The 64,379-nt window shown below is 42.0% G+C and overlaps 1 long non-coding RNA gene across 1 annotated transcript; it reads right to left on the minus strand.

Moving 5' to 3' along the window:
- Positions 1 to 20,908: 20,908 nt before the first annotated feature.
- LOC146594431 (uncharacterized) lies at positions 20,909 to 53,271 on the minus strand. The gene is made up of 4 exons (XR_014896199.1): positions 53,116 to 53,271; positions 26,774 to 26,840; positions 24,532 to 24,647; positions 20,909 to 22,722 (listed from the first exon to the last, which is right to left on the minus strand). It is a non-coding gene; the product is annotated as an uncharacterized LOC146594431 (long non-coding RNA).
- Between the last annotated feature and the right edge of the window lie 11,108 nt (positions 53,272 to 64,379).

Here is a 64,379-nt window from a genome sequence, read left to right on the forward strand (position 1 = left end):
TAAAACAACGCAGCCAAACGAGCTCCATCTGACTCCTTGAGTAGCCACAGAAGAGAAGTGTGTAGCTACAAATTCTCACCTCTGGTAAAGCAGATGGAAAATACAATTTTTACAGTTCTTCATTAAGAAAAAATCTAAACAATAATTTCAACTTTTCTCTTTAAAATAATTGTAGCAAATGAAAGAGATTTTTTAGAGCAGGAAAACTGCCATTTCATTCTAGAAAGCTGCTTTTGCTAGGAAGTTGGCAAAATTTCTTTGAAAAAATACAGATTTTTTCCCCCACCTTGAACAGATGCATGGAAATTAATGATTTTCCTTGAAAGATAGAACTATTATTTTTTTTCCTTATGGACTTGACAATTGCTGTAGACCTGACTGCAGCTCTGTATTATGTTTTCACATGAGTTTTCTGGATACTTCTTCAAATGTGTTGACAGTTAAATAGATGGGTTTATTTGGGAAAGGACTTCCCTGGAAATCCTTTGGACTCTGTGAGGCCCAAAGCTTTCCTCAAAAGCTTCTCTTCTTCACAGCAGTATCTAAGGCTAATAACTCCTTATAGTTGTCTTGCAGCTTCTCAGGACTTCACTGGGGTCTAGGTATATAGGTATGTAGGTCTAGGTACCTGAAACCCGCCCTGGAACTTGATCCAGGCCAGCACTATGCAGCACATATTCCCTTCAGTACTCTTCTTCCTGCACTTTTGACGATATGGCTGTGGTTAATCTGTCTCATTCACTACGTTTTCAAGGTCCATTGACACAGTATGAGAAGTACTCAAGGGTACAYCATTTTTAAGATCAACACCTTGATGCATAAGAGTTAGGGAGTAGCTTTACACAGAGGAATCAGCACAGCCCTGGATATTCTTGTACCCACCTGGGCAAGGGAAAGGGGATTGCTGGAACATCAACGGTGCTAGGTAAGTCCTTCATGGACTACCCATTCACACATCCAAACTCAAAAATGTCTCATTTCCTTTGTGGATTTCACTAGGAAACTAAGAATTATGCACCTCAGCAAAGTTTGCAGGACTGGCTTGTAATGAAGTGTAAATCAAATCCATGTCACCCTCTGTGCTATAAAGCTGTAGCCTGATATTGTTTGTTTCCATAAAACCATACAAGATAAGATTACTCTAGAAATAGTGTCTATAAACAAAAGCAATGTTAGGGTTAACCATAAACATCAAATCACTCCTGAGACATCAGTGACTGTAATCTTTGGTGGTTTCATAYATCATATTGAGCCATGCAGGAATAAAATGTTCTCCCTGAGAGCCAGATAGTTTATTATCTGCTCCAGGTGTTGGTTGCACAGGGTCTGCCCTTCATATACGTGCTTCTTTCACCAAGTCTACATCTTGTAATCAYGATGCTACTGGGAATAAATGAGGTATTGTCAATCACCACCACCCGCTCTACGAGAAAAGTCAGAGTTTCTGGACAGCACTACAGTATTTCCCAGGTAAAAATCCTTGCTGCAAGCCATCGCTGCAGCGATGTCCTTCTGACTCCTCACTGKTGATATCTGTGATCGTGTAATGCCACATCCTCTTCTAGCTCCTCACTTATTTCAAGCCATGCAAATACTGCACTTGCAGCTTTTCCATACTACCAATTGGCTTGAGCAGAAGGCTTGGCTGCATGGTCTTAGCTTTAATTTTCGTTGTCTTTCTCAACATTGCGCTTATCATAGCTATTTATTTTAGCTGTCACTGCTGTAGGAGGATTGAAAAAAAAGAAAYGAAAACATAACAAGGCCTAAAATATATGCAGCTGGAGGCAAGTCTGAAGTTACATTCTTAAATATCATAATCCATGATAAAAGAAAAGCTTTGAGGCTTTCCTGTTATTTTTATCACCACTTTATTCACGCTGTTTTCTCATTRCCTCCTAGGTTTTCACTTTTTGTGACTCAGCATAGGTCTACCACGGGGAAACTGAAGCTGCATTGAATCACATTAGCTGAACCTTGGCCCTATCTAAAGCTTACAGATTTCAAATGGGTCTTTTGTGAGGGTGGTAGAACTACCATAATGACATAACTTCTCTGTAATGGAGGGGAGACATTCTGTTTACGGAGACCTTTGGAGGACGGCAGTTCTGCTGGGGRCTATAAGCACTGTTATTCTTCAATTATATTCCTTAGCACTTTACAGTCTGGAAATCTGTGACAGAAAATTCCCCAAACGTTCCAAATAGTATAGTTAAACTTTGGGAAAGCATAAAAAGTTTTATTTGAAAATGTTCATTATTTTTTAAAGATGAACAGCTCCTTTCCAATGAGATTGAAAAAAAATCTATTTCTTTTTAGATTCCTCTATCATTTTTTGTTTTTAACAAATATTGAATACAAAATATTCTTAAAATTCCCATTCAACCATCCATTTGACAAACTATCCAAAAGTTCAGATTTGTGTTTAATCTGAAGTGACACAACTCAAATCTCTTGAGATTTGAAAACTGAACCAGAAGCCTCAGAAAGATCAGAACCCCCTTCATGCATGTAAATGCATGTCCACGTGACTACTTGTTAGGCCAGAAACAATAAAAATATGTTTTGTCTTATTTTTGTGCAGCGCTATTGCTCTTGATCAGAAGTAGATGGCACAGAAATGCCACTTTATTAGATTGGCCCRTTGTTTTTGGTCATGTCTACACCTAGTGACAAGTCCCAAGCAGAGTAACAGTGCCTTGGAAGAGTTCCATTAACTCAGGTCATCGAGCCTTGAACTTTCTGACGGCAACTTGCCCCATTCCTCTCTTGCTGTAGTATCTGTGAGAGTTTGGACACTGCTAGTTTGTTACACAAGAATGATAAATGGTTTGTTTTAAAGTTCRCTTGGAAAGTTTCAGTACAGACTTTGAGCAGAAGTTCAGATGTATCTTGTCTTTCCACTCCCTCCATCTGTCCCCARTAGTAAGGACTTAAGATATGAGAGACTATGGCTCAAAACCTTCCTCTGCTTGATTCGTATAAATTATCTCTGAAAGGCAGGACAGCTTTTATGGATATGATTAAGAGAGACCATGTATCCCAGTGTTTACCACTCTTTTCTAGGCCCCAAACAAGCAGACATGGGCCTGAACAGCATATTACAGCACATATAATAGTATTCATACAAGAGTTATGTAAAGTGACTGTCTTGTGTTTTCTGCCCAGATTGGCAAATGCCACTGAAATCCTTTTGTGAAGCTAGCTCCTCCTTTCCAAATTCCCTTTGTTTTTACTAAAATGGCCTGAAACAAAATATTTTCTTGAATGTAAAACATTTATGATTAGTTGAAAAGCACATATTTTCCATTCTAGATGTAAAAGAAACAAATTTTCCAATTCAGTCACCAAATTAAAAAAAATCAACAATTTGCACAGCTCTTGTGAAAACCGTGCTCTCTGCAGCAGCTCGTGACAATTTCCATGACAATACTGTACATTAATATGCTTTATGGGTACAGCCTCACACTGCAATGTAGGACACTTTTACAATGATCCCTGACTACATCACATGCGTCTGTAGCAAACAATGAATCTAATGCCGCACTTGTAAAAGATTTATGATTCAGAGAGCAGAAGATAAATGATTCCAGTCCCTGCATGCTTTAAGACTAAGTTCCTTTAGCTCATATGGTTAAAATTGATCTTTCCATTGTCTCTTGTATGGAATGACCAAAACTAATGATGCTAGGTAATCAATATGAAAAGCTGTGCATAAAGAATTAAACCAAGAAATAATGGATTGCTGTGTCAAAGGCCTCCAGACAGTAAGAAATTGGTGCTGACTGGACAAGTCAAAGAGAGATCCAGACCTCTGGGTATTTCACCGCAGCCTGTAACCCCACCTAGACAAAGGAGATCCTTTTTTATTCAGAACCAAAAATACAAAAAACCCACAGCAAGCCAAAAATAAATACCTTATTACCAGACATATGGCCTATACGTTCCGTAACCTGCAACCTTTGAGAATTATCAATATTCACAAAACCTGCAACAGTGGGAGGACTTGAAGGCTAAGGAAAGGAAAGGGATCTGGAATAAAATTTCTCTGTATATTGCCTATAGTCCTACATAGTTTGCTCAGTGCCACAGTCTCTCCAGGATTTATTCAATTGCTTTTTAGAGTCCTTTTGGACTATACATGTGAAAATAAAGTGCTAATATCAAATAACTCTAAATAGTAAAATCTACRAAATCTTGTTTTCAGTGGCTCAGTAGTCTGTGTTTGGAGGCTTTGCTGTCTAATATGCCTTGAGTCATTTCTTAAGTTTGGGGAATTCATAATAGCTCTCTCATTGTGGATTCTGTGATGTCTAGTAACTGCGTGTGAGTTTGAGTAGGCAAGATCACTCTGCAGCCTTTCTTTCAGCTTGGGCAGCACTGGGCACCACTGTCTCTACTGACTGTTTAATGAAATCTGTAGAATTTCAAATCTTTGAGACTCCTATTGCTCATCAAGTTTGTTTAAAATCAGTTGCTAAGTTCACGGAGGGAGGAGGGAGAGGAGGCACAGACACACACTCCGGTATTGTGCATTATTTCACAGATCTCATTTTCTTAGGAAATCACAGTACAGTTGCTAAGTAGCAAGCCCTTCTTCAGGGATTTAAAAATAGCTATAGTGACGTTCCTTGGACAGGACTCGAAAAGCTCATTGGATGGAGCCCCTTCGTAGGGGGATCTGTGCAGCATGGTGCTGCTAACCTGTGCAGTATCCCCTGCCGGCAGCAGGAGAGCACACAGACACATTGCCTGTTTTATGTCTGCTCTCCTTCCCATCTAAAATGAAGCCTGCCATGCCGGCACAGACAAATGGCTCAGTTCTGCTTTGAAATCTGCAGAAATGCTACACCGTGCTGTGCATGCTAGCTGCTGCTACATGGTAGTTGCTACTACATAGTAGTTGCTGTTTACTTTCCCTGTCTGATTTTTCCCCACATCACATACTTTCTGGACATTCATTTTTCTCTTTTTTATTTTTCAGAGCCCTTGGCACATCTTTGAAACAGATAGGGATCTGCCGTTGCTTTTGTTTAAAACCATTGAATGAGGGTCAGTCTTGAAGTACTGCAGGAGTGAAATCACTGAGTGATTCTCCACTTCTCACACTGTCTGGCTAGAGAAAGAAAAGTGGGGGGAAAGGAGGGAGAGCTAGGATGTAGAATCATTTTTGAGAGTTTTTCTCTGCTCATTTGGGCAGTATTARGGTGTAGAAAAATTTTGTTTTCCATTCGATTCATCCAGGCACTTTGTACTGACTTCTCCCTTGAGTCTCATCAGTTCCTGATATCCAGACATAACAGGTATATAGTTTGTAAGTAGAGRCTTGGAGATGAGCAGGCACAGTTTTTTTTCCACCAGGAGTGTGTATTTTTGTGCATGACAATTTGGCTCCATTCATGCTAAGGAATACACCATTCTTTTATTAATAGTTATTTCAAGGAGATAGGCTTGAGTCCGATATCYGGCTCCAGAGGTCTGGATCCTCATTTGTAGTTGGAAGTTCTATTTATGGGTGAAATTCAAAGACTTACAGCTTGGGAAAGTTGAGTTTTACTTCCAAACTGTGAATTCCCAGATCAGGAATCACTCAGRGCATTCTGGAAGTTGGAGTAACTAACTTTTAAGGGACTTCAGCTCTCAGTAACTTCACCTAGTCACCCTAATGATGGTAAGCTCACCACCTCATGCCCACTGTTAATTTTTTAACAGTTGACATACAGTTAATGTCCAGGCATTGCTTTAAAGCTCCAAGGCAGGGAGTAAGCATGTTAGAGAGGATGTAAGTACATGAGGTTTAGCTTGCTCCTCAGATGTGAATGTGTATTATAAAGGAGGCTACTGCAGGGCTGGACACCTAAGGTGTCCTTGCTTCTCCATTGACTACTGAGGGACACCTGCCTGCCTTGCTAGGATTTGTCCCATCCTAGAGAGGACATAGAGAAGCCAAGCAGTAACATCTCCCAGCACAAAGTAAGGATGAAAACTAACATATTGTGGCCTTTCAGCCTGGACTCTATGGGCCTTGCTGCTCCCTCACGGAGGTCCTGGAGCTGGTGCCCTACAAGCTGCAACACTGCCCCCTCAAGTCCCCATCTCCCCTCACCCTGTCTCGAGAAAGAATTTCAACTCTTTATCTTCTGCCTCAATGCTCCCTGTTTCCTATATCCCATTATCCTGATTTTAGACCCTGTCTTGCTCCATTTAATCCAATGTTAGAGGTCCAGACCTTAAATATATATTCACTTAGTGTAGCCCAATGCAGCCAATAACAATTAAAGGCCTGACCTCCAACACCCTGCTGAAGCAACTGGGCAAAGTTAGCGACTCATCATCCTATGAGAAACCTGGGGTAATTAGACCTCCTTCAGCCTTTGCTTCCCTTCCTCCCAGCCCCATATACTGTGTAAAATAATACCATGGCACTAAATTAGACCTCATTACCTATTGAGTCACTCGATCCAGACCTCCCTTACATAGTAATGAGCACTGATTTATTGTGATCATTATTTGGGCATTACAGGTCACTAAATAACATGCTCTGCCCACACATGTCTTCTGAGCTAATAAATATCCTTATAGGAAATATTTTTGAGTGAACTAGCCTTCAGGTTGGTTCAGTAACTTAAGTCACATTAATTTTGTTAATGCATGTAGTGCTTTGATAGGAAAGCCGCAGGGATGAAGGAAGAAAAGGAGGAACAGAAAAATCCCCAAACACAGCTTTTCTCAGCCTGGGGCTTCTGGATGGAAAATGGGGAAGTGGTGCACAGTGGGGTCAGGGGAGAAGATCAGAAACAACCTTAGAAAATGTATATTTAAAATCAGCCAGCCCCCTAGGGCTAGATCCAAAGCTCAATGAAGTAATGGAAAAATTCCCATTGAGCTTAATAGGCCTTGGATCACATCCCGTTGTGCTTGCAAGGATAAGTGTATGTACACCTCTCGTGCACACACATACACCACTGTATACTTTTTTAAAACTTCAGAGTGAATTAAAAGAAGTCAAAAATTTGCAGGAAGCTCTGGAAACCAAGTTATGTCAAATCATTATGACAGAATTTCTGGAATGTTACATTGTCTCCCATCCTAGTAGCTATAGTGCGATACTGTGAAAAACTTAAATTTGGTGGAGCTGAAATCATATTGTTTGTTTTATTTATCTAGGCAAAATCTTCACAAGACTGATCACCAGCTAAAGGATGAACAAAGCAAGTCCATGGATATTTCTGAAAAATGTGGGTATATATTTCCAAAAGAGAGAATGGAAGATTAAAAAGGAGAAAAAAGAAGATTTGTCATTCAAGAAAGATAAAGAAGAAAGGGATTAAAACTCCACTCTACTAGCCATCAAACAAAATGTTTTATTGGCTTGCTCATAGCAAATCCTATAAAACATTTTCATTATTTATAGAAATGATTCTGGATTCATTTGCCATAAAGAAATTGGGCTGGACTGTTTTAAAAATTACAGAAATTAGATGAAATCAGGCTCTTTGAATTATCCATGAGCATTGGGTTAATATAATCAATACTTCAGCCATTACAGGTTGACGTTACATCTCGAGACAATTTTCTAACTTAATAAGATTAGAAATAATAAACTGGTATTATTTCTTTGTGAATTGGGGCCTCTGACCTAGTAATTTAATGGCTTCATTATTACAGCCAGGAATGTAGAAAAACCCAGCAAGCACCCTATTATCACAACTGTGCTTTGTCCAAATTATGTGACTTCTTATAAAAAAGCAAAGTAAAAACTCACCAAGATTTCAAAGGGCTATGATGGACATTTTTCACGAGACACGGTATGATATGCCGGATTATSCTTGTGATTTTATTTTTGGTCCATTACACTGTAGTAGTGTAGTGCATGCTTTCACWTTTAAAAAACAATGGAAAAAAAGCTTACTTTATAGGTATTTTTGGAAAAGCAATGGCAGGCAAAGTTTTTAGTGCTTTGTGCTCCTGCTGCTCTTTGGTAGCTGCTACTGAGCATGTTTGCTTTGCAGTCGGGGAGGAAAAGCAGTGTTTTGGTCAGTGAAACGTGGGTTCGATCCTGGCTTCTCCGCAGTCCTGCTGTCAGCCGTTGTGAGCGCCTTCCCCCCCACGGCTGGGTGTCAGCCCTGGGGAAGCTGGCACAGACAGTTCCTCCGGTGCCAGCAGATCCCAGATTTCACTCCTCCACTAATTTCTGCTCTGTAGCGTGGGAACTTTACGGAGAATTTCCCTTTTCCTGCTTAGCGATTGTTTTGCCCGTGCACACACCAGGTCCGGGGGGGGGGGGAGATTTCTTTCGCTCTGCTCCGAGCACCAGAGGTTCCCGGTTCAGCCCATGTGCTGCCAGGATGCACAGAGCAGCGACAACGTTTTGYGTCCCTTTGGGGAGCTCCCCATTTGCCTCACAGCTTTGGGGGAGAGCAGTCCTAGGTGCCCTGAAGAAACCTCTGCCCTTGCCGCAGCCGTGTGCCCCCCCCACGAGTGGGGTGCACGGGAAGACAGCAGGCGCAGCCCTGCCTCCGCGGCAGCATGGCCGAGAGGGATTTCTTATCTCTCCTTCCGCTTTCTCCTCGCCGGCTGGACACACTTCAAACTTACCTGTTAGGAAATACTGCTGCTCTACTGCACATCTGCAGTGCAGAGATGTAGAGACACAGTATTTATTTTGCTCCTTATCTGCACTCCACACCATTTCTAACTCCTGGCATTTTAGGAAAAAAAGAAAGGCTTATTCAGAAGGATGCTAATTCAGTTATCTCTACCTGTAGAGACCCCCATGTGGTCATTTCCAAATCTCTGGGCTAAGCTCATTCATATACAGACATCTGTTATGGCAAATGTTTTCTGTAAGCTTTAAAGGAAGCCTAACCCAAGATGATAAAACATCAAGGAAAATAGTAGACTCAGCCAAACAATCGCCCTTGAGATCCTTGAGATGTGTCTGCTGTTGGATGYGCTTGCGTTTTTGTGCCTCTGCGTTCCTCCTGGACCAGAGGCCTGCAAGAGCAAGGGGGTGAGAACGAGGATACATTGAGTGTTACGTTTTCATCGCTGTCCAAAAACGARGGAAACATCTCTAAATTCCTCTCTGGAAGCAAACGGAGAGTTATGACAATGTTAGATGTCTCTCAGAATTAAGGCTACAGCTCTTTAATATTTCATGCTGCAGTCATTTAATTTGGGCTTAATTTTCAGCCTAGCAACACTAGTCGCAGCCTGCCGTGTGCATGCCGACGGATCCACTGTGCTCCCAGACTGATGCATGATCCTAATTCTACAAATGGGAAACGTGAGACCCTGTGGGGTTTGCTCGGGAGCACGCAGGACCTCAGCAGTCAAGGGAGACTAGAAATGCAGAATTCCTGTGCCTCCGCTCCATATTCAGACCCCTAGCCTGCCCTTCCCTCCTGAATTATCTTGGCATGGAGAGAGCTGATGCACATGCTTCCTATTTTATCTGCTCGGCTCTTTCTGTCTGGTTGCAGCCCAGCTGTTCTTTGATGTCCTTCACTAAGGGAATGTAGCATGGGTCAGGAGGAGGCAGCAATTTCAGAAACGTAATGAGAAGCTCTTGACTGACAGCACTTTCACCCAACAGCATAATTGCTTGATTAGTTTTTCGGGGTTTTTTAACAGAATAAAAAGTATTTCACTCTTGCCAAAAAAGCACGCTTTGGTCGTGGAAACACTTTTTTTAGTAGCCAGAAAATAATGCTATATCTGTGTATATAAATAAATTTATATATCTATAAAAAAATTAGCTTCCAGCATGGAATTAACCCTAAAATAAGAGACATTTATATGACCTGTGGTACCACTGTTAGTTTGGTGGAAATACCATTTTCTCTCTCCCGCAGAAGTGTTGGCATTTTTTATGACACTGTATATTTCCAGTCACCCTGGATGCATAACCTGTGCCCACTTAGAAACACGGCACTTGAATAAAAAGCYACAGACGTGGCAATTTTAAAGCAATGATGGGGTATTTTGCCTGCAACGCATACTTTAGGCGGCATGTACAACGCACCCTCCTCGAGTAACTGCGTCTAGTCTCTGGTTAATGTCTCCGAAACAGCCTGTTAAGACTGTTACTACAAATTAGAGTCTGGATCATTCTAAAACGAAAATAGACTTCTTTCATCTTCCAGATGGCTGTCTGATTGGGAACTGGGCAGGATCACATTTCAGGTTGTGACTTAATGATTCAGGACAATATTTATGGTTATTACCTGACAGAGGGCAGTGAGGAAAATTAAAGCACAGACCCATGCTTCATTTATGACAAAAAACAAATTCATGACAGTTCTGTATATTAGAGGTGGCATCTTTAGCTCAGGGCAAAGTCCAAGCATAGCTGCACATCCAAGCCAGACCCGCCACGGGCTGCTTTTAGCGCCCAGGCAGGCCACGCTAGCAGGCCGCTCTCTGATATATGTGTTATCGTCGGAAACAATCTGGTGCTTCCCTTGGAGGAGGTTTTACGCAGGCAAATGTGAGTGAGGGCTTTTGGAGGAGAAAAATAACATAATTATACAGTGTGTTTGTTTGATGGCTGCACTTGTCTGAAATATTATTCTTTGGGGCGTATTTTTGACATAATTATTGCYACCAGATAATCCCTCCTGGAGAAAACATGGAGTAATTATGCTTGCCTGTTGTAGATATGATTCTGCATGTGATTTTGCCTGCAAATGATGCTTCTTGTGATACCAGTCAGTGGGGATGCAGGGTATCTTGAAGTAATGGACAAGGATATTGCATTAAATCAAATTGAAACCGCAGCCCCTATGACTCTCTCCTGAAGGAAGAGATTTGTAAATGTACCTTGCCTGATTAATCCTTTACTTTGCATTTGAAATAGACTGGCACTTTCTTTTATTTTTAGCCGCTAAAAAAAAMCAAATAGCGCTTAGGAAAGTGACTGCAACATGCAGTTTTCTGGCTTCCTTTAAATCAGCTTTAGACTGCATGATTTCTTAATAAAACAAACAATTTGGGGAGATGAGAGCTAACTGCTGAAAAAAAAGGGGAGAATAGCAATGCTTCCCATTGCTTACGCTTATTTTATCCCTAAGCTAAAATAAGCTCTTTGAGTTTGTAGATAGTGATACAAGGAATATTTTTTCAATTAGGAGTGGCTTATTTTAGGGGAAAATGTTCTGTCCACATCTGTTAAATATTATGCCAAATCAATCAAAATGTTTATTATTTAAGAAACACTTTTCCCAGAGGAGAGATGCTTCTGAGTTCTTCTTTGGGCTGGACCTGCCTTCTYTTCCTTTCCCCTAGTTTTGCTCTGCCCCCCATAACGTTGTGTCCAGCAGTTGATGGCTGCACAGGTACACCCAAAAGGGTCCCTGGATACCCCCTTTCCCAATTTAATTTGATCCTTCMTGTGGCAGCATATCAATAGACAACCAGGCAAATCTGCGCATTGATGTTTGCTGCCAGCTATTTTGATTTATACTGGGATTTACAGAGCTACCCCAGGGGAAGGGGAGGCCGTGGGGTGTGAGGTATTCAAATCTCTTTGTGCAGCCCAGGAATATTTGTCATAATCCCGTACAGAAAAGGCCAAATTATGAGTGTGCARTGAGGCTGGGTGCTTTCTTTCTTGTTGGGTTTTGGGGGGAGAGAATTACATAGTGAAGTTTTTTTGTTCAGTAGAAAGATGCAGTCATCCTTTTAAAAAAGCAAAATAGTTTGAGCACTGAAACAACAGGGTTATTTTYTAGATGTTTCCTTCTGAATCTTCAGCTATACCTGTGGGGTCTATCGTGAGATAGACATGCCCAACACATTTAACTCGCGATTTTTATCACCATTTCCACTAGATCAGGTTCACGGCACCAGAACCACTGCAAGCTCCTTGCYAAAATCCACAGCCGCAGCCCAGACCTGCAAGACCCTCGTACAAACGCTTTGCTCGGGCTCTCCATGRTGTGGCCATCCCATGGCGACATGCTGCCTGGTAGTTTTTTGATTCAAACTGGATTCCTGGGTCTCTGCTGGTGCCAGGCAAATCCCAGCCCATTAACTCCTGCAGCARCTGGCTCAGATTTGCAATTCTTTCTGAATCCAGCATCTAACAATACGCAGATGCTTTAAACACTCTTTTAATTATAGAGTGGTGAGCACCTTACTAAAATGGGGCTACAGCATATAATTAAAGAAATAATGTATAAACTTCCTGATATTGTCAGTATCTGTAGCTCAACATGAAATTACACAAGGAACAGGCGACTGTTGTCTGAAAAAATCCATTTTCTTGTCATTTTTATGTCCCTGTTAGATAATAAAATCAAGAGAAGGATGACTGGAATAACAATAGTATCTCTTCCTGGGTGAAAAGAGAGGGGGAGGAGGAGGAATGCAGAGATGGATGTATCAAACCTCTTGTCTAAGTAAACAATCTACATACATTTGCATTTGCATGGAAGCGTTGATATAAAATGTTGTCTTCATTAACATTAGGAGCTAAAGATATATGTTACTCCCCCACTTCTTGCTTAGCTGCCTCTTTTAAAATAAGAATTGGTAGCTCTTAAGCCTACCTAAGTGATCTTAATTCTGCTCTTTCGACTGTATTATTTCAGGTGCCTGAAGATTTACCAACGAGTGGTTGACATTAATGAGAGCTGAACATACAGATCCAGGGGAGAACAAGCCCAGATTAAATTTCATTGGAATAAATAAGGGATGGGTCACCATATGCTAAGACAGAAAACAGGATAATATTAAGAATAAGTTTATGAAACACCTAGGGGCCATATTCTGCCTGGTCCTGCTACATCACGGAGTATGAGTTTACCTAGTCGACTCTTAAGCTGTAACCTGCACTGTGCTAGCAATTTGAGTTTTGCATTGATTTGCTGTTGGAGAGGAGCCCAAAGACACCTCCAAGATCACGATTTCTTTTGGGAGTGGTTAAATTGTCAGATCTATGCCCTGCTTCTGCTTCTGCTTCTGCCCCAACTGTTCTTCAAGATGTTGGTGTGATACCTCTACCATTCATATGCAACATATTAGCATAGCTGCTAAGAAGTTACAAAGCTACCAATAAATAAAAGATAAATACATTTTTTTAATGTTGAGGTTTCATCAGATTTCACTCAGTAGAATTCCCTATTAAAATACACTATGAAATACACCTCTCATTTATTTTTATGAAAAGAACAAGCATCCCATCATCATCTAGTGCTTTCTTTCAAAACATGTAGCTTTTACAAATGGTGCAGCCAATACAGTGAATTCTGCTGTTCATTCCACAAGGTGTTCTTGTATTGCAAAACTGACTGGTGTGATCACATACTGTTCCAGAACATCATTTTTTTTTCTTAATCCAAAAAATAAATTATTTGAATGCAAAGTTCTAAACAGCTACACAACTTTGCAAAATGAGTGAGGTAATGAGGTGTCTGTGGGAGCCAAATGGGGCAGATGACTTGCAGAGAAAACCTTGGTGCCTCTCAGAGTTTCAAAGAAAAATAAGCCAGTGACAAAAGAATAGCAGCTGTGAGCACACGAAGGAAATTAGTTATAGCAGAATTGTAATTAAGCACTGGAAACTGATCAAAAACATTATCCTGTTCGTTTATACCACGGCTTCTATCTACTGCAAAATCAATTACACAGAAAATAAACTGTACATGCTCTGAAGTTTTCACATATGAATGTGTCCTTTCCAGTCTTTGGAAAATGCAAAGACTATGCAAGTATATTTGTTTTCACAATAAAATATGCAAAGCATAGAGCAGGGAAAACCTGAGATGAAAAGGGAAACAAAAATTTGGAGAGAAGTTTGGCAGAGTAACTGACTCTATCAAAACCACACTTTTCTTAAAAAATATTGTGCAAAGAAATAAGCAACTTTTTTTTTTTTTTTTTTTTTTTTTTTTTCCACAGAGCTATTTGAGTAAACAGGACAAATTGCCATTAAATGTTAGAAATCATCTAACAATAATAAAGCAAAAGAATAATAAAAAAAATCTAGAAATTTGAAGGGAATGTATACACAGGAAAATTTGGGCAAAAGTTTGTCTCTTGAAAATCACATGTTATTCCCATTAACTGTAACGTGAGATGGATGGCTGAATAAAACAGAGGTTACGTGAGCAGAGATTTTCACAGAAGATTTGGGCCTGGTTTAGCACATGTTTTATGCTAAGAGAACTGTTTCAGTTAAAAAAACAAAAATAAACCGCAGCAGGTTGCAGGCACCCATCATTTTCTGGCTTAGGCGGTGTGCCCCCATCCTTGGTGGAGCTACTCCTGCCTCCCCATCTGCTGGGCACTTGCTGCTCGGGCTGAGGACACACTCTTTGCTCACCCTGATTATACAGATGGGAAGTTAAGATGAGCTGTAAGGTTTATGTGATCAAAACCAGCCTTATTTAATAGAGGAGTGAGGGCAGCTCATTTCAAGTAGGTCAGTGAAAGAACTGCTTTGTTGTACGCTGGAGCAGCATTAAAGGTTGTGCTGGTAAAACAGTGCCAGAACAGGAGACAAATATTGGGAAGCCCTTGAAAATCYGAGCTCTGCCATAGGATGTTTCCAAAGTGCTCCTTCCAAAGGCCGTGCTGTCTGAGCCCTAGTTTAAAACCAACCATCTAAATGTATTCTGTTCTGATTTGTGCATCTTTCTGATTTTTTTCCAGTGGAGGTGTGGACATCTTCTGAAACGTCCGAACTGCACAGCATAATTATAGGAACTCACTTCCGCAAGCCACATTTTCTAGGCTTGCAGAAGTAGCCTACAGCTACATGGCCTTCATGGATCACTCTTAGAAACAAGTGTATTAAACTATTTCTTTGGTCTGAAGTGACCTGAGCGGTGATATTGCAAACMACCAATTCTGTTTGAAGTCAGCACCTCTGAAATTCAGGCCGTTATTTAAGGGCCTCAGTGTGAATATAAAAATCTAACTTTAGGCTCTTAGCTTTATAATTCTTGGCATGAGATCCTTAGACAAAAAGCAGAACAGAAGCAAAAAGTATTATTGCTATGACTGTGCCATGTGCACCAGTAAAATATATCAATATGTGAATACAGAAACGAAAGGAGAGAGACAGAGATGATGTGCTTTTAATATCTTCGAAGTACCAGAAAATCTTTCATGAGCAGGAACAAGACAGAGTTCATGAAAAGGTAAACCCCAGAATAAATTATGAAGCTCATTCCATTAGAAGTATGTATTAAATGCCATATGTAGGTATAGGGTTGTTTTTCTTCTATTTTGCTTTTTTTTTTTTCAGAAGTCATTTGGATAGTGGCAGATATCTTTTCCTCCTAGGTTATACTTTCTCATGTCATATTTGTTAAGGTGAAAGGCATCTACTTGAAAACCATAAAATGTTTCTTAAAAATGTATATGAAACACAGATACAGGGCTAGATTCAGTGCTGGGGGAACTTCAGTGAAGCCAATGCGGTTACACCACAGACTTACTCATCTCGCTATTTTTATGAACACATATGCCTTAGCCGTTATTCCACCATGAAGGCAAACCTACGCACATTCATTGCGTGTACACAATGGAACCACACTAACTCAAAAAATTGGAGATTTTGCCTTTTGGGGAAGCAAAAGTGGTATTACTGCAATGTGGCAGTTTTTAGTGTAAGTACATATTCTTCAGCTTTTTTCTGTGCAAATGATTGTTTGAGGCAGAAGACAACAAAAATTACAGTTTTAAAGTTATGCATACTAAATGGAAAAAATCTTGTGCTGGAAATGATGGGAGCAAAAAGCAGGAGTACGATAGCATTTAGTTAACCACTGTTGGAAAAACCCATACCCTAGAATTGGTTTTCACTGTGGGGTACCACAGACCCACTTCTGCTGCCAAAACATGTATTTTGCACTGTAAAACTCTCCAGGTCTCTCTCAGTCTCAAACTTGCCAGTTTCAGCAAATATTGGGACAAAATGAAGTGATCCAACACAGTGTTTCCTTGGAGGAGACTCTGTTGGTCCTGTGGAGGATGCCTTTTGAGCAATAGCCTGTACATGGTATATTGGTAGGTACCGAGAAAAGGTACAGGACAGATTGTTGGCCAGAGATGGGACCTGGGAGCCTTTTGTAGGTGTGTGGAGGAGAAACTGAATATTTTATTCATATTTTATACGAATAAAGGATCTGAAGGGACTTCTTGATTAAGCGTTTCTAATACCCTGCTACTGCAGGTAGACACATCATATAGACCTATTATAAACTTCATAGGAATGGAGGGGTTCAGGATGAAGGTGTTGAGTGGTGGCCTAACTGGGGTGATGGATGGTTCAGCCTCAGATGATGGACTCGGTGAGGAGAATGGGAGAAAAAGATGGAGCAGAAAGATGTAAGGTGCTTAAATAGAATAGAAACACTTGGAAGTGAGAGCAGCAATTTTGCCTTTTCTCATAAAGGACCTTACTTCTCAACATCAAGAATTATTGTAGCGTATAGGACAAATATCAGGGACATTTGCTACTGCATGGCTGAAGCTGACAGATGTCTTTCCCATAGCTCTGCTGCACTGTTTTCTTGATAATCATATATTAATGCCAAAAGGGCCTTGGGATTGCATGCAGCAATGACTAGCCCCCATGGTGTTTAGTCTTCCATCATCCCCTACTATCCCTTCTGCAGTGGATCCATGCTGGGCCTTCCTCATTGATTGCTGCCTTGGGCCAAGCTCTTCCAGAGGCAGAAAGAGCAGCAGATAGTGAAGCCCAGAAAAGTTCCAAGAAGTGATGCATCACCAAAGACTTCATTCAGTTGCAGGCATATTTTATACCTGCCAAATTTCCCTAGTGCACTTCTTCCAACCCCATGCTCTGTGCAATATCACAGAAGTCACGAAAGGTCAGGAAAACTTTCTCAAATCATGTGGAAGTGAGGAATTTAGAGCCAGWCAGATGGGAGAAGAGTTCCTCTGATTTATTACAGAACGTTGGCCAGATAAGAGTGTGCGAGAGATAAGGCGGAGGAGATCTCTTAACCCCTTATCTGCCTTTGGCATTGAACATATTTCAAGGTAGATAGGTGGCCTTTAAAAAGTAATCGTTTTGTCAACAGCTGCAACATCCTACACAATCTTCCCACATGCCTCAGTGCTCTCCTTGTCTTAGAATAGGAAACAACTGCTGCTGTGGGAAGGTAGATGGTAGCGTTAATCACTCAGAGACCATTCCATAGAGCAAAGGCATATTATGATTTATTTAYACCAGACAGGAATTTGCCCCTTGACAATAACAATTGCAATTCAAATTCCCAGGTAAGCATAAAAGTTCTCGTGGTGTGGGCAAGTGTGAATATGGGCTTTTGCGTGTGAGAAAACCTTGCAGCTCTAAACATTTGGAAAGTGTATCTAGTCATTTACTCTAWTTTTTTGTGTTTATAAACACACATCTGTTGTTTGAGTTTCCATTTTTTGGGTGAATTTATGATGATAGCCCATCTGCAGGAGCTCTGGGTTTTTTTGTGTATGTGTATGTGGAGATATTGACTTTAAGGTTTCAAGAAGTCACGAGTGATCGCAACATAAATATTAACTGGGTTAGATCTGCCAGAGGCATCACACAGCATGCAATGATGTGATTTGCAGAATTTTGCTATCTGATAAAGCTCATGGAAAATTTGCTCAGCAGATTTATTTATGGCACCAGATTAAACCAGACTCCAAGCAGACTGCACTCCATAGGCTCTAGAAAGAATTTCTAATTTATTAGAGATTTCTTTGTTTTTCGCTATCATATTTCCGTCACATTTTCACTCTTGGTAAGCAATTGGCTACTTCCTCAGACAGCGTGTGGAGCTAGTTCCTGGTCTGAGACTCTTGAAAGAACAGATAGATCCCTAGACTTTAAACTTTTTAAAGGAGCCTTCCTTTAAAAGCTTCAGGCACAATGTATGCATGTTTTATAGTTTTGCTCACTCTCTTCCTTGCTGTTGGAAATAGGGAACTCATTTGCTGTTTTACTCTGTCTCATGTTTGTGATCAGTGTAGGAGCTCTCCTGTTTCTGACTCAACATCCCATCACTCTGCAGTCACCTTGAGCACGTGGCGGGCAAGGGCTCCTGGAGGCGTGATGGGGGAGGACAGTGGCAGACCTCCTTTCAGCAGTCCCTGCTTGCATTCCTGCTGCTAGCCAGAGTAAAGCCAGTGCAGTGTTTCACTGAGAGCCRGGTTTGGAGAAAGCCAGCAGCAAAGTATGAAAGTATGAAAGATTCACTGTCAGCTAGCAAGAAGGTCAACATCTTTTTTCGTTTTTTTTCCCCTAATCCATCTTTGAGGGAGGAAAATACGATTGTTTTAAGAGTTACTTTGCAAAGGCAGAATGTGCTGAAATGCAACTGCAAGGAACCCCTCTGAGAAGAGATATCGGTCTTACATCCAGTTGCCAGTTGAGATTATCTGAAGTGGATGTCCTGAGAGACCGACAGGAATTCTTTTCCACCAAAGACTGATGGAACCTTCCCATTCAAATGTTTTAAAAGCTGTAGAGAATTAAAAATAGAAGCCTTGCTTAAGGGGGAGAGAATCCTTTGGGGGGTACTTTGTTTGCTTTGGTTTACATCTCTCTRGGTTGGAATGCAGTAAAAACTGAAGAAATTAGAGTCTTGCAAAGAAATGTAACCCCATACAAAACTGAAGGGCAAGGAGCTCAGTTTGTGTTCTGGTTTTATAATCAGTTCTGTTTATAGTAGGAAAGAAATATCCCCTTCTTGAATTCAGTGTATGCAGCTTTTCTTAGCTGTTCCCTCTTTAAGTAAATATTAGAGGAAATATGTCTTTAATAAGTTATTTTGAAGAGACCTACTAATGTTAAATGCAGGTGCATACCCCAGGCATGGTGTTATTATATATACCAGTGTACATAAGAGAATGGAAGTTTTCTCATGGAGTATTTTCCTTAAAATATGCATTCATGAAAACAAAGCTCCACAAAAACAGAAGAAAATCAAGGTGAGAGGCATGGGGGATAGTTCACAGCTCTGAGCTGCCTTGTTGCATTAGACTGCTTTGACACTCTTATGTGGCCTCCAGAGATACTGTAAATTTCCTTGGAAGTGCGATTAYATGGTTGTAGGGCTCTTAATTACATTGGACTGAATTATCTTCCATATTTATTTTCTGCTTATGTTGTCCATTACTCTTCAAAGCCACAGTCTGCAGCTTAATGGACAGTAAGTTAGAGACATGTAAAACACCTGCCCTTAGCTCTGGCATTTAATACCCCATGTCTAAAGACACTATTTTTTGTATTTTTAATCCAGAAGGAAAAGGGACCAGCTTTTTCCATATTTTTCCCTCTAGATTTAATCCTCTTGTGCCATGAGAGATTTTAGAGGCAGAATGGGCTAATTCTCCAATTTTTGGGGAAAAAGTTTGCCACCAAATTTGCACCCTAAAAACAACACTTCTAGCTGTACCTCAGGAAGCATCTGTTCTGCATTGCGACTCCATGAGCAGAGGTGCAGGCAGGCAGAGGTGCGGCAAAAATTATATCTGCATTTGGAAGACTCTTTTTCTGAACATCAGCTTCTACATGAATGTATTGTTTTTCCATATGCTATATAAAATACAAGTAGTCTAATACTATCTTCCCCTTGAGAGGCTCTTTTCAGCACCTCCCAGAAGAGGTGCTCTCCTCTGGCAAGGCAGTGGCACAAGGCTGTTGGTGGGCTCCTTCTCTAATGCCTTTTGCGGGTGGCTCTTCTGGAAGGCCCCAGCAGGGACCCATCACAGAAGGGTTGAGGTTGGAAGCGACCTCTGGAGATCGTCCAGTCCAACTCCCCTGCTCAAGCAGGGTCACCTAAATCACATTGCACAGGATCGTGTCCAGGCAAGTTCTGAATATCTTCAGAGAAAGAGACTCCACAGCCTCCCTGGGCAACCTGCTCCAGTGCTGTGTCACCCTCACAGTAAAGAAGTTTTTCCTCATATTCAGGCGGAACTTCTTGTGCTTCAGTTTGTGCCCCATTGCCTCTTGTCCTGTCCTGGGCACCAGTGAAGAGAGTCTGGCCCCATCTTCTTGACACTCTCCCTTTAGATATTTGTACACATTGATAAGATCCCCTCTCAGTCTTCTCTTCTCCAGACTGAACAGTCCCAGCTCTCTCTCATTGTGGTCCATCACTGCAATGCTGCAGGAACAAGGTCCCATGGCAGAGGGAGAGCTGTTCGCTCTGGGACATCATAGGGGCACAGCTGTCCAGGGGAAGGGAGAGCGCAGGAGGGGGAAGAGAAAGAGCAGACTGTAATGCCCAGTGGGGCTCCCCCTGGCTTCTGCAAACAAGAGGTACAAGCAGGCTGACACGTGTGTGCTGTGGGGGTTTCCAGGGATGCTTTGGGTACAGTGAGGCAGAGCCCAAGAGTACAAGATCCAGAGCAGCACTACTGGCAGGAATGGAGCCACCATGGGGACCCCCATGGCTACACAAAAAAGGAAGATGACATCTGAGACCACTAACCCAGGATCCATGATCCTTGACTTTCACACTCTGGATCTTAAATGTACAGGTGGTTCTTATGGATCACCGTTCTTATAGGTCAGTCAAAAAAATTTTGCCCCTAAACTGGCAACATTTGCAGTGCTTTCCTGTGGAAGTAACCGTATCACCCACGGAACTATATTACTTTAGGTACACTGATATCATTAAAGTAGCAATATTTTTATTAATGGAAAGGCTCTTGTGGCTTTATTAGACAAATATTGATAACAACACATGGTTGACTAATTAGGATTATTAGAAACAATTATTAATTTACCATTTTATGCTTGGTTTGGGAGTTTCTTGCTCTTTGACTCTGCCCTCCTCCCTGCCTCCCATACCCCCATTCTGCTCTAAATCCTCACTCATGTATGTGTCTCAAAAGCATCTAGCTGAGGAGTAGAAATGACCAGGGCAGACAAGCAAAAGGAATGATAATTATACTTTATTTTTTACCAGTTGTGCTTACAAGGCAGTATCAAGCCACCCTGGTTTACTCTGTAAAAGCTCTGCCAGCAAAAGCAGCAAAATCCCCTGTGGAGATACAGCTTATACTGGCAAAAGGATTTTTTTTTTTGCTAGCATATTTAGGCCACCTCCTGGGATGACTTAATTTACACTGGCAAAGGGTAGGCTTCTTCTGGTTTCGTTCCTTACCACATGTTTGTTTGTTTGGGGTTATGGGTTTCTTGTTTGTTTGTTTCGCCAGCATAGCTAAGTCAGCTAGGATAGTGAGTTTTCCTGTTGTATCTGCATGGTGAAAATGTTTCATTGTAGACCTTAGTAATTAGGACTTGTGTTTCTGGGATGTGAAGAAGGATGGAGAATGTAATCCCAGATTTTCTATAGACTTTAAAGGGGATTCGACACTTCACAGAGCCAAATCCTACTTGACTACTGCAGGATTCCCCAAAGCTAATTAAATGATTTTAGCCTTCAGACAAAACACAGATATTCATACTCTAGAGCTAGCTTCTTTTACTGTTAGCAGCATATGGAGTTCCAAAACTGTAGAACAAGAAATATCTCCTCAACTTAAGGCAGAAAGCCTACAGGCAGATGTGTTAATTGAAGGCATCTATTAGAGGCACAAGAGAGAGAGTGCCACTGGATTCAAAACCCACAGAAAGAGATTTGATTTCATTTCAAGTCCATTCGATTTTGATAGCCTCTAGCTAAGGTCTTTGGTCCGTGAAGGAGGAAAGCTGCACACCACCTCTCTGCTGCGATGCTGAATGGGCTCAACCAATTCTGGAGGAGATTCACAGTGCAAAAGTAGCTCTGTGGCTCTCCTGGTTATGCTTTATTCTTGCTGTCCATATTTTGTAGAGCTCAATGAAACACAGAAAGCCAGATGATGAGAAGGATTTGTGCTGAACAAAACACTCTTGGGAGGTGACTTTTCACACAGCTCTACCGGCAGAAAGTAGAGCTGGTCTCTTGAAKAGATACAATGAAATGCTGGTAGACATAAACCTTTTTAACATGGAAAACCTGTGCCAGAGCCAATAGATAAAAAGGAAAAGGTGCAGACATTTTGAAAACTTTCTGCAGTGCCACATGTCCTGTTTTGCTTACTGTATTCCTCTCTACAATCCATTCCYATTTTACCTGTCCTCCTCTCATGCTACCCTGCCTGCAAGGCCATAACAGTTGCCCTTACTTCCTGTTGAAGGAACAGTCCGTGCTAGTTACTGAACTACACTCAGGTGKTGTTTGCAAAAGTGATTTGGTCAGGGATTGCTCTAATGACCGGTAGTATAGACAGTGGAGTTCCAGCATGACTACTGTCTGCTCAGCATGGCCTGCCAGTCCTCAGTGGACTTGGGTGTCCTGAGGGACTGAACCAGCCCTGTCTCTCCAGAGGTTGTGTTATAATGGTAACAACAGAGTATCTGTCCTGGAAGGTCTTCTTCTGTCTGCCATCTGCTGAGCAAGATCAAGGATAGACTGGTTCACTAAAGAACAACAAACATCACGATCAAATGGAAGAAGTGAGTGTGTCTGAATGAAGAAGGACTGAGTAAAAACAAGTTTTCTGAATCCTGTGTTTTCTGATGTTCTTCATGTCCAGGGGATGGTTGAGAATCCAGGAGAAGTGGGTCTGGACAACCTTGGCTAAACATTTTTCAAAGGAAGTGAAGTGTCTTAGAGCTGTACTGAAATTGCCAGCTCTAGTTCCTTGGCTCCATTTGCTTGCTATGACTTCTAGATTTGTGCTTCCTTTCCAGAGCTGCCAGACCTGTAAAATCAATGGAGAGAAAGAGCGACATCTTGGGCAGTGATTGCAGACAGCTTGAATGTGGGCAGCACCATCCACCTCTTGCTCATTTTTATGAGATTCAGACCTTACTTGCAAATGGAGAGATGTGTGTGTTTATGGTAGAATGAAATTATGTCACTTGGTAGCAAGGCAGACATGAGCTGAGATTACAACTGTTAAAAGCGAAAAAGAAAATATCCACAGAAAATGTGTAGGAAATACATACACGAAATATTAAACATTAAGATRGCAGAGAGATGTGCTTGGTGTTCAGTGGATTTTCTACATCCTTTGCTGATATATATGGATGCAAGAGTGGTGCTAAAAATCAGACACCATTCCATTACTAGGGTTTAAGGGTTTTGAGTCTCTTTTTTTTTACTGAAGAGGCATAGTTCCATTCTACAATGTTGCACACAACATAAAAAAGGGTAGATTCATTTCAAGGGAAAAAAACCTCAAGGTTTTCACTGAGCAGATAATATTTTACTGCAAGCATTTCTGTGGAGATGCATCTGTGAGGACAGTTTTCCAAACAAAGCAGCTGCAGAATCTAACTCTGTGAGACTATTCTCACTGTATAGTCGTACTGATATAATGTGTGTGTATATATAAATATATATATGTATATACACACCTTCTCTTCTCTTTTCCCCTCTACACAGGAAGCATGGGGTCTGAAATCAGTTTGAGCAGGAGGGGTTACACTTTGGCTGGACGAGGGCAGGGCCACCACTTGTCTTTCCTATAGCTTTCRTCCCATTGAGGGATCCCTTTGTTCCAAGCCTGCATGAAGAGACTCTCTGTATGGTCCTGCTGAYGAAATTTTGTTATATGCCCTGCTTATTTATGTTCTTCTTCACTTGTTTGTTTCCCATTTAAATTCTAAACAGTGAACTTCTCAAACTATTTGGTTTTGAGGGAATCAGTACATTTAACCCCCTGTGTAAATATCGGTTTATAACAACACATACGAAACACTATCAGTATGGGAGCATAATGTAATAAACTTCAATTTGTTCCCTTCCTGTTTACCTATTGGAATAAGCTGTTTCTTGTTTAAGCAATATTTTGTATTGTTTTGAGGCTTTGGCTCTTGTTTTGTTTGGGGTTTTTAGGATAACACAGCTCTGTGACTCCAAGGATTAAATGGAGATTTGTTGACTATTTCCTGCAGCARCCCCACTATATTTTGTTCCCATTGGTCTAGACTGTGCCCTTACTGGCTGAAAGGAGGAATTAAAAAGCAGAGTAGTGTCCCTTCATTTTTCAGTCCTATCAAGGGAGACAAATGTGGGCCTTAGGCTGGTGCAGTATGCAACGTTGGTCTTTCAGGAGGTCTTCTGGCAAGGCAGCAACAGGTAATGAGGAGCTTGGGCTCCACTCAGCTTTTTTCTGATCAGGAATGTGGCTACAACTGAATGGGCAAAGTGAGCCTTTGGAGAGCCACAGTAAAATGGGGATTCACTAGGGAGGGCATGAGGAAGGGAATTTAYGTATCAAGGTCCTAAGCTACCCCGAGCTGAGGAAAGCTACATGGTGCTTCTTCCCCAGTTCTTGCCTAAAAGCACAACTAATATGGCTGAAGAGGTGCTCAGCAGTATGAAAAAGTAATATGGCAGGAGGAAGATAAGGACCAATAAGACAGCTGAGTCAGATAGGCTGTGTCAAGGCCTGGGACTCTATTTTTACTCTAATTCTATCGGTATTACACTGCTAGTGATATTCAAGACATGTGACACCTCTGGGCCTCATTTTCCCAACTTGTAGAGGTAAGACAATACTTACCTGCTTTTATATCCACACCAAGAAAAAAACAGTYTGCTCCTGGATCCTTGTCCTAAGGAGTACGCAGCTGAGTGCCCTGCTCTTTCCAGTACAAGGTTAGCTGCCAGAATGAGCTCCTAGAAAGGAATTTAATTAAAACTGTCATCTCCAACCATATTGTAAATTACCCAGTTATATGTGTCGGGGGAAGTGCTTTCACAAGTGTCTGCTGTGTGTTTCTTAGTAAGGCATCAGCAAAGTCTGGCAACTATCTACTTTAATGTAATATTAATATAACTATCTACTGTAATGAAAATCCCTAAAATAATATCATGGTAATAGCTCAAAACAGTTAAACACTATTGTAAGCTGTAGGATTTAGACTCATTATTGTATTATCATTTTTTACAGATATTATGTCTTCTCTGTGGGATTTTCAGGTTTTTATTAAGCTTATAACACATATTAGCCATGACTACTTCATTACACCCATTTATCGAATGACCTCAGAYATGTCAGCTACCAGCTCCACCTTTGCTCCTCTCAGAACAATAGGTTGGGTGTTATTTAAGAGTGAGAGATTTTTGGAAAACGTTGTTGTGCTTTGCAAAAATATTTAAGGCACATACCTTTGCAGGAGACATGGATGTGTTTCCCAGCTGTTTTCCTCCTTTAAGAAAGATTTAAAACACAGGAGAATCAGCATGACTAAGGAGGGAAKGAGGAAGGAAGGGAGGTGGCATGTTGAGATACCATCACGATGGAATCAGAAAAACTCATCTGCACAACAAACTGTCATTTCGCTCGCTGAAAACTGAGGAATCCATTTCACATCRTATAGACACTCAGTTTTGTTGCCACTTCATTTTTGTAGGTTTCTGGGATGACTTTCAATTTTCATGAAATGTTATATTAGAATCACTATTGACTCTGTCATCAGGTCTTCCATATACTCACAAAAGTGTTTTCCCTTGTGAAGAAGTTGGGTGGCATGACTTAACAAATAGTTTTGATTAACGGATGGAAAAGATTCCCAATACAGTTGTTACAAATACGTTGTGAAAGCTGAAATATGTCAATGACAGGGAGAGTTTTATTTTTGGCAATTTTGTTTTGATTTGAAAAAAAAGAGAGCTCTTTTAATGAAGAGTGAATGAAGCTGGTTGACAGAAGACTTTGAGAGATCTTCCCTGCAGGAGCCCTGTGTAGGGAAGCGTAGTAGGAAAAAGACGTTGGCAGAGCATCCTGTGATGATTGATCTGTGGTATATGGCCGAAAGGGACCTAAAGAGCATCCACTTCAGTCCTTCAGAAGTTGAAAGGTAGCCACAGGAACATTYGGACTGCCCAGGCAGAAAAAATAGTCTCCTTGTCATACCTCACAACTTTGATTTTCTGGTAATCCAGGGGGCATCATTGCCTACAGCATATGCTATCAGGATGCCTGTTTTCATCCACCATATGGGTAGGTGAGCTACTCAACTTTGGTTTTATGTTGTTTTCCCCATGGAGCTGATGAGACAATATTCTCTTACCACAGGGAGTATCCATGAAAATATGTTTCAATTTATATAATGGTCCATCTGCCAGTAAAAGAAGCAGTATAAAAAGCACAGAGGTCAGGGGCAGATCTATTATAAAAGGACAGCATATGGCAACRCAGCCATTAGATGAGCAACTCATACTCTTGAGAATGCTTTAGGACTGACAAGGGGTTAAGGCAAATGTTGGTTCAATGCTAAATTCAAGACTCAAAATGAAAGAATGTAAATGCCTTGTATGAGCGTGTTTTAAAATAACACTTTTAAACAGCCGTAGGGACTCTATGCAGGAGAGACTGAAAAGTTTTGAATAATGCATGCAAGATAATTTCCAAAATCACCCTTTAACTAGTAACACATTCTTTTCACTGTCTCAATATTCATGATTCACCATTTGCTAATCCTGATGCATAAGGAATGAAGATAGCCCCTGTGGATAAGACCTAATGGACACCATCCTGGAATAATATACAGAACTCAACATCCAGACATGTGTCTTCAATTTAAAATAATTCAGCAATCATGTTCAACCAGAACCTGATTACACAAAATGGGACTTTTTAACTCCCAGACTTGGATCAAATTTTAAGGCCAGAAGAAAAAAAAAAGTGCTATATTTATACATTCCAGATACTGTGGTTGAGTTATCTGCACACAAATTTAACTGTTTCTTTGAACCTCTTATCAGCTCATCTGCAACTATTTTAAATGCTTTTGCTTTACCTGCCCTTTGTAGTTCCTCAGTGAGTTTTCCAGCATTCCAGGATTGTGATGAATGGACTTCCTGGATCTGGAAATTAATTAAAAATGAAACTGAGAGGCCATGGTCCATTACAGTAAATTGTAGCTTTTTTTCAAACAGTAACTGCTACATTTTTTTGTTCTTTTCGTTTTCTTTGCATAAAGGCTGAAGAGGCAAAGGACCCTCAATCAAAAACAATAAAATAACAGGCCTGAGTAAATTACCCGACAATCTCCCTTTGCAAAAACTGTGGCATCACTTTTTCCTRTGGTTCCACTCTTCCTCCGTCAACTGTCTTTTATTCTAGTATGTAAGTGGCTATTAGCATCTTTTTTTCTGCTCTATAACAGAAACTAAAGGAAGATCTGATCCTTTAGGCTACTTGGCCCTGAGATGGTCACAGGCTAGTAGCATATTTTATGAACAAAAATAAAATTTGAGTGCTGGCTAAATACCTGTGAGATTTATTTGTTACTGCTATAAGCTAGCTTCATTGTCAGAACGAATTACACTCTGGTCCAGTATTTAGATAGGAAACTGCACCGAAATCACTGATGATCCCACTGGGGTCCCTGCGACTCTGGTTTCTGACTAAAGATGAAAAAATTGAGACAAGACAGAGGTGCAGAGGTCCCAGGCTCACCTCTTTCTCCTTTTCTYTCATAGTGGGACTAGAGCTGAACGAATCTAATCTTCTTTCTGCTCTGTCATGCTAAAAGCCAGCACTGCCAGCTGTCTTGAGATTCATGATGGTGACCCATTTTTTCACTAACATTGGACCTATTGGACTCAAAGACAGTCTTGTCATACCTTTCAAAACAAGCGAGATTGGGCTTAGGAAAGAGCTGGAAACACTGACTCACAAGTGACACCTTCTCTTGCAGGTTTCATCCTTCTTTTGTCTTTAGGTGAAGGTATTTCTAGGAGATACCCTAAGGTACCATCTCCAAGGAGGCTGCCTGCTTGTGGGGGCTGCTGCTTCACAGAGAGCTGTTCAATGCCAAAACCAGGGCTATTGCTAGAGCAAATCATACAGAGGGCCATTCTCCCCCACTTTCAGCTGTGTGCCTGCCTCTGTGGTGCTATCAGCTCTGAATATTTGAATTTGTATTATTATGCTGGTTCCAGAAGACACTCAGCTTTCTTGTGCAAGGAGCTAAGTTTCTGGTGCTTGTAGTCAACTGAGAAGCTTGAAAACAGCATCACCATGTAGTTTATAAAATAAATAAAAAGATAAATTCAAGATAGCATTTTTAATCACTCAAATTTAAAGCCAGTTTCATGATATCTGAGGACATAAGCCACAGGAGTTGAAAACTGAGGTCCCTAATGTAACTTTCTCTCATTTTGGAGTCTTTTACTTGAGACATTTTCTTGGGAACATATTTGCTTTCTGTGTGTGTGGAAAAACATCATTCACAGCATGAGAGGTGCCTTTGTCCTCAAGTGATCTGTAAGATGATAATCTGAAGCCAGGAGCACAAAGACCTAATCAGTAATATGCTGGCATTGGAAGAATTTTATCATAGACTGGTGTGGGAAAATGTCTTCCTGGTACCTGTGAAAATATTCATGGGATTTTTGACTTTTTTCCCTGCCCTTCCTAAATCAGGAATAAAAATCAAAGCTGGAAAAAACTCTGCAATCTGATTATAGATATTTCAGATGGGTTAAAAAAATCCAAGTTTTGATTAATTCCAAACCCTTCATTTTAATGTCATTATTTTAATATTTTTATARAAATACTTCTTTTTCAATAGCATACATTTTCAAAACAAGAAATATTATTTTGAACCAGAAAATGGATTTATTGTTCAGAAATCACAGGCGTGGGATATTTTGACCATTTCAAAACATTTTCTTTTCCTTACCCCTTCCCAAAAAACCCTTTTCYATTAGGAGACCAATCCAAGTGGAACCTCCCCTCCCAAATTGTTCCAGGTTTGACAGAGATGTAATTTTTTCCAAATCAACTCTTTTATCAGAAAATCGCAACTGGGACGCAGCTGATAGTGGGAATGGAAGGGCATGGTTTGTTTTGGTAGGGTTTGTATGAAACCCTTCTAGGAAAGAGGGTCACGTCCAGCCCCCTCTGCTCCCGCAGGCACACACAGCCCTGAGGATGAGACTGGCTCTCTGAGTGCCAGGCCTGACGATGGTGCTCTCCCAGATCTTCTTGGTATATTGTAACGTTCCTCCGAGAGTCTTTGTTCCCTGCTCGGAAGCTGAAGCCAGAGTATATATTTTAACACAATGTAAGAGATTAAGAATATGCAGCTCTTTTACTTTTTTTGTCATATTGCTCTCCCAAGAGGATGATCCCAGCCAGAATAACTATCTGACTTACTTTATAGACATATATAAAAGGATAGAAAAAGCCCCATATTCTTTACCCTCCTCTTCCTCCCAGCTGCTGAATCCTGACCCCGTGAACCCCATTTTTGCATGYCAGACAAATAGCTGATATAAACATATCTGAAGCTAACCTCTCCCAGGTCTTCTTCCAAGCTGACTGCTTTTCTCTCAAGCCAACTTCAACTTAGCTCTTCATCATGAGAGCACAGGCCAGTGCTCAGAAATGAATGTCACCATGGTCTTTCTGGACTGGACAGGAGCCTAATGGGTACATAGCAGTGAGGTCATGAGCTAGGAAGGGGGTTGTTTTGACAGTTGAAAATTTCTGGCAAATAAATCCCAGCAAGAAAACAAATTACTTGCTTTGAGAAAGATATATACAACACCAAACCATCTGCAAAGATACAGGTAGTGTTACTAGTTATTGCCAGGGAACAGGAATTGTGTGTGGTGAGTGTTGCCAGGAAATTAGTACCAGAACAAACTGTCACAGATGTAATATGTTACTTGGGCAGGAACTATTTCTAATTCTGACCTTTTCTTTTTTCTTTTTCTTTCTTTCTTTTTTTTTGACAAATAGCTTCCTTAGTTCCCTAGGTACTGCTTGCTGCTATGTTCCCTAGTGGATACATGGATACCATGGTTTCCTTGGGCTAGAGGAAAAGTTCACTGAATTCCCTTGTCTCATTTTATCCCAGCTAAAAAGTGGTGATGATGATATTTACCCCTCCTAAAGGGCACATTGTCATTGTCTCAGGAAGAACTTGTCATCAACCCTTGAACCAACCTCCAACCTTTGCACATCTTCTTTTAAAGGCCTTGTATGTAGCTAATGGTGACATAAATTGCTTTGAGATTTGGGACTAGAAGTTCTTGTTGCTCTTTGACTGTTATGCTTTGGAGCAAAAACTTTTGCCTGAGATGTCCTCAAAATGACCCTTTCTAGGTTGGGCCTGAGGGGTACATGTCCTCAAAGTCTGTCTGAGCAGTGAGTGGCCATCACTACGAAGAAGAGGGGAAGAGGCTAATTTCCCATTGTGTTGGCTGCATTTGCTGTGCATGGTTGTGGCTCTCCCTCTCTGCCCAGCTCCCTATCGGGACAGAGCACTTTGCAAGTGAGTCGGGGCTGGTGCTACAGTCCGAAGTAGCACAAATTATTTGGATATAACATCWCCATAGCAGTACTGAAGGCTTATAAAAGGGTCAGGCGCAGGCAGGATAGAGATCCTTAAGGAATAATCAAAGATATCCTATTTTAAATGAAGTTGCATTCAAGAAGAGAACAGGGAATAGAAATGAGTATTATGCTGTAGCAGCAAGTAAGAACAACCTATCCCACTGTTTTATTCCATCATGAGTGGGATCAAAGTTATTGCTATTACTGGTTATTAATTGTTACTAATTTGTTACTAATCACCAGTTACCTAGAAGAGACCTAGTTATTGGTCAGGTCTTTGCAGTGATAGGGGCTGTATAAACACCAGACAAAAATATGGTGCCTACCTCAAAGAGCTTACAGTGTTGGCACCAGCATCTTCACTTATGCTGGACACCTTTATAGCATCAGAAAGTCAGTAGACATGGACTCAATGGGTGAGCAAGAAAACTTCCACACTCCCTTTACCCTCTGTCTCCCTCTCTCAGTTTGTGCTGCTGTGATCGCACGTCATGCTTTCTCAGGATAGGGCCCCATGAGGGTCAGCTCCTGCCTCGCTTCCTGTGGCAGGGCTGAGGAGCCCTTCACAGTGTTGCGCTCACTCCTGTCCTCCAAAACACTGTTACAAAACTTTGCTTTCCCTAACCTATCCCTGCTTCTCCTTTGCTGGCCTGACCAAAACCACTACTCTGCTTTGAAGACTTGTGTTTCACTGACCTCTCAGGCACCTGTACTGGTTTTCCAGGAGATACTGAAGACTGTTTGCCAGATTACACCTAGGCACGTCTGTATTTATATTGCTAAAAGGACATACCTCTCCAAACCCATTTTTCATACAAGCACTGTGATGGTTCATGCATGCAGGTGAGCTGAGCCAGTGGCTGGACAGCACCAGAAAGAAAGGTCTTCCTTAGCTCCATGTTTCTCAGGAAAATTTAATTAGATTTTTTCCCCCTCTGTGATGCTTATTGGCTTTATCTGATTGTTCCCATCTGCTGGCCATTCCTCAAAATTCAACAGAGTGATCTCATTCCACTGCAGTCTGCACAATCAGAGTAACTGTGGGGGTCCTGGCACAAGCTCTGTGCCAGAGGAGATGGAGTCAATGAGCTTTGTGTACTTGCTGATGTAGTATGGCAGTCATGAGAGCTTGTCTGGGAGGGATGGTGTGTTCCACAGGCAAAGAACCCAGTTCCCTCAGGGGAATGTTATTTTATCTTTCTGTTATTGCATTGAACACCACTTGATCTTRGTGGTGGTGGCCCTCTTGACTCTTTTTTGACTTAGGGCTTGACACAAATCAAATCTCTTTTCTACTCCTCTCCTCCCGCAGGAGTTAAAATGTCCCARTAGAAAGTAAAAAGTCACATAATCTGAAAAGGTCATGCTAGTACCAGATTTTGGCCCCAAARGAGCCAGTATGTTGTAAACTTTGACCTTTTTGTTTGGAACCCACCCTGTCTCTTCACCTAGAACAAGCTTTCCCCCCCCCCTTGTAAGTTCTCTTTCCAGACTTAACATTTCCTCTCCATTGCTAGTTGATTAGTCTCAAAGTAGCTGAACCTACACGCTCATCTAAACTGAAAGACCAAGTCACCCCAGTTCTCTTTTCATGCAGTCTACATTGCATCCATACTCTTTTTAACATATCCTAAGCAAGCTTAAGAAAGGTCACCRAGGACTAACAACTCTTGAGGAAAACCCTGCTTGTATATGTAGTGCTTAATCAGAAAGCTCATTTGTTTGATGGAGTTATTAAAGTCCTCTAACCACCATGAAACAGTGATTTCAGGACATTTTGAATGGATTAATTAAAAGAATAACATGCTTTCAGTTATTCTGAGAAGCAAGGCTTATAGGAAAAGGCAGTGCCTTTTATTAGAGCATGGAAAAAATGGACAAACTTTCAGGCATCTGATGTCTCTCCATCATTCGCAACAAAGAAGGAGTAAACAGGGAAAGAAAGGTTTTAAAGGTAGAKAAGCCTGGCAAATAACCATCCAGGTTTGAACCAGTCTGTTAAGTAGGATAGTGAAAACAGTCTTTTACCCCCTCAGATTTTCTGCTAATATTCTTTGTCCTCCTTAGCTGTGTTTCAAGCCAGAGTCYGATGCTATAGCAGCATGTGTTGTTTCTTTGTCCCACACAAGTGGAACACAACTGTACTTAAGCTTCTGGTTATCTCTAATTTTCCTGATTCTTAGGCACTGTCCTTCTTCCAAAATAATATGAACATTAAAGTATTTCACATCTTTCCTTTCTGAGARGAGGTCAGAGGTCTGTAAAATGTTCCTTCAAAGCCCTCAGTAGGCTGTTGTCTTCTTCTGTCCCAGCATCGCAGTGAAAGTCCTGGCTGGCTGAATCCCACTCTTCATGTRCTGCACAGCACATGTTCCTGTTTCCCAGCTCCCTCAGAACTTGGGGGAAATCCACATCTAGAAGCAGCCAAGGCTGWAAAACAGGAACCAGGTGATGATGCTGGAGAGAAAAATGTTTCTAGCAACATATTCTGTTCTCAAAGGTTGCTGTCCTCTAGCTCTGAATGACTCTGTGCTTTCCTCTCCTGACTGGACAGAAGAAAGAGAAAAGTACTCCTAAGTGCTTTGGATTTTCGTTTGTAGTGCATGACAAATCTTATGAACTCTGGGGATATGTTAAAGTCAAAGATTTCCTTAGTGTATTGTAYGTAGAAATGCAAATTTTCCATACTAGTAAATTATAGAGTAATCTGTTGTAAGAGTGCACATCTGAAACACTGAAGAGGAGAGGCCCAGTCTTACTTTGTGCYAGGCAGTGTTTGGAGGCCACAATTAATGGCACTTGGAATATAGGTCTTGAGAAGGCCTGAACAAGGAAGGATTCATTGAAAGATGGCTTTGGTGGGTCCCAAATAGATGCTACCCCAGATGGATCAAGGTGGGATGGCAAAAAGGTGTCCCAGCTGCTTGTAGGATGTATGGCACCTTGAAGATGCACAGAGATGTCACCTGGGGACTCCTGAGATGAGATATGGAGGAGGAGATGTGTATACTACCTACTGGTATGGAGTTCTATGGAAGCTGCAGCAGTGAGAAAGCCAAGGGAGGCTGCAAGGGGTCGGCTGTTACTTCTGACAGGGACAGAGGAGTGATGAGCTTTCTGGTATTTGCGGAGGGAGAAGGAAGTGCATTTCAGTGTCAGGAAGAATCCTGGCAAGTCATCCCTGCTCCTCTGAAACAACCTTTTCTTCATAACATCTGAGACAGCAAATATTTTATGAAGAGTTAAGGTCACCTCTGAAGTTTTGACCTCATTCTCTTTGAAATTGGTTAAGATTAAGCGATTTGGCTGAACCTAACAGATGGTGCAGTAAACTGGACAGGCCTCTCCACCCCCTCAGCCTCGCAGACAGGGAACACACTGTACTGGAAGCAGGGTAGGAGCCACAGCCATTCGCTGCTTGTGGCTCTCGGTAGGGAGACAAACCCAAAGGCCCCAAGATCCTTCAGCTAGATTTAGAAATGAACACCCTTGGACTCCCGCTGCACTGGAATGAACCCTGATCAAAAAATCTAATGCAGTCAGAGCATGCTTGCTACGTTATCTAGTGATTTTGGGGTTTAAGTGTAATTTGGAGGGGCTTAAGATTGTGAACTGCTACTGAACTGGGAAATGTATTTTTTGACTTTCCTATTTAAAAGTGATCTTAGCAAATAGCAACCTTACACATGCTTTAAGAGGTGACAAGAGAGAATAGGAAGAAAAAACTACAAGAAAAATTACTGTGAAACAGCACAGAGATGCATTAAAAMAATGGCCTTGCCAGGCAAGTGCTCCTGCTTGGTTGTCAGAGTGCAGACCCAAGATGATTGCAGAGCTTGGGCAGCAGGAACAGTAGGAACTTGTTTTTCTGAATGACTGTTACTAGTGGGACAGGTAATGATACTAATCCTTGAAGCTATTCAATGGCTAATGTATAGCACTTAAACATGCATACCTGGGGGATTATTAGGACCAGGTAAAGAGATGGCAGCTTCCCCAAAGACATTAACGATGACAACAACAACATCAAAAAGGCAAAATGCAGAAGGGTAGGGTCTAGCAAAGAACTATGCGCAAAACTCGTGCAGGACTAATAAATCTCATACAGCTTTGGGGCAGACTACAGATGTCTCCCTCAGAATTGCATCATGAGGATGGGGAGGAATAGTTTGGGAGAGCTACTCATATTTTTCCTTCACATAAGGAAAACTTTAATATATTAACTGATTAATATTAACAAAAGGGAGCATCTTCAGTGGGCTCATGTGACAGAGTTACCTGCYGTCAGACTCATTGACCATGGATTCCTCAGAGCCTGCAAAGTAAAGCATTCAAAATACATGGAAGTGGTCTCTTAYACAGGAATGGCCCCTATAATGCTGCAACATTAGAATTTTCCAGATGTCATATTATGGGTTCTATTCATTAACTTCCTTTTTGTTGTCTCACAATGTGCACAGTGGCATTGAACTTTCTCAGTGCACAAGAACTTTTCAGGRAAATTCTCATAAAAAAGAGACAGAAAAGAAAAAACGATGAGAGTGACTTAGATACTCAAATCTGGCAAAAGTTTCACATCATGGAAGTGATATTGATCTAAAAAAMCGTTATGCTATTATCTAAATAGTTTCCAATTGTTCCTGGAACTATTATAGCATGAAGATCACTGCCTGTTCCTTAGAGAAAGAAACTAACTCATTAGAGTTGCAAATATTATCTGAAATTGAAATTCTCTGACATCTTCATGAAGAAAAAAAGTCTGTTTCATTGCAGACAATTCAGATTTTAAGAGATTATGTCAGGTTGTAAATGTCTATGCACTTGATAAAATGGCTTTTCTGGTAAAAAAGTATTTCTAACTTTCGCATAATAAGCCCCAAGAATTRATGACTAGAAAGACATTATAGTATCGGGAAGGCTCTGCTACAACATTGGTACAGATTTTGAAGTTGTAAGAGAAATCACTTTACAAGAAGTTTCCATGCAAAAACCTAGAGCAATGAGAAAATGATGTAAGAACTGTTAGGTGTGATACTGTCCTGTTGGATGTTAGGAACTGTCAATATTCATGTTTTTTGATAGGGGCAGCTTTTTACTAGGGTTTCTCAAAAGGTGCCTATTGCAATTGTACAATTTCTGCAGACCTATGCATAMTGGCACCACACCTGAAATCAAATCTGGAAATATTATAGCTAATTGTGAAGACTTTTAGCCACTGGGAATCCAAAACATCCTTAGTCAAGAATGAAGAACAAGGTATTAGAGCAACTGAGACCAACAGGAAGGAGAAGTCATAACATGTTTTGACACAAGAGATGATGGTTTTATTCATCTCAAATGCCAAGTAAATCACTGACTTCGTAATTCACCATAAAGCACTGCTTTACTTACTGTGATTTTTCTGATTTCTGACTGTCAAGTGTGGTACAGCCCAGGAAAGGTCAATCTGCTGGCAGAAGCTGCTAGGCAACCACAGCTTGTCCTTAGCATATAATCAGCTGTGAGGAGCTGTTAGACAWCATCCATGTGATGTCTGAATGAAACATCCCTTCATCCGTACTGGGAGAGAGATTGCTTCCAAAGACCCKCCCATGACCGTTCACTGGAATTTAAACCTTAGATAATTCAGAGTTATGGTTATTTTTCTCACTTATCTTCACAGTTACCAACATTCTATTACTCATGACACAACATTTCTGACCCTGTACTTATTTCCCTTTGAAATCCTAATTAAGAATTGTAATAAGAAATGACTTTGTGCTAGTGCTGGCAATTTGTCTTTTCTTGTAAAAGCAGCCATATTTTAATGACCCATGTAATATGTATGTGTAATATACACATCTAAGTGAAATCCAACACAAATCCAAATGCAGGCCAGTGCTGCCAGCGGGTTAGAGAGATCCTGTCAGCTTGAAAGAGGGTCTGGAGGGAGGAGCTTGGTTTTATAATTTGCTAGTTCTGTGCTATCCTTGGGGGCATGATATATGGCTAAGCATTGTGTTATGATATAACAACACAAATGTAATTTAATAACTTTAGTGTCAAACAGCTAAGATTTATGGTCAGTGAGGCTAAATGTTCACAAAGGATTGATCTAGAGGTTCAGTCCTATTGGATTAAGAGAGAAAAACTGGCTAATGCAACATTTCAGACAACACATCTCTGTGGGACTGGAAGCTTCATATTACTTTTTGCACTGTGTTAATATTTCCTTGCTGCATTTCCAAAAACTCTCTTTCTAATTATAGTTTCCTGGGTTCATTCCATGCAAATTAAAAGCACATTATTATTTTGTAACTAAAGGGTATGAATTGTGTGCTCCTGTAGACAACAGGCTGTGGAGTCAGCCAGATGCGGCTCCTTTCATCTTAGTGTTACTGCAAATGTTTGTACGAGCAGCTTGCAGGGTCTCTGACTTACAGGAAGATTCAGTCCATTGTGAGTGGGCAGATGCTTTTTATTTTCCAGCAAAAAAAATTAAGCAAGCTTGCTATAGCCTTTCTGAATCAGTAAGCTGGGGTCCAGGGAAAGGAGCACTGTGGGGATGTCAGGCACCACCAGACTGACCAGAGAATTGCATAGCAAGAATTTGATMAAGGCAAAGGACCTGTCTGGCCCTGAGGGTGCTTCCAGGCTTTATTGTCTCTGTCCACCCCTGGGGCCTTCCGCAGCTCCCAGCCCCAAGCCTCTACTTCAGCTCAGTCCAGGGCCACCTGTCCTGTGATGCCACTTTCCAGCTCTACTGTGGTTGCTCGTATCTCCTTGACAAAATTTTCTGAGATGGAGCAAGCAGCTCTGGCGAGAGATATATTTACAGCACCAAAATAATTTAGAAATAGAGAAGCCTGGGCTGCAGAGAAACTGGGAAATTGATTCTGTTGCARTCATGATAGCCACTGCCCTGTGGCAAGATGCTGTTTAGCAGCAGGACTCCTCCTCTGTTGCCCAGTCCCAGAGAATATACCTTTCCCATGGATTTGTCTAGCTTTATCCTCCAAACCCCAATCGACTGTTCCAAGGCTGGTGGAAGCTCCCTCCACAGGCAGAACCTTCTTCATGGAGCAGTGTGAAGCACTCCGTATGCTACAGGCACTGCACCCTCGCATACAATGCCCAGGATGGCCACCAGGCGAAATACTGAAGAAATAAGAGAGGTCTGCAGGTGTGCCAGCAGCTCCTGTTACTGTGGGCTGGGAGAGGACTTTGCTGCCTTCACCTGCATGTGCCAAAGCCCTCTTAAATGAGTGAGATGACCTCAGTATTAGAGAGGTGAGGGCTGGACCCAGCTTTCCTCATTATTACCCTGCAGCTATTGYTTCTCCCATGCTCACATTCTTCAGGGACTTTCATGCAATCTCAACTCCCGTTGGAGTGAGCCCTGTGTCAGGTCATCTGCACTAGTGCTGAACGCACCAAACACTTACAAAGTTGTGAAGATACCATTGTATAGGTAAGTATAAACGACATCCCATGTGCCATGTGGTTGAGATTTGGGTCAATACTTTTCTTGCCAGGTAAGCTTTGAACTGGTTTTGTTTTTCTTGCTTGTTTCTTGCTGTGGTTTAGAGACCAAATACTGTCCATAACATATCTTTGCAGCAAAGTAAGAGTGCCAGTATTTTAAACTGTGATATTTTTGGCAAGAGGCATAATCTCATTCTGTCTGAAGAAGGCCCCAAGGGCCCCAGTGCTTTCCCACCATTAAAAGCTGCAGCTTCTTGTGTTTCCTTTCCCTTGCCTCTCCTCTTTTTCTTATCTACCTTACTCCAGTATCCAGAGTTAGGTTTCCTGCTCAGTYGTGAGTTACCTTTCGTGTCCCTGGGTAAGTCACTCAGTGTACTTCAGCTCCTTSTCTGAAGACAGAGATGTTGCTTCCCCATGAGAAGTTCAGGAAGATTAATTCCATGAATGAGCAGGAGGAAGCCAGTGCCTGTGGCATTGAGGGATCTGCAAATACTAGACAGAGCCCTATCCTCTCAGCTCCATCCTTCCTTTCTCTTGACATTCAGCTTCCTCTTCCCACTTGTCAGTGGGCTCTGATTCCCAAAGGGCCTCCTGAGTCCCAAAATCTTTCCTCTCCTCCATCACCTCCCTCCCCTGACCTCTAAACAGGCTTCCTGCTGTGAGTGCTGGTCCTCACGGGGAGCGACGGGGGCCTGGCACTCTTACCAGCTGGCTTCTCCATTTGGAGCTGACACATTCCAGGGCTTCCTGGGGTCAGTGGCAACCCAGAGTGCCTCCCCACCTGCCTGCAGAGACAACGCAGGGCTCCAGTAGGCTGGAAGCACCAGCWAGGCCCCCGGAGTTTAGCCAGGTCTGATGAGATTCCAAGATGAGTTCAGTAACTCACACGGAGCTAGACCTGCAGCTTCATCTGCAGACAAGGGAGGCWATAACTCTTCTACCCACCTTTGCTAAGCATTTTGAGACTCATGCTTGATAAATGCTGTTTCCAAAGGCTGAGGGATTTGGGCAATGAAGGAGGGAAAGGGGAAGGCATGGTTTATGATGTATTTATTAATTCCAGCCCAAGTAAGCCTTCTGGTGGGGAGATGAACCAAATGGAGCTTTTTTCCCATGCTGATGTAATTATTGTGTTTGTATTTGCAAAGATAATAAAAGGTTTGGAACACAGGTTGGCCTGAGGCTTAAGCCAGGCTTTATTTCTTTTTCAGCTTAACTCCTAATCAGTTATTCCGTACCTCTGTGGTACTGTCTTGGCTATGCTGATTTACTGGTCAGTTTTACTACCGGTGTTGTAATACATATGTAACRCGTGTTGTCACTGCTTGTTGGCATTTAAGGTAAGTGATTTCCTAACATAGAGTTTAGGATGCAGATAATACCTGCTTTATTGAGCAGATGCTTTATCTGAATGTAATTAATGAAAAGGCATTGGACTAGGTCCAGTGCTCCATGAAGTCATTGTTCCATTTGTGCAAATTCAGTATTTATCTGATCAGTGGACTGGAAGAGTCATTGTAACAGTCATGCCTGCCTCCTGCCCAGAGGGAACATAACGGYGTTGCTGGTCCCCAGACATCCCTCACACTCTCAGGAGATGGTGCTTGTCTTGCAAAAATTTGTTAGAATCACCTTGTTCCTGACCTGCATTGGGCACCTACCCTGCATTATAGGACATAGGCTGCTGGCTTGTAGATGTAGAGGTGCTTCCATATTTCCATTAACACCGACAATGGGAATGCAGCTTGCCGCAGCACGTATAGCAAGAGGCACAGCAATAAACCATTTCCARCACTCACTGCACCCTCTGCACGTTGACGCGCTGCAGCCTGGCTGGGCCTCTTACAGTTGTTAAGATTTGTTAAGAAAAACATAGCGTCCTGCTGCAAAAGAAACTCTCCCCTCCCTGCTGAAATAGACTAGGAAATAAAATAAATAAATAAATAAATAAAAGAATTGTAGTTGCAAGCGTATTGAGGTTAATTTAAAACATTTTTATTTTATTTTTCTGGTGCCCTGGACGCAGGTGGAAGGCGGCGCGGTGTCGGCGGGGCCGCGCCGGGGCCCGCCGCCGCGCCGCCGCGGTGTGGCAGAGCGAGGCCGGCGCAGCGCTGCCCCGCCGCGCTCCGCGCAGCGCCCCCGCGCGTCTCCCTCAGCTCCGACCCGCGCCTCCAGCTGGCTCCGCGGCTCTACGCGCCCGCTCGCGCCGCAAGGCGGTCTTATCTAAATTGCTCTCCGAAGGGTATTTGCGAGCTGCGGCAGTCTTTTCTATTAATTAGTGGTGATTTAGCTTAATCTTTCTAGCTGTCGAGGAGCTGGGTTTCTGAAAAAGACTGCGCAAGGCTTCAATTTTTATTTGAGCTTAAAATGCAGTCATTCTAACTAAAGCACATGGATTTGTTATGACAGGAGATAAACACGATTGCCATCGGTTTAATTATGGGGAATGAGAGACAGTAAATATGTTTGCAAATGAGGAAGGAAAATCATCGTAGCTAAAACTAGAACAGCCTCAGTAAATCAGGGATGCAGCCTGGACAGCAGAAGATATGCTGCCTAGATAATACCTGCACAGATCATGAAACACTCTTTTGAGGAAGAAACATTTTGGGAGTGCCACAGGTGAGATGATAGACTGGTCTGGGTGCTCCTGGCTTGAATGCTATCAGAGGTCCAGCTGGAGGTCCTTTAAATGGTCCTCTGAATAAAAAACAAGGACAGGTCTCTGTCCTCAGATCAGGGAAATGGTGGATTTCCAGATTAAGAAATGTTACAAAAGCATGGAAACAATGGAAATGCAAATATATTGCATCAATTTTGCTGTAAAGAGTGATCAGAGATTAAAAAAAATAAGTGAAAGGCAAGCAGTTTATCTATCTGATTGGAGGATGAGCAGAGCAGTCAGTGAGATTCAGTTACCAGAAGCAGAATCTGAGCACTGGGACAACTGAGGAAGAGTTGATGAACACTGTGACCCCATTCAGAATGCCCCAGAGAAATACTCCTTTTACCCGAGGGAAGAAAAGCTGAGGAAACAGGTATGTGCAGGGCCAAAAACTCTGCCTGGCAATTTTGAAAATAAAAGTGCCTCGATAAGAGAGAGCCCTGCTTATATGACATGTCATTCCATGTGGTATTTTTGAAGGTAAAGATATCTAATCTTTGAGAAATGTTTCCTGGAATAGAAGGGCAGCTGATAAATCCAAGAAAAGGAGCAAAGTTGGAGAGAAAAAAAAAGGAAAAAAAAGGAGAGAGAAACTGAAAACCTTCCCTGACAGGCACAAGGAAGAGGTCTATTCAAAGAGAAAGGGAGATGCTGCCWGAGATTTTTGGAACAAAAGACGGCCATCAGTTCACCTTTTGGACACCAGGTGGATGTATAGCCTAATCACAAGCAGGATGGAGACAGACCAAGCTGGTCGAAGCACTATCWTACATGAGATGAGAGAAACAGAACCATTTTATATCTCAGTGCAGCAGTTATTTCAGGAAATAAAAAAGCAGCAATTCGGGCAGTGACAAAAGACAGACAGATTTCCACTGAAGAGGAGGAACTCTGCACCATGACTTTCACAGGTCCAAAAGTGCAGAAGAGGGCTGCCAGCCATTCAGCTCCCATAGTTTCAAAGACCATTTTGATTCCAGCTGGATTGAGATCAGCTGCAATACAGTATTAGCAATGCTGATGAGCTGGAACTGGCCAGCCTGTGAAGGGGAAGTGTCATTATATCTTCCAGCACTCACAGGGGTCCTTAAACTGCCCAGGTCTGGGAGGGGGCTAATGCACTGAGCACAGTGCTGAAGTGAATCCCCTGCCTGGTCTTATGGAGATGCCCTGGGCTGCCTGGCCACTCAGTGATGCTTTCTGGGCCTTGTGGCAGGTAACGGGCACAAGTGGGCCCCTACTAGCACCACCATCARCTGTCTGTAGTGATTGAAACTCACACAGGAGAAAGAAAGTGAGCAACAGGCAAGCTGGGTTCATGATGCCCATGGGTGGTTGCTGCCAAGGGGTGTGAAGCTGGTCACAGACTACCTGCAGCGAAGGATACTGAGGCCAGTACCTCTGGGCATCTGGCAATGGGMTCTCTGCTGAGTTTCTTTCTCTTTCTGAGATACAGTCTCTCAGGAAGTGCCCGGATCCATGGAAATATCCCTGTGCTCTGCACATGTAACACAGTATCRTGAACCCCTAAGGCAGCTGCCATGGTGGGATTAGTCAGGGGGCCTAGATGGAGATCTTAAAGCATAAAGATAGTGTAAGATTTATGACAGCACAGATCATAAAGCAGTGGTACRCACTGGATCAACATGAGGTACAGGGTGATACTGGGAAAGGGAATCTGGCAGCATTACTGGTATCAAGCCATCAGCCTGTAGCATTTGTAAGTAGAGGTGCTGCGGATACAGCAAGAGGATACATCTGRGCTGAGAATGACTCGTCTCCTGTGCTTCTTTGAAGGGAACATTCATGCCAGTTCACCTTCGGCCATTAGTGCCTTCTGACAACAAGCCACTGAAAAGCATAAGCTGCCATGAACTGCATTTGTGTGACTCTAGACTGCAGTGAGAGGAAATGAAATTACCCAGGAAAGTCTCTACTGAGACTTCAGGTATCTTTTATRTGATAAAGCATAGACTCTATCAGCCTGCCTAAAAGGCAGTGCCAGATAGTCCAATCAAGCATCAAGCAGAATAGGGCACTGCAGGCAGTAAAATTCTTAATACTTTGGGCTGGCACAATCATCTACTGCTGCATTTGCAGCAGATGAGTTCTATCTGCTGAGGGATGAGAATAAAGAYTGAGGTTAAAAGCACTAGGCAATAACTACGGCAGATTTCAGAGCTGAAATCATAGGTGGTGTCATCTTACTGAACTCCACATCTAGACTCTGGGCTCCCTTTTCAGTTGATGAAGACGTAATCAATATAGTCAGTGAGTTCTAGGTCATGATTTGCTCTATCTTAAAGTACTTCTCCAAACAAAGTTGAGGTGCTTTAAAATGGTTTGTTTCCATTAGCTTACAAGGATCTACAAGAGCCTGGATTATCTGTAAATACTGACACTGTAGATATCTAAATTTCAGAGAGGAGAGTCTCCTCCCATGTGACTGGTCCAGACACCAGGAAAAGACCTGAGGGTGACTGATAGACAGAAAGTATATTGAGTAGCATGGCATGCATGCCCCAAAAGGGCAGATTTGGGACAGTACAGGGTGTGCAGAGAGCACAGAAGAATACAGAACACAAATGGGTGTGCTGTTTCAGCAGCAGAAAATACCTCAACAGTATTATGAGATATGAGCCTGATCCTGGAAAAAGGTTAATTTTAATCAGCCATACTCTTTTCTTCCTCTATTTCCAAGCAGGAAGGATACTGTCCAAAGGATACTCAGGCAAGGACTAAGAACAAGACATTGCAGTGCCTTTGACAAGCTCTGTCTGTTATGACTCTGCTCAGACAGTGGACTGCAGGATTCCTCAGAAGAGCTCAACCAATTCAGCTCTGAATGAATGTTCGAGCACAGGGTACCCACAAAGCAATGGGAAGCCRGGAATCATGAGAGGCAAGAGACTGTTAACCAGTTAAATCAGATTGTTAAAACAGGCAGGAAGGCAGCTCTTCTTGGCAGTGTGGGAGCCCAGAGATCAGATAACAACGCAGCGCAAAGATGGATGGGTCAAAGCAACCTCAGATCTATTTCCCTTGAGAGAGAGCCCATGCAGCCCAGCTGAGTAATCTGAAGCAATGAGCAGAAATACATAACAAATTCTTGCACAGAGCTCCCAGGAGCCACACAATGAGGCTGTTACATACCAGTGGATAGGACAAGGTCCAGCCATCAGATAAGCACCCAAAACAGAGATGAAAGTCTACAGCCAAAGCAGCAATAGYATTGTTGATATTTAAGGGCCTAGGGCAATCATGAAAGGAAAACCAAGACAGTGGTAGATATTAGGAATAGACAGCCAACACATTTGAGTACCTTGAGCCAAAATCAGAGACAGGATGAATGTGTACAACCCACTGCTACTTTCTGGTGAGACTTAGAAAGATGACACATAGCAAGGGCCAGCAGGACACACTACTCAGCAGCCCACTAAACTGCAGCAGATATATGTCACTGTAGCTTTGAGCTACAAGTTAAGGCAATGGCAGCTCATGTTTTTAAGTTTTGATGTGAAGCTTTACATGACATGTCAGCCAACAAGGAGGGAACATGTCCATCGTCTGTGGGCCAGCTGAGGTTCCTGGTCAAAGCACAGGGAAGCAGGCTGCCCTGCCCAAAAGGATTTATGCTCCTGTGAACACGGTATGGCTCAGTGCCTCTTTTCTGCTATGTATTTATATGTCTTGGCTGAAACACAAGAGTTTCTTCTGTAAAACTGTGGGGTTTTGGTCAGAATTCACTTGTTCAGTTGAAAAAATGCTGAAAATGCTGATGCTGGTGCTCAGTTTTGCCTGTGTCTCATTGGTGACAGTCGCATGTTGGCAGAAGTTCCAAGGACAGCCAAGTCCAACTAGAGACTTGAGCCTGTAGAAGAGAAGAGACCTTTCTCCTTCTCAGCTATTTCTRCCTCCTTTGTCCTTCTCCTCTTGTTTCACCCCTTTGTTGTGCAGGTTTTGGTGCTCAATGGATCTTTCTGTTAGCTGTACTACTTCTGTTCTGTTTCGGTACTAACGCAGAAAAACATCTGTGTAATGACTTGACCCAATGAGTGGCAGAGGCAGCACACGGTAAGTGATGGGAATGCATGACCAAGAATGGGGACAGTGACGGAAAAAAAGTGCATTCTCTTTTTGGCTGAGGTGAATTAGTATGTCAGCTCACCTCATCACCTGAGCCTATACATACCCCCAAGGCATATGGGCTGGCCAAAGCCCAAAGTAGCAAAGTATTTAAAACTAAGCACATGAAYTGTCCTCCTTCACTTCAAAGCTCATGTGCCTTAAGTTCAGCATGCACGCTCTACTCTGTTGAGTGAGGAATTAAACTAGCAAAGCCTGGGGTTTGGAGAGCTAACCTCATTAGTAACCCAGGGTTAAGTGCCATGAGGGTTTATTCAGCTCTCTATTCTTCTGAGATACTCCGATCCGGGTTTCAATGTGTAAAGTWCTTTTTTAGAGAGTTTCTTCTGTGAGTGTGAGATATACTGTGGTTTGTAAAGTGCTAGGTTCGTTTTTAGACACTACAAGCTGGTCAGTGAATTCCTTTACTTGCATTTGTGTGCAGTAACTCACACACATAGACCCACTACAGTTGAAGGCTTGCCAATGCAAGTGTGGGATTTACAGTCCCCAGCCCTTYGTGAGGAACTGATGGAGGCTGCGAAATGTTAAGCATTCTCAGCAGTTCTGGAGAAAAATGACATTTTGCAGGATTACCCAAACCAGGTGTTCTTAACTGCAAAATGCCTCTCCCTTTCCTTTGTGTAGAAAGATCTGTTCTCAAATGAAGCAGCAAGACTGTCCTACCCTGTGCTTTCCAAGATGAACGCTCCTAAGGTGAAAATTGGCAATGCACATGCAGTGCTGGCCTAGGAAGTCTGGCAGATTAAATGATGGAAGCAGGCATAACAAAGAGCTACTTAGAAATGCCGTGGGTGACAATTGTCTGCAGTGGGTTCATTCATCCCCAGATAGTACTGTATGTGGGAAGCAAGTGCTGGCTAACAATGCCACAGCTGCTTTCCCCACCCACACCACGCAGGTCCTATGTGGATCCTCTGCAGCACAATAAAGAAGAGCTGCAGAAATAGTTGTCTTTCACTCCATTGAAAATGGCCACAAAGCATTAAAAGCCTGGTTGAGTGAGAAGGCCTCACTGAAATCAACGTTGAGGGTGTTAAGAGGCACAACTTCCTGAAGTAACTTGTTGGACAGAGGAAGGTTATTTGCAGATCGTTCTGTATCTGAAAGGGCAACCCTAAATGTGCTATGCAGTCAAAACTGTGTATGTGCAATTTTTGTTGAGGATGAGTGACTGAGAGGTTTATGTAATGCGGAATTCAGTGGTTATGTTACTACTATTTTTCTTTTCATTCATTGGCCTCTCCTCTTTTACATATTAACTTGCAGGAATTATTTATGTAATTTATGTACAAGGAAATCTTGAAGGCTTTCTACATTAGTGATCAAGTATGAGGGAATTTAGTCTTCTACTCCTGGTTAAGTTGATTATCACAGTTTGACATGAATCTTCAAACATGTCACAAAGATAGCATTTGACCCTATATATAYGCACACACACACATRTATATGTCTATATTTACACAGATCCAGTCTCTTCAGATGAATGTGCAAAATTCCCACTAAATGAAATTTCTTTGAAGCAGAAAATTTCTGTGTTAGACAATGAAATTATACTGTTAGAGATATTTTGTTGTAAACTATTATTTTAAAAGTGTCAAATTCCAGTGAAAATGATGATACAATAATGAAAAAAGCAGTAATATCATCAAGACAGCATATGGTCACATTCACACTTCCCTTTGTTGTGTCTAATCTGCAGTTCTGGGTCTAAGATTGTAGGCCCTTCTCATATAAAATTCACTTATTAGTTTCAGGGTACATTTTGTACACAGTCTGATTCAGTCTGAGGCTCACTGTGTTGGGATGATTTTATGAGGTTATCAACTCCCATCACCTGCACAATGGTGCTGCTACACAAAGAGGCTGTCTTCTAAATTTACTTCATGATTATTTTCCCTCCTTCTACACGGTGAGCTCTAAAAATAAGAATAAACGGAATTCCCAGTTTCCRAAGTCAAAGACAGCGCAAATTGATATTGCTCACTGAAATGCAGWGAGACTAAATCAATAACATCTGCAATAAGGCATAATGAAGACAAAATTATATCTCAGCTTTCTCGAACAGCTGCGAATCTATTTTTAATGATCCTCATTTTTGGCAGTCAGCTAAACAACTTTTAAAATGTCCTCGAAAATGGATTGTTAAGTAGATCAGCAATGCAGAAACTGAAATGCCATTAATTGCAGCTTCTTCTGTGTGGTCCATAGTATTTGGCACGAAAACACCCATACTCTATGGCTAGACTTGAAAACATATGTGGCACCCTAGGGTAGTTAAAAAAAAAAAAGTGATTTTAAATAGGTGACTTAAAGAATAATGCAGTGTGATTGCTACCATGGGTTTGTATTTCTTTTAGGTAGAGTTTTTAGGGAAACTCTATCTGTTTTTACAGGCTTGCCCTATCATTCAGTGGTACCTCTCTATATGATGACAGCTTTGTACACTGATAACCGAACTCCTGGGCTTGGCCTCTCAGGTTCTCAGCATAGCCTCTCAGTCTGAAAATGTTGAAGGAGTCAGTTTTCTCCCAGCACTGGTGGAGTTCATCACAAGGAGAATCAACATGCTATTTTAATCTTCAATGCTATATGTATTTTTTTAAAATGTAAAGTATACCATGACAAAGGTGGCGATGAAAGAAGGGTGGACTGAGAAGTGCATTTGGGTATTCTTTGTAGAAAGTCACGTAGGACATGATCATAGAGCGTGTACAATGCTTCCTGGCAAAGCAAAAAAAAAAAAAAGGGCGGGGGGAAGAGCTTTGTGTGGGATCTGCTCGTATTAATGCTACATAATGTGAATCAATGAGGTTTCTATGGTGCTGTGATTATTACTCATCTTGCACRGTGATTTGAACATCTTTGACCTCCTGATTTCCTGAGCATTGTTACTGTCTGGTACAAAATTAATCAATATTACTATTCACATCTCATACTCCTGCTTCACAAGGTGCGTACTGCATCCCTAAWGAACGTAAAGTCCAGAAGAAGGTCTCCATCCTGCTCTTTGGAGGCCYTCTGGCTAATTCTCAGGACAAATGRGATTTCTTCCACCAGCACCTTTCCATAGGGAAGGCTGCTGAGGGCTGGTATAACAGCACGCTTACAGCAGCCGGGTGGGTATGATGGGGAGTGCTCCCTTCAAAATGACCACATAAATAATCATCTGCAATTCAACAGAACCTCACTCGTTTATTACTGATGGCCTGGTACTCTATTTTCAAATATTTGGCAGGCACTCAGAGACTGTAGAAATATGCACACGTCCTCAGACTTCTTTCACGTGAATTTGAGGACCGTCCTTATGGCATGTGTCTTTACTATTCCTCTTTGCTTGGTTGATGCAGAATCTCTCCTCATGAATTTCAGAGCATGTCTTGCACTTGTGTGCTATTAAGCACCTTTGTGTTGATGTCCATTCCACGTGGGGTTGACCATTTCAGGGTGCAGGKCTTCTTATTTTGCTTGGATAAATGCTTTTTGGTTTCATATTGGTAAAGTCAAAAAAATAGCCAGTAGTTAATCTAATTGTAATTGCACTATGCTGCCTTTTAGTCAGATAATCTCTGATCCTGATTTGCATCTGTTCCTGATTCCTGCCTCATAATGCGCAAATGTTTTTCTCAGATTTTGAGAAGTTCGTTTCATGGCTAAGCAAATGGACTACTCCTGAAATGGCTCCTCAGTGAAAAAAACACTTGCTGTTTGTTTTCCTTATTTATCTTTAAAAKCACAGCAGAATAAAATACTCTTTGCAGGGTGGGAGGGAACATTAATCTCCATAGCCTGTTACTCTGAATCCGTCTTTGTCTCCTGTATCTCTAGCTATCTAAGAGCTCTGTTTGTATGTTTGGAAAGCAGTTGCTACGGTCTCAAGCAGATTATGCAGGTTAGAGACCACACAGTACTGTGTTATGAGGACTTTACTTTTGCTCATGTTAAATCTGTTTTTTTCCACTCTTTATGTAAGCAAAGACAGCAAGAACATGTACAATTGTTCTTCTTGAATGGCAAATTACTATAGCTTCCCATAGATGGGATATGTTTAATAAGCATTTAATAATTGATCTGGTTTCCCAGCAATGGAGCCTCTCTATCCTACTCAAATATTCCTTCTGGACAACTAGTGGGATTATCTGTTTGCTCTGGGGGGTACACAAATGCTCTTCTGCTCACCCGCCCCCAAGTCAGTCAAAATCCGGYTTTGTGTTTGTATTTTATTTTTCTGTTGCCAACTAGCAGGTTCCTCTGCAAACCTTTCCACCGAGTCTCTCCATTTCATTCTGAATAAGCACTGTCCTGCCATTTGTGATAACTGTAGTCTTTCTACTGGAAATGAAAAACATGCCCTGAAATTCTTGAATAAACATGTAACCATGAAACTGGAAGGAGAACCTGCTACGTATCAGGAGAATGATAACTGGAGTATCTGGGAGGACAGGACAGCAAAATTGTTTAAAAACATCAGGCTGCATATATGATCTCTCACAGAGCAGCGCTGCAAGGTATAGTCCATGAATCAAAGGGACATCCCATTGGCACTGGGGAATTTTAATGAAGAGAATGAAATTCTCATCATGTCTAAACCAGAAATTAACAGGCATCACTTTTTTCTTCCCATGGCTCTTACTGCCAGCTTCAGCTGTTTTGAAATATTTGGGGCCAAAGCAGGAGCAAATCTCTAGAGGGCAGAGAGCTATCYGCATCGCCGCGAGTTCGCAGCGCAGCCTCGTTGCCCGAGAGGCACAGGCACGGCGGGAGGCGCGGAGCGCCAGCCGCCCGCRGACCGGGGCTCGCGCGGCCGCGAGCCTCCTCGCCCGCGGCACGGCTCCCCGGAGGGGCTCGGGGCAGCCGCCCCCCGCGCAGCCCCTAGCGCCGCTCCGTCTGCCGAAAACCCCCGCGGCTGGACCAGCGTTTGGGCTGAAGGGCTTTCGCTAGGCTTTAAAACTGACCTACGCGGTTAAAGAGACTTTTTACTCGTGGCTGCTGAACAAACACGTCCCTCTACCCTTCGTCGACCAAACGTTCTCGGCCTCCTCCCCGCGGCGCCTGCGTTCAGCGCAGCGGGAAAGGGAGGGGGGTTTCGTGAAACCCGGGAGCAAGTGGCACAGCAGAAACGGCAGATAAAATCGGACCTCAAGCGCAAGTCGTCACTCTTCTATTCTTCCAGTTTTTATTCCAAAATTTCCTACCAATCTTATGAACAAATCTGAGGCAGCATCAGGGAATATCTGTGCCCATATAGATACCTAYTTAATATCAGAATTTGCCGTTCAAGATCAGAGATCAGCAGCCATCTCCAGTAATGAGTTTACTCTATTTTGACTCACCAAAGCAGTTTATTTCCACAGTGCAGGTTGTTACAAGGGGCTCAGCTTATGTGCACACTATATTTGCATGTTAAYGACTATGTGTTTTCCCCTGATTTGCCCTTGTAAGCAGAACATGTASATGTTCTGTTCATCTAGTCAAAATTAACAATAATTTATTGTTTGCTGCAAGTAGGTAAATAAAGAGGAGCCAGACATTGCATGGCATGACCGTTACGTGTGGAAATCTGGTGTGTAGATCRTTCATAAAAATTATCTGAATAATTTACATGCAAGAATATATATGGAATTGTAGGATCATAATGTTTACTACCGTTCTGCGTGGCAAATGTGTAGTTCTACATTTCTTCATACAGAGGAGTTTGAGACACTTGACTTAGTTCCTATTCCCTGATCAGATGTCATAATCTCATAAATTACTTTTCCTCACACAAATTTTTTAAAAAAATCTATTTTAAATTAAAGCTTTATTTTAACTTAGAAGGCATTTCAGGTCCTACACCTGCTCTTCAGTTCAGCTTCCAATTTTGSTTGTTTCATATAATTATTTCCTTTAATTTTTAAATATTTCCTTTTTCTGCATGAGAGACCCACATAATCAGTAAGGGAAACTCAGTAAGGGAAACTAACCTGAATATATGGGCAAGACAAAATGATTAGAGGCAAAGTGGTGTCAAGTTAACACATGGTGCAAGCAAAATAACAGAAACTCATTGTTCAGCTGTAGCAGGAACTTGATTGTGTGTGGTAGGCTAAAAATTCTGACTCTCAGGAAAAACGTGATTTTTAAATCTTAGTATGGCTTTTAATTTAACACACTCAAAATTTGCCTCACAGGAAAATAAGCCAACCTTTGATTTGGCTGTGTTTACCTATAATCTTAATGTCAAAGTCCGGTACTTGAGTTTTACTTTGATTGCAGTGTGTGTTAGCAAACAAGACATATTTGTCCTTTTACAGCAATTTAATTTAGGACAACCACTGAGATTTCACCTCAGAATAACATGCTGGTAACATGTCATCAAAACACCTGGCATGGATGAAATGGCCGTGTAATCAAACGCTTCATGATTTAAAACAAAATTAGATAAAATAATTGCTGCTTAATAGTGACAAGAGGAAGGTTAAATATGGTCTAGCTAAAAGCTTGTATGTTGTTAAATAAGAAGAATAATTAAAGCGCAGTCCAGGATATCTGTGTTCCTTCATGTTACTACTGGTAACCCTGTGGTTAAGTCAAGTAATGATTGATTTTGAGAGAATTATAGCTATTATAAACTGTAATCAGCAGAGGATGAGAATAATTACGCAGAGAAAGGGGAAAAAGCTGAAACATGGCTGAGCAATATTCTGATTGATGGCAAAGTCATTTCCTGGCTGTTAATGACTGATTTTTCAACAGTCAGCACAAGCACTAACCCTGTGGGGGAAAAGGGAAAGGAATGGCCATGTTATAAAGAAAACTACTGTCCTCAACTTATCGTTTTAATTAGGAATGGGTGAATAGACCTGGAAAAAAATGCTGACCATCAATTCAGGACCACCTTTCCGCAACAAAACTCCAGCTTGAGCTGAGCACTTTTGGCCTGGTCTGGAAATGTGATGCTGGTTCACCCTAGGGTGCCTGATCAGCCTTCATTCCCTTCAAGGTCCTGCACCCCAAACCCTGCCAAAATACCCTGGGAAGGGCCGTTTCTGCAGTATTACAGGGCATGAGCAGAGGAGCATCACACTAACAACAGAAATCCTGTAATGAGAGATTTTCAGATAAAGTAACTGATCTGAAAAGTATTCTGTTAATCAACACTCAGTCAATCCATCTGTTGTCTTTGACATTTTGATATTCTGCTCCTCTGGATACCCGAGGAATAACCTTGGGTGCAGCGGGTACCTGTCTCACTGGCTTCAGCCAGCTGAGATTTTACCCCTGAGAGCTTTCCATCTTGATGGTTTTCATCTGCTTTCCTCAAGCCCTCAGATGCCTCTTTGTTGTCCGTAGAAAGGCATGTCCCCTCCAGAGAGGCTGATTACCTGGGGCCTTCCACATTTAAGCTTGTGCGCACATGTGTTGGTGATAAGCACACAAGCTGCACACTGGGGAGATGCGATGCTGAATAAAAAAATAATCACTCTAATCTTAATTCTCTGAAGGAATGTCTAATGGGGATACATGTGCGTTTTCAAGTCTTAAAATGATTTTCATCTCTATTTTATGCTATATGAGGTCACAGAGTGGACAAGTCTACACAATGCTGTGCCTTAGTTTACAGCCGCATGCTCTCTAAACTCTGACACTTCCAAAAAAGAGCCTAATTTATTTTATCATCTGCAACCATAAAGTAGGGAAAGTGATGGAAATAGATTAGAAACCATAAAACTGAGGGAAGCAAGACAGCCGAGATCCAGGAAGTGACAGACACTGCCCTTCAGGGTCCTGCTGACTTTGAAGAAACTTCTGGATAGTTTACTGCTAGCTCCACGAAGTGCCTCCTGTCACTGTAACTTTCCCATCAGGTCTGAACATGCAGAGAAGTCCCAGAAAAACTCTTTTTAAGAGTCTTCTTTTCTCTCTGCATGCAAAGATGACTCATGTACCAGATTTGAAGAGCCAGCATTCCTGGCCGTATACTGCAGCGTACGGCTTGCCTGGAAACCTGTGCCAAATGCTTCTGCAGACAATTTTCCATCTGCCCAAGAAATTATGCCTGCATAATGCCTAGCATTTCTGGCTAATTTCAAAAGCTGCACTGACAAACTTGGGTGGCAGATTTTCAATTAATTGCAAAAATCCAAAATGTCCAGAGTTTATAGTCTCGATTCTAAACTGTGTTATATCAGCTTTATATGAGCGCTGTCTTCCTGATTTTAGTGGAGTTATACCAATCAGGAAAAACAGATGGAGTGAAGAATGCAGTTAGCAGCTGTATCTCCTCCCAACAGCAGGTCAAACACATCTCGGCAGTCAAAAGTACCAGAAAAATAGGCATATCAGTAGAACGAACATTAGAAACATAAAAGGTCTGTAATTCAGACTTGATAGCATTCAGATTCTTCATTATGGACTGTAAAATAGACAAATAAACAGAGGGAGAAAGATGAACTACATACATGCAGTGTATACACTTGAGAAATATATCCTTCTACTGATTCACTCAGAGACTTAGTGAATAGATTGCTGCTTACCTCTGCTTTAACTTCTTAGGTAGTTCTCCTGAAATCTCCATGCTACCACAGGAGCTTGTAGAACATTTTCCAAAGACTGGACAGAAGATCCTCTATTTTCCTGCAAGTTAATTTACTAGTAACTTAAACCTGTGTTTCACAAACTCTTCTCTTTGGAGATACTGACAAAGATTTGGATGAATGCAGTGAGATGAAGATTTCCTTTCCCTTATCTTTCTCTTTTTCTTTCTTTYTTTTTTTTTTTTCTTGCATATGTGTGTGCCTGTGCATGTGTGTGCATGCTCATTTTCTGGATATGATCTCAGGGTAAAATACTGAGCAATGTGTGGGTCACAGGCAACTTACTGAACACTGTGCTTTCAATAACTTTTTTTCAGTAGGCAAGAGGAAACATGCAGACTAGGATTAGTGTACAGCAGTTTGCCTTTTTGCTTATATTGGTCCAGGCATTTTCTTTCGTGTTGTAAAGTATCTTTGTACTGTATCTTTGAGTGTTGCCTGACATACTTTGAGAAAATCGTGCCTAACTGGGAGCACACAGATAGCTCAGTTTGTTTCAGTTACTGTGTTTAGTAACAAGCATGTGTTTAAATTACTTGCTGAATCTGAAGAATCAGCAGAGGCAAAAAAGAGCAGACTGAAGACTGCTGAAGACTGATTAAGACTGCAATTTTCTGCAATAAGAGTGCTCATTTCCCCTGTCTCATTTCTGGTGAACGAAGCACATGACTCCACTGTGGGCTCACCTGGGCACTTAACTGCCYCCCTTGCTCCCCCTGACCTGATACAGTCATTTCTCATCTGCTTTTCCGTGYCCCAGCTGTGGCTTGAGTTTGCCAGTACAATCTGTGCCTCATGCACTGGGGATCAGGGGAATCAACTAGTTAGACTGAGATGTTTAAAGCTCTCATGGCTTTCTGTTCTTGCATGCATGATTACTAGCACCTCTCAAGCTTTTTTTCCTGGAGCCCCTTCTGGGACACAAAACCTCCTGCTGGTGGCATGTCCCTGCTCACACCTCCAGCATGAGAGCTGTAATGTGGTAGCTCTCCAACTGCACAGTGTTGCCACAGTGTGGAGTAAGGACCAGGGTCACAGGCTGGTGAGGTGCAGGGAGGAGGGCGTGGGAAGAGGAGCAAGGTTTTGGAGACGCCACAGTGGTAAGCCACTCTCTTTTAGAGAAGGTCTTGGGAAACCTGACAATCACAACGGCAAATGCTAAGAGGCAGTGATTTCCACCAGGTCTTGCTCTCTGCTTTCTCTGCCTCCTGACTTAGCAGGAGTCCTCTTAGCCATAATCCATTTCCTGGGTTTGGCCTGAACTGGCCATCTTCCCTGAGCCACATCCCTCATCTCATTCCTAGCAGATGTCTGGSAGGTCATCGCTCACTCTTCCCCAGTCACTCCGAGAATCCATGGCTTAAGAGGTGGGCTTTCTGAGACTGAACAAGTCCCAGTGGATTTGGAAACATGGGTTGTTCGGTTCATTTGGAAAACCATACATCTATTTAGACATCTAACCAAGGACACAGGAACATAAGTTTAGACCTCCTCTTTCTCTCTCCCCTTTGAAAACAGTGGTTTCATGTTGAAAGAGTTTTAAGTAAGCCTCAAGTGGAAAATGTTTTGCAAACCAGGCCTATCAGCTAGTTTCAGCCAAGGGATGTCTCTCAAACCCGGAAGGTAGCTGAGACTGCCAGCAAAGCTGCCAGGCATTGCCAGTTATCATGATGTTTTGTTTTCTGGCCACTTGTTGACTGAAAACTGGAACGAGACCCATGCATGAAAGATATATTTCTTTCCTGGGAAAGGGCAGCTTAGTACTTGCATATCAAGTACAAGAGCAGCAAGCTTGCTGGGTTTTGTTTTCTTCTTTTTCCCCCTCTTGAAAGGAAATTGTGAGTCATGATTCCAATAATCTGAAACATAACAACAGTGATGGCCAAATCAACAAACAGGCTAACAGAAGGCCACGCCGGGGGGAGGGGGCAGAGGGGGGGATGCTCCGACAGCCAAATGCCCTTGCTTGAGCAAATGCAGCTAGTGAAACTTTGTCATCCAAGTTCTTCAGATGCCAAATGTGTTCACTGAATAAATGAGGCAGCTGGGCTGTTCCTTTTCAGGAAATGGCATGGGAAAAAGATTCCTACAGTAGGTGACAGGCGAAGGAGCTGTCACGGGTGAACGTACTGCAGATCTGTGCCTAAACACAGCTTGCCAAAGCTTGAATTTCCCCACACGCACTCCACTACTGCTAGGATGATCCTCCAGCTTGACCTGCTCTTCTCTTGCTCTTTGAGCAAGTTTCTTGCCAAGTTTTTCTCAAGAATGCTCTCAGACAACAAACAGCAGTTTGTTCTGTTACACAGGGGCTTTTTCACCCCCTAAAAACTCTTTTATGTCATGAGTGCAGCTTCTCACTGGTACTGCACTTCAAGAACAGACAAGGAAAAATGAAGTCAAGAGATAACGTACAGTTCAGTGTAATGAGGGCATGAGCACGGAGATGTTTTTGCATTTTTTTAAAGTGTCAAATAAATTCTGTTCCATAAAAATGACAAGAAACCAATTTAAAGAAAAGGGAAGAAAGTTTTGCTATGAGTCACTACTCTATAGGCTCTGAAACTATAATAAAAATAAGCATCTTCCCCAAAGCTGCATCCTCTCAGCAGCTCAGAGTTTAGTAAGTAGTTTGGGACTCTGCACACAACTGGGAGAAGAGATACCCGTCTTTCCTTTAGACAGACTACTAATGCCTCAGACAAAGTAGTAACGCAGGCTGCAGAGGCATATGTTGTGTATGCCCAGCACTAGGGGAATCATAAATACCCATCCCATCCTTCTGCCAAACTCAAAATCTATTATCTTATCTGCAGTGCTCACAGATCAAGATCGTACCCCACAATTTTCTCATGACCTAGAATGTCTCATGTGAACCAGCTCCAATTGCTCTGTTTGACCACAAGAAGTATGCACGAGCCTGGCAGCAATGCACAGGTCCAAGGAAAAGTGGGAAAAAGTCCTGAGGAAAATGAGAAAATGAAAGTAAGAGAAAGTAAAAGGAGTTTATGCCCCAGAAAGTGTCTTGCTCATGGGATTTGACATCACCATTAAGCCTTCATCCCCCAGCAGTCATGGAGGGGTTTAAAAATACTGTAATGAAAACATTTTTGATTCTGCTGTATTTGGGTCCCTGGAGGATTTGCTTTTGCTCAGATCCTTTAGTTAAGGAGGAGTCAGAATGCCATGTTTACAGTTTTAATTTTCAATGGCCAATGGCAGGATTGTTACAGAAATATTTCTTATAGGTATGTTAGTGAAATGAAAGCATCTAAAAAAGAAGATGGCCAAAAGAAGTTGGGAAACTGCTCCTTTGTGGGGCTTTGTACTTCTATTTCATGTTGAAGTGACAAAACACATAGTAAGTTACATATGACTTGTGAAATTTTACATGTACAAGAGTTGGCTGGGAAATGCACTTTATCTGAACTTTGTGGCCAATGGCCAAGTTAAATAAACCCAATTAATATTAATTTCCTTTACCYCTTCCATCCCTTCCCTGGTAAATGGAACCACCTCTGGGATTTCTAATGGCAAGTTATCCTTATRGTGTCTGGTTTAACTTGGCTACTATATCAACAAGATGTTTTTCCACTTTGAATGTTTTTTCTTGTTAAACTTATCACATGACTTTAGAATCCTCATTGCATCCCTATAACTTTTCTTTAGTAAGCATAGAGTATTTTGGTCTCTTTTATTTCATGCTTAGGCATAAAAGCAATATAATCTAGTTTATAGGATGTAACTTAAATTGGAAATATTCGTTATGTTTAAGAGCTTTGGTGTGGTGTGACTTGAATGAGTATGAAGATATTTAGCAAATAAATCTGTGTTCCAAAGTCAAAAGAATGATTTATTGCCCATGCAACACAAAAAAAATGAAGCCAGCCTAGAGCCATGTCTCAATATTGGCTCTGAGATCTTCCAAGAATGCTCTTATCAAAGATAATTCTAACTTCAGCTTTTTTATGATAGATTGTTTTCTAGAATGAGTGTTATGAATACTCTGTGAAGACTGTATTGATTACATGAGGTTCATCATCAAAATAGTTGAGCAAACAGTCACAGAAGCTGAACAAAAGACTCACCTGCATTATTTCCCCATTTTACTAATAGCAATGTTGAACCCAGAGACTCAAGACCCTCTGTTCTCTGTGTGCACTGGGAAAAAGACTTGGCCTTCTTGGTTTGGAAAGCACTCCGCAGTTCCAGGTCTCATGGGCTAGAGCCCTGGGGCAGCGGTGTTATTCTGGTGCTCTTCAGTCCAAAGCAGTGGTGATGCTTGGCTCCTCTGTTATCTGTCAGCCAGGCAGAGACAGTCTTTCTTCTCCAGGGTGGACTTTATCATTGTGATTGATGCGCTCCTTGCCTCCGGATTAGGCAACTGGGAAAGGAGAGGTGTGTTCAGGAAAAGCAGTGCAGCACATGAGCAATCCTGATGTCAACCAGATGGCTTTGAGGCCTCAATTAACCTGTGTGCCCAGAAGCCTGCAGTGCTGAGGCACCCCAGGGACATGTTTGGTTCCCTGCATTTTGTTATACTTGTGGGCGGACAACACCACAGAGTTCCCAGGCTGTGCAGCAACCCCTTCGGTGAACATCCCTTCTGCTTCCGTTATCCCCCATCAAACACCTGCACCAAGCTAGTGAGCTGTGCTACCCGTGCTTGATTCGGAGTTTGGTAAATCTATAAAACACTTAAGACTACTGTGGGCTTGATACGGCTAGTAGATACAGACAGCAGAGTTCATCGGTTCATGCGACCTGTGAAGCTGAGACATACAGACATACTATAACCAGCACGTGCCAATACTTATTAATCTGTTCTGAATAAATTTAGCCCCCATTGAGACATAAGAATGGTTGTAACAGAACATACCAAAAATCCACCCAGTCTGGTACTCTGTCTCTGGTAGTGGCCAAGAGCAAATGTCCTGGGGAGCTGTGTAAGATCAGGGCAGTAGATCTTACTGCAAGACGCTCCCTGGCATCCGGCAGTCTGCAACCCAGGAACATCCTGAGCAGGGATGTCCTGCAGATCAGCTAAAAATTTTGGTTTTCCCCTGCAGCTGCTTTTTCTAGACTACTAGTTCATGAAAATGGCATATGCTAAAGCGTGGGCCTGATCAGAATTTTATTCTTATGGGGAGACACTAGTGACTTTGTTTAGCCTTGTTGTAAGTGGTTGAAATAACAATCCCAGTGAAGCCACAAACCCACGTAATGTGCTAGAGCCCTGTAAAATGTCTACAAAGCCTAAAAACGCAGCACACAAGCTGGAAAGCTTCTGCCACATACAGAGCACTCTCTCAAGCCATTRAATGTTTCGGATCAATTTAGTAATACATTTCATCCATAAAAAGGGAGAACTGCATCACTATAGAGGATGACTAGATTTTCCATGGGGAGAATTTATACCTTACCAAATAACTGTGACATGAAATACCTTCGCAAGCCACTCTGTCCAAACACCAAAGGGCTTTTTTGCAAAAGGACAGTGTGTCTGCAGAAGCTGTCAAGAGATTGATGTGCCTTTGCCTCAAGTCAAACAGCCATGTATTGACTCTCAATAAGATTAGGATGGACTTCTGCCCAGAATAGTTAAATTGGTTCTGAATGAAAATTGCTCTTCAGAAGTGGCTCTTTGTTAATTATATTATTATTACTTTATTTTAATGTAATTAGAGCTATGTTCTTAAATCATAATTGCCATCATTATACTTTTCTTAAGTCAGCATAGCATTACATTTAGTGATCTTAGTAATGACGCAAAAGAGTTGTGAATCTCACCTGCCACAGATAGTGCCCTCTGTTTCTACATAATTTGGTGTGCTTGGAACAGAAATTGTCCTTGAGGTATCTCAGAAATGCGCTATCTTGATCATAATAATTATCTGAGACTCAAAGGCCATCTGGTTAAAATTAGGACTTATGTGTTGTATTATGTTTTTTATAATGCATTCTCTCTCCGTTCCCTTAAAAATTGGAAAAGCTGACATGTTTAAGCATTTTTCTGTCATACAGCTTAACAGAGCGTTTTTTAATGGTTGCACTGGGCAATAAGCTATTTGAATCAAGCCTATGGTGACTRCTTATTATGTGGTGCAAGGAAGTTGATTAACAAATCCCTTTGTTTCAAGGATCTCAGGATTCAGGGAAGATCTCTCCAGATAAGCCCAGAGGGTGCTTCACTAGGTGTATTTTAATGCTATTTTGAAAGACAGCAGCATAACAGGCCACTGTGAAAAAGCTGGTCAGCCTATCTTGAGAAATAGGGATACCACAAGCGAGAAGAGAAAAAACCCTTTGTGCCCTCTCTCCCCTCCCTAGTAACGCAGTCATGTTGCAAGGAGCAGCCTAACTTTCAATTTAATTTCAGTCACTCACGCATTTTTCACCCATGACATCACCCTGAAGTAATTAGAAAATTATAACTGGGTTGTGAACTCAAGCAGAAGCTTATGAACTTTTCACTGTGTCATAACAAACAAGAAATTAGGTGCTTCATGTCATCTTTAAACAGGTCACACAGTGGGTGTTCGTGTCCCAGGCTGCACTGTGGCTAGCCAGCTTTCAAGCTGCTCCGCAGCCGATCAAGCAGGGAGGAGACTGCAGCACAGCATGCGAGGCCAGGGAGGTGAATAAAGTGATGGCACATTTGTACAAGTCCGGTGAGGTACCACCGGCAAGCTCAGATCAGTAACAAGGTAACCTGCAGTGAAATTAAATTTGGTGCAATTCCACCTCCCCCTTCAGCCTTGTCCCAATGCAAAAGAAAAGAAAAAGCGCTTTAATTTTCCCAAAGGAAAAAAGATTAGGCAAAAATCAGATTTCTTGCACTTTTATGCTGCGATAACATCTTTGCCCTTACACCACGGCACAGGCTTGGAGGTCAGCTTTCTGAGTCGGCACTGTCAGCACAGAATGAAGCCAGCTGCTCTGAGAAGGGCCTGGTCGGGTTTCCATCATAACTCACTGTCTTGTCTATACGTTTAATTTCTATTTTAGTGGAGTGTGTCTTCTAGCAGGAATATAGATTTGTGCGTTTATCCTCCACAGAAGTCATAATGCTCCTGGAGTTTACAGACAGGCATTCCAAATATCTCCCTCCAAGCTTAACTCACCGCGAAGTTCAGTGTCATCTGGCAGCCGAAGACATTAATCACTACCAAGAAGGGCAGGCTAATGTTTCTGAGCCAGGGATGGCTTGTATCTGCTTCCCAAATAGCTTACCCTAACAGTTCTTTTTATTGAGATTGATTCCCCATATTTTGCCAGTTTGGGGATATAGTCCATTTATATTTATCCTGTACTGTAAAGCTAATAATTGACATTGTTATTGTAGTTATTTTATGAGCCAATTTCTTAGTACCTGAGGGTGTTTTTATAACTCTCTTTTTGGCCTTTCCTTTAGACCGCTGAAAGCGTACCAGGGAAGAGGGGTGTTGTACACACTTCATAAAGACATTCATTTGCTGATTATTATCATTTCTTTGTATATATCACTCTTGTGCTTTCTGTTATTCCAATTCTGGCCAGAAGGCTAACTGTGTAAGTTTGAGAGCAGCCTGAAGGCAACTTTCATTTAATATCATGTTCTCCGTATCCCCTATACGAAATGGGGAATAGCCAAAATGTGCTATCCTACTGATACTTGGTGACCTGCACTTTACACAGAGGGTAAGAGAGGTTATGGTGGGCYGTTCCACCTACTCTACACCTGCTAAGGAGATTTCCTGTGTTAAAAATATTTTCCTGTGAAAAGTTACTCTGGTGAAATGGAGCAAATATGGCATTGGAGATCAGGCAGAGGAAWGGATAGGGTGAGGAAGGATTAGATGATATTCCATTTCTTACTCTTTGCTTTCAATTAGGGAATTGCTTAATGCCTGCAAAAAATGTTAGCTGTAATTTTTGAATCGGTAATAAGCCATCAGAGCTCCTCAYGACTCTTCTATCTGAGTCAGAATATCTTGGCAGYCTATTATTTAAAATGATGGGAGATACCATCTTCAATGGGCTGAACTTGATAGTAGACAACTTTTCTCACCTGTAGTGCTTGCACAAGCTATAAATACAAGGTGAACTTTGGGTGTACATATACAAGCACTTGCACCTTCTACATGTAATGGAAGGCAATTTATTTGCAAAATGAAATTTCCATCCATAAAATCAAGAACCATCACTGACAATGAGGCCACTGATTGCAAAAACTCTCTCTGATTTCTGTTTCAACTGTATGTGTGTTGTCTGATGGCACCCATGCTACCGGGATTACACTGAACTTGTCTTAAAGCACATGATACGGTAGAGACTGACACACACGTTCGTTATTGCCAATTAGCGCAGGATAGTGTGAAAGATGAGCCTACTTGCTGGCCCCAAAGCTTCTCAGGCAAGTGAATTGATGGTGCCAGTCAGAAGAGATTCACAGATTTCAGGGCCAGAAGGGACCACTAGATCACTGAGTGTGACTTCTTGAATGATACAGGTCGTAACTTTCACTCTGTTACTTGTATCTTCATGGTATCTCCCTTCTTCTCAYGGATGGCTGATTAGGCAGGAAGATGGAAAAACAAAGAGAAGTGGATCTAGGCTTCAAGATGCAGAACACTTAGAGTTTTGTGTATCTTGACACAGAAGTACGCTTGTAGTTATCAGTTCCCTTTTATCAGCCCAGAAGCCCAGTGGAGCAGCAAACCTGGTAAAGCCAGCCAAGCCTTGTTAATTCTCACATAGACACTATTAGTCTGGGATGAAAATTGCCTGGTTGGAGAATATCAAAAACTTGTCAATGCTGAGGTGTAAATACAGCTGCCACTGTTGGTGTTTTGGAGGCAGCCTCCTCTGGATGTAAAACTGGCCCTAAMCAGGAACAGAACTTGGGGAAAAATTCCCTCTGTGGCCTGCGATAATTAGGTGGACCCAAATATGTCCACTGAATGAATTCTCACTGGTATTCAAACTCGGTATCTGAGTCAGACTGAGTATCTGAGTCAGAATATCTTGGCAGTCTCTTATTTAAAATGATGGGAGATACCACCTTCAATGGGCTGAACTTGATAGTAGACAACTTTTCTCACCTGAAGTTCTTGCACAAGCTATAAATACAAAGTGATATAATAGTACACTTTCCAGGGGAATCATACTCTTTCCAGTTGTAATTTGCAATTAATCACTATTTTTTGTGCCATAAGTTTTGTAATGCCTATGCAATCACTCAACCACTGTGCGATAGCCAGCCAACAGAAGGAAGATATAGTGAGCTCAGCTAATTTGCCTGAGCAAAAATGCCTTGTGCTATTTGAAATGCCCTCTGGTAAGTGAGATAGTCAAACAGGGCTGGCAGATACAACACCGGACCTGTGGGAGACCCATGATCTTCTACAGGACATTTGATACCTGAGACATTTCAAATGAAAAAAGATGCCTGCATTTAAGAACTGAATTGAACCCATTTTGTATTAAATCTAAAGCTGTCCTCTTTCCCTCTCTAGACACTCTTGTTTGTGCACATAACCCAGTCCCTTGAGCCCAAAGAATGTCCTGAAAATGAAAAAGACCACAACACCAGAGTTCATCAGCTCTGTCTTGTGATGGCATTTTTAACATCCGGATCTATAACTGCAAGTGACTAGTAACAAGGAGACAACGGCTAAGCATAATATCAACATTTTGTTAACCGTGTTTGCAGAAGCAACCAGCCCCCTTCACCCTTTGCCCTCACCACTGGAGCAGGAACTCCCCGGCGGCAGCAGCAGTCTACGCAAATCGGGGAAGCTGCCGTCACAGGGGGAGTGTGGCATTGGCTTCCTCCACCTTCCTCATTCCTTGTGGGCAACCTGGGGACTGGCATAGCCCTTGAGCTCCCACTGTTCATTCTGTTTCTCCTGCTCTCCCCAAGCCACTCACTAAAGAATCAAACGCAGCCATCCCTGGGAAAACGTGGAGGTCTGCAAATTCCTTGCTTCCACTCCTATCTGCTCTACTCATATTTTCAGTCGCTGGTGTTGACAGTCACAAAATATTCAGGCAGTTGCTGAACTGAAGATTTCTCCTGCCAGTGTAACCATGTGCTGGAAATGTGACTCTTGGATGGGATGACCTGTGTGTCACTCTCCCTGAGCCACTGAGCTGTAATGGTATGGGGCTGCCCCTGTAATGTGCCATTCCAACAGGCAAAGTCACTGGCCGGGTGATAAATTTCAAAAATGATGTGCCTAGTTCTGCATAGAAAGAGGATGTGTTTGGAGGATGAGAATCTGCTGTCCGTCCAAATACACATATTTCTCTCTGTACTTGCACTAAGCGATACCTGTGTACGGAAATGCACAGTCTCGTTTGTGTGTTTATGCAGAACAACATCTCTTTTTTTTGATGTCTTTGCAGTAACGTAAGAAATCACTTGCCCAGTGCAGTGGATTTTTACATATTTTCAAGCTAGCATATCAACGGCCATGACAAGAAAACCCGTATCACAAGATGTTGATGTAGGATGCTGTTTAATTCTTGGTCRGCTGGGGATCTAACCTACAAAACCCACTGCCAGGGAAGACAGTCCTCAGTTGGCACCAACAGGTCAGACAGGGCTGGATGCAGTTGTTAGAGGGAAGAGGACATGCAATGCTGAAGCACACTGGCTTGTGCTCTCTTTAGCCTGGCTTTCTCCCAGGTAGAATATGCTTACGTATTTGCAGGTGCACTCTAACTGGGAGATGTTAGAGGAGATGAAGATAAGATGAATCAGTGYAGAATACGAATATTGGTAAAGTAGAAAAACTTTCTAATACTGTCTTTGACTTTAGGTTAAGTTTAAACTTGCACCTTTCACAGTCACCCAAATTGCTGTGGTAATTAATATCTTGAAGAAACATTTGGGTTTGATGTAGTGCTAAGATATTAGCCTTAATGCATACTCTTGCTTTATCTAACTAGGTTAGATAAGTCTAGGGTCTTGTGAATCTCTATAGCAGATTGATGCCTCTTCAAAGCCATCTGGAAGAAGATCTACCCACTCTTTTTTCTGCTCTTTTAATTGGAACTGCTGGCTGGCTTTGCGTACCAGAGCAGTACAAAGGCTGAGAAAACAGAGAGGTCTTATACTAAACCATTTGAAAGGGCAGCAGGAGACGTCATCCATTTTGTGTATAGATATGTTTAGATAGATGTGGTAAGCCATGAGAAGTGGATGCCTTGACAGGTTA

Source organism: Rhea americana, unplaced genomic scaffold, assembly GCF_003343005.1.
Source record: "Rhea americana isolate MKP2758 unplaced genomic scaffold, rheAme1 scaffold_26, whole genome shotgun sequence".
Classification (NCBI taxonomy): Eukaryota; Metazoa; Chordata; class Aves; order Rheiformes; family Rheidae; genus Rhea; species Rhea americana.